General features: G+C 33.6%; 6 protein-coding genes across 6 annotated transcripts in view; 3 read left to right on the top strand and 3 right to left on the bottom strand.

Annotated features, from left to right (window-relative positions):
- Nucleotides 1-2,198: 2,198 nt before the first annotated feature.
- On the top strand, nucleotides 2,199-19,363 carry LOC133175801 (leucine-rich repeat-containing protein 72-like). Its single transcript, XM_061310916.1, has 8 exons — nucleotides 2,199-2,249; nucleotides 10,559-10,632; nucleotides 13,253-13,322; nucleotides 13,896-14,091; nucleotides 14,595-14,684; nucleotides 18,309-18,458; nucleotides 18,866-18,902; nucleotides 19,046-19,363. The coding sequence occupies exons 1-8, from the start codon at nucleotides 2,232-2,234 to the stop codon at nucleotides 19,209-19,211; spliced, it is 801 nt and encodes a 266-aa protein (XP_061166900.1). The 5' UTR covers nucleotides 2,199-2,231; the 3' UTR covers nucleotides 19,212-19,363.
- A 7,955-nt stretch (nucleotides 19,364-27,318) lies between these two features.
- LOC133175764 (protein SPT2 homolog) lies at nucleotides 27,319-35,222 on the bottom strand. Its single transcript, XM_061310875.1, has 6 exons — nucleotides 35,048-35,222; nucleotides 34,103-34,289; nucleotides 32,178-33,632; nucleotides 31,042-31,204; nucleotides 30,558-30,635; nucleotides 27,319-27,752 (listed from the first exon to the last, which is right to left on the bottom strand). The coding sequence occupies exons 1-6, from the start codon at nucleotides 35,099-35,101 to the stop codon at nucleotides 27,665-27,667; spliced, it is 2,025 nt and encodes a 674-aa protein (XP_061166859.1). The 5' UTR covers nucleotides 35,102-35,222; the 3' UTR covers nucleotides 27,319-27,664.
- Nucleotides 35,223-35,501: 279 nt separating this feature from the next.
- LOC133175767 (uncharacterized) lies at nucleotides 35,502-36,758 on the top strand. Its single transcript, XM_061310879.1, has one exon. It carries the CDS (start codon nucleotides 35,521-35,523, stop codon nucleotides 36,574-36,576), a length of 1,056 nt encoding a protein of 351 aa, XP_061166863.1. The 5' UTR covers nucleotides 35,502-35,520; the 3' UTR covers nucleotides 36,577-36,758.
- Nucleotides 36,759-37,581: 823 nt separating this feature from the next.
- On the top strand, nucleotides 37,582-58,029 carry LOC133175819 (uncharacterized). The gene is made up of 13 exons (XM_061310942.1): nucleotides 37,582-38,255; nucleotides 40,938-41,054; nucleotides 41,272-41,365; nucleotides 43,260-43,393; nucleotides 44,754-44,883; nucleotides 46,329-46,474; nucleotides 47,902-47,950; nucleotides 48,054-48,156; nucleotides 50,992-51,070; nucleotides 52,322-52,459; nucleotides 52,825-52,964; nucleotides 56,176-56,327; nucleotides 57,222-58,029. Exons 1-13 carry the CDS (start codon nucleotides 37,602-37,604, stop codon nucleotides 57,866-57,868), a joined length of 2,583 nt encoding a protein of 860 aa, XP_061166926.1. The 5' UTR covers nucleotides 37,582-37,601; the 3' UTR covers nucleotides 57,869-58,029.
- Nucleotides 58,030-61,010: 2,981 nt separating this feature from the next.
- On the bottom strand, nucleotides 61,011-66,483 carry LOC133175847 (ferredoxin-fold anticodon-binding domain-containing protein 1-like). Its single transcript, XM_061310975.1, has 6 exons — nucleotides 66,402-66,483; nucleotides 66,024-66,215; nucleotides 63,779-63,935; nucleotides 63,258-63,461; nucleotides 62,721-62,867; nucleotides 61,011-62,316 (listed from the first exon to the last, which is right to left on the bottom strand). The coding sequence occupies exons 2-6, from the start codon at nucleotides 66,208-66,210 to the stop codon at nucleotides 61,359-61,361; spliced, it is 1,653 nt and encodes a 550-aa protein (XP_061166959.1). The 5' UTR covers nucleotides 66,211-66,215; nucleotides 66,402-66,483; the 3' UTR covers nucleotides 61,011-61,358.
- Nucleotides 66,484-68,558: 2,075 nt separating this feature from the next.
- LOC133175935 (uncharacterized) overlaps nucleotides 68,559-72,089 on the bottom strand; it is a 34,711-nt gene continuing 31,180 nt past the window's right edge. Inside the window, exons 9-14 of the mRNA XM_061311088.1 lie at nucleotides 71,734-71,831; nucleotides 71,355-71,420; nucleotides 71,109-71,219; nucleotides 70,733-70,828; nucleotides 70,512-70,598; nucleotides 68,559-70,211 (exon numbers count right to left, since the gene is read on the bottom strand). Of these exons, the coding sequence (XP_061167072.1) occupies nucleotides 70,158-70,211; nucleotides 70,512-70,598; nucleotides 70,733-70,828; nucleotides 71,109-71,219; nucleotides 71,355-71,420; nucleotides 71,734-71,831 (512 nt within the window). The 3' untranslated portion in view covers nucleotides 68,559-70,157. The remainder of the gene's footprint in view (nucleotides 70,212-70,511; nucleotides 70,599-70,732; nucleotides 70,829-71,108; nucleotides 71,220-71,354; nucleotides 71,421-71,733; nucleotides 71,832-72,089) is intronic.

Genomic DNA, 72,089 nt, shown 5'->3' with positions numbered 1-72,089 from the left:
CAATCATTGCATATCCTAAACATAAAATAATTTCATGTAAGTGACTTGCTTACAAAAGTTATTTTCCCACAATAGAAATTACTGTTGGATCGATATCCCTGATAAAGTCGGAACTGTGATTTAGATTTTAAATCTAAATTAAAAAATGTGTGCATGATGAGTGTTACCTAAACGCACGAAATATGACAGAGATATGACCATTTAAAGAAAACATTTCTCTACACATGCCCCAAACCAATGCGCTCTACACAGGCATGTGCCTAGGAACACAATGTTGCTCACACTGCAGAAGAAAATAAATGACACCATCTGAAAGAGCGTAAAATTTCGAATCAAATGAGTGTTTCAAGTGCCAAATTGCACCAAAAATGACCGAGATATGACCATTTTAAGAATCCCACCTCGTCACTCTTAGTAACGATTCATTCCGCATATCCAAGAGACCACTATGACGTCACAGTAAAAACATTCATTGTTCTAACAAAACTTCAAACAAACGCTAATAAGTCATTTATGCATCGATTTTCAAGCGGTTTGGAGTATTGGGTTCGGTTTAATACTCTTTTCCGCATCCAATGAATCTATTTTCAACATTCCGACACCTCAGATGACATCAAAATAAAGCTCTCCTATTCGCCTTATTTTATTTAGTCAATTTGAGTGCTGTGCTCACTTATCTCAATCCTATCGGCGTTAAGCGACAAACTGTGCACAGATCTTGTCTCGGACACCTAGATGTATATGTACTTTGCACATTGCTTACCAAGTTCCGAAGGTCAGTGCTCTAGCCTGGTTGCAGTGACATTTCTCTACACATGCCCCACATAGGTCTCACCAATGCGCTCTGCACAGGCATGTGCCTAGGAACACAATGTTGCTCACACTGCAGAAGAAAATAAATGACACCATCTGAAAGAGCGTAAAATTTCGAATCAAATGAGTGTTTCAAGTGCCAAATTGCACCAAAAATGACCGAGATATGACCATTTTAAGAATCCCACCCCGTCACTCTTAGTTACGATGCTTTAAAAAACTCAGCGGCTTCAACTCATCGATCTGTAATTTTGCAGAGCTAGAACGATTCAAATCCAACAAAAAAATTAAATCTTGAGAGAATCCATAATCTGAAGTCTTGCTATAACCCTACCCTGTATTGTTTGCTTTAATTCCCTTTGAGAAAGAGGTAAATATGGACCTCTTTACATCCTTCCTACTCGATCCGCTTATAAAGGGAAAATTTCCAATTATTATAATTTTTTTCAGACTCTCTCATTTCAATATATGCCCTGAAATTAACCTTAATCGCCCCATATACATCCCAGAAAATTTTAAGAAGAAAAAAACTCTATTTTTAAACTGGCACTATTTGCGTGGTCAATGAAATAGGGGTAAAAATTAGTAACCCGTGACTCACAAGTTTTGCTTTCTATTTCTTACTTTTTAAAAAAATAATAAAATAAAATTATTGTTATTTGTTTTATTTTTTAGTCAAAATTGAAAGCAGCAACATGTCGACATAAAAGAAAGAAAAAGAGATTATAGCAGATGGAGATTATATATAATGAATAGGAATGAGACATATTTTATGATATACAAAACGGATTTGTAAAATGTATAAATATTTAAGACATATGATTATGGACCCCCCCCCCCCCAGTTTCTTTTAAGCCCCTATATAAATGTTCTCTGAAGAATAAATTTCCTATTTTTAATTTAAAACCTGTAAAATTTAGGTTCCTTTCCTCAACGCTGTTTACATAAATTGCCTCGCACAATATTCTTATAGGGGAATTAAGGGAATATCAAAGATAAATGTTACTTGCGCTTTGATCGAGTTCAGCCTAAATCTATACCAGAGAAATAATCTGACATGTGTAAAGGACGCTTAGATTGATTACAGATTGAGAAATACACTGTATATTTCAATATTTCAAATTTATTTGATTTTAAATCTCAGAGCAGATCACTCAAGTGCTTGTACAGTACTTCGGGATAAAAGAGATTGTACGTGTCCGTTTTTTTCCAAATCACGTTCAATGCACAGTTTCGATTTTTTAAATATTTTTTTTTCTTTTTGTTTTCATCAATTATTTGCTATGTTTAATATTTTTCTGTGTATTTTTTATATGGAACATATTTTTATCATAGCTTAATAGAGAAAGTTTAACTATTTTAAAATTACTAAACTGTGAATTGATCTAGCTTTTCTCTGTTAGTTTTAGCAACCGAAAATGGCGGGTTCAGAAAAGGTTTGTAAAACACACGATTTTTTCTATTATTCTTGCATATCAAAATGAATAAGCCTACGATCAGAATGATTAATTTTTCATTTCACGTATCCAAGCACTAACATGTCGTAAATTAGGAGATTATAATAGGTTGGGATTTCGATTATATAGCAGGGACCTGTAAACTATTAATTTTAACATATTTTTCTTAAATGTGCACCTTTTCTTCAAAATATACAAAAATTTACAGTTTCGTACATTCATGATACTCCTCTCACAACTGATTTTTTTTCTGTAAGCAATGCTTGAAAAGGTTCCATTTCAAATGTTTCTTCGGGTGAATTTCTTATCAAAGTTGTATGTTTTGGGGTTTAATAAGCAATTGATTAGTAACCAAACAATTATTTCTTGATTAAAATTATCATATGTTGATAGTGTGGCCGTTTGGGCGAGCGCAGCGGTGGCCGGATTATTGGATAGCCATAGAAAACAAAAAATAATATCTGTATTGTTTTATTATGAAAAACACTCCTCAATGTCGATTGAGCAATCAACTTCATGACTGTGTGTACATGATCGCCAGTCAACAGCTCCAGTTTTAGTACCAGTTTGCATCATGTGTATTTATAGTATGAGTTTTACATTTTGAAAATAAAAAGGTCTAAGATCCTCTTCAACCTTTTTTACATGACATCGATAGCTGCCATGATTTATGTCTTGTGTGAATTTTTTACAATGCATGAATATTTGTTAACTGGAAAAGCACTTATCTGCAGGCAAGTACCACTTATCAAATATCTTGCCTGCCAAACGAATTGGCTGTCCCGGGCGTTGGGCAATGCTATTTGTCTAGCCCTGAAAGAATATTATATCCACCATCTATCTACAATATCCTTTTAATCAAGGTTAGTCTATCTTTTATTGTAAACATTTGTTTGGTTATATCATGACAATTTGTTTGAGCACCATATGCAATTTATGGAGCATTATGGGTATTGAGTTTACTGCAGAAAAAAAAATGTTTAGATCAATGTGCACTGTCCAAATTTTTTTCTTGGACCATGCATGCTTTGTTTTTAGAGCTCGCAGTGACAAGCGACACTTCACACCACTAGCTGCGCTTGCTATAAGAGGTACACCAAATATAAACTCAAACATTGAAGATATATTTGATTATTTAAAGATGTCTTTTTGGGCTGTGTCAATATTTTGATATATCGATACGTACCAATATTCAAGAATGTATCGTATCGAAAAAATAAATTCCAATGCATATCAGGCATGCAGTTTTTCTTATAATCCTGAGAAAAAGTTGGGAATTTCAATTACCAAAGATTATATTTTAAGGTCAAGATCTAGTAAATGACTTTAGACTGTGTTTTTGGTGCTAGATCCATTATGACATCATAAACAATTTAAACTTTCCTTTTCCCGTACTTTACAGCTCAAATAGAATTATGAAGAAAATAAAGTATTTTCATGGCATTCAATTTGAAATCATTTGAAAAGTAATCCCGATGCCTATATTCAATTTTACAGTATTTTTTAAAAGAGGCTAAGAACATACAAATTACCGTTTTCTGAGAGACTGTAGGCAATCTTGATACATTTCCTTTGTCTGATATGGAAAAAACTCCCATATTCATGACTGGCTTTCTTAATTTTTCATTGAAAATGACAGTTTACAAAGTGATTTTTCGTCTTGTTTTCCTACAAATTATGCCCCGATACACTTTATTTGACCGAGCTTTAGTTATAAAGCATCATAAAAGGAATTTATTTCTCAAGTTTGAGAAATCTGTAGGCTCTTTTCATTTACTAGATCTTGACCTTAACTGTTTTGAATTGAAATTGATCAATAATGATATAAACATTAATGAAATAGCACATCTTAAATAATTTTTACAATTGAAGTACACAGACAACTGTATTTTAATATGTTGGTGTTTACAGTCATTAAAAGTCTGAATTTGAAGTGTATTTTGTAATGACAGTGAGACAAGAACTTCGAAATGGGTTATAAAACACTCTTTTTTTTTTTTTTTTTAAATTTATGTATTAAATGATTTACAAGACTTTTTTTGATAGACTTGTTAAAGAATCCAATATATCGCATATTACTTTAAAAAATATAGTTGTATCGTATCAAAATTTTTTGCTCTATACACAGCCCTAATATCTTCAGGTTTGTCCTTAGAAATTGAAATAGCAGAGGACATTAAAAAAGTAGAAGGGGGTCTGAGTTCCTTCCCTGACAGGGCAATAACAAACAACAGAAACAAACATATAATGATTTTAATGTAAAATGATTTTCCACATATTCCCCATAAGCTCATCATTTTTCCCAATTTGTATGTACTACCCAGTCCTAATGCATGTAGTGGTGTGAGAGGTATGAAGCAATATTCAAACTATCTTTTCTTAATTTTTTGGATTTCATTTGAATAAGTCATGGTACAAACATGAGCAGTTACAGACTGTCACATATTTTTCCCTCTTTGTCTATTCCATATAAAAGGCATAATTGTGAAAATTTTTTAGCTATTTTGAATGGCTTATGACAATATAGGTAATTCCAGATAAAAATTTAAAGCTTCATCAAGAGAGATTGTTCCTGCAGACTTGTATATTACATAGAATCTTAGCCCTTTGGAATGTGGCTTGGCGATAGTAAAACAAGTAACCAAATACAAAAAAAAAATTCATCGTGAGAAAACAGGTACTTGTAGATAGATATAGGCAATTTACTGCTGAAAATAATATCCTCAGCATACAGTTCCTGTAAAAGGACCCAGTTTCTATTCAAAATTGCAATATATAATTATGTTATTTCCAGTTTCTATATTTCCTCAATAAATGAGGTAAAGGCAGATTGAATTCTTTATACTTGTTAAGTAGGTTTATAAGAATATTTTGTCAATCCCATATAAGTCAAAGCTTTCAAAATTAACAACTTCTATTTTAATTTACTATAGACTATTAATTGTGTTATTAAGAGCCAGTCTGCAAGAAAACTATGCAATACTGTCCAAATCGAAGGTTGTCATATCTTGAAATTTGGTGGGTAGTTAGACTTCATAACATGTAATGGAAAAACGCCAAAAAAAATTTCCCCATCATCCAACATGGCAGCCATAGGAAGCGCCACCTGCACATTTATGTGCAAATGCACTTAATAAATAATTCAAGCAAAATGGTAAAAATCACATTTGATTTATTTTACTCGAAATCAAATTTCCATTTCCTTTAAGGTATTTTAAAGTAACATATGACTATGTTCTTCTAAAACTGACATTTATCATAATCAAATATGCAACATATCAAAGGGTAGACAACTCTTAAAAATTGGCACAATGCCAATGTTGAAGAATTGGCAAAATTATTATATATTGAATGACCAAAATCGTCCAAGACCAAGCTACAAAATTTAAATTTTTGATCTTATTGTCAAATATATCTCTAAACATTATCTTTGCAAAACATTAAGCTTGGGGTCTAATAATTTATTATGATATAGAGATTTACAAATTGCCAATTTTCAAAAAAATTCTTCAAACTCAAATGGGTAACAAAGTCAGATATAGAATTTTAAATTATTAATACTTGTTCTTAGATAAGGAAAAATTTTATCGTTTTCTTTAAAACCATAATTGAAATTAGAAAAAAAAAATATTGAAATTGAAAATTAAAATAAAAATGTCAAAAATTACTCTCAATAGGATTGGCATTTTGCCAATTGTTTAGGAATTGAATGAATTCATGATAAATTGTGTTGGCTTGCTTGCAGATTTTCAACAATCATATTGATTGATACTGTTTCTTACATTTTTGTAGGATAGTTTCTCTATAACTAAAAAAAAATTGAATTTACATGTAGTTAAATTCAAGAGGACTCTATTACATCACCATTCATATATAAGACTTGAACACAGTCATGTACATTTGAGCCTCCAATAAGTTGTTTGCATTCTGTCAATTTTAAATTGGCACACTCTTGTAAAAATAACATTTTTGAATTATCAAAATACTGATATGAAATGCTATATAAAAGACTCTATAAGGGAGTTTAGCAATTATTTTTTCAAATCATAGAACTTAATTTTCATACATCCATGTAGATTCATAATGGTATAATTCTGACATATGTCGAGGTACATAAGTAAAAATCAAAGATATGGTTTTTATTAAAATCTGGGTTTTTAAAAACTATTATCATACTTTTTTTTCTTATAATCTTACTAATTAAAAACGGATTTTGTAAAATGATATACTGTAAAATCATTTTATTTTTGTAGTTTGAAATAATTTTGGTTTGTGGGGATTTGATTTTATGGCTCTGAGGTGTTTAGTTGTTACATTTCCGAATTTACATTTAAGGACTCTTTATACCACAATAATACCCCCTCCCCCCCCCCCCCCCTTTCCCTTTTCAATAAAAATTAGTGATTTCAGTTTTAGACTCCAAATCTTTAAGCTATGCCATTAAATAATTGTGTTAGCCAGTAAAACATACCAATATTTTCAAAATTCACTTAAAAATTGTATTTGTATAAATATTTATACCCTTTCTCCAATACTGTTTTACCCTTGTGTGTGTGTCTGTCTGTCTGTCCATCTGTCAGTCTGTCCGTAACAAATTTTGGTTGCAGTTTTCTCAGCAACTACTCAGCGCAGATGCTTGAAATTTTAGCACACACTTTGTTTAGCATGCCATATGATTGGATTAATTCATTTTTGTACGAATCTGATGTCAACTTCCTGTTTATCCATGTGTCTGTCCGTACCATACATAACAAATTTTGGTCGCAGTTTTCAATAAACAATAAAATTCATGACTGGCACATATACATCCTTAGGACCTTGCAACAATGACAACATAAGAAAAATTGAGATTAATTGCTACTTTGCAGTGTAACCATGGAAACAACGTATTAGTTGTTTAAAGTAATATTTTTTGCTGCTTTAGGAATTTACTAACCTTTTAATCAAGAAACATATTATTTGAATCACCTCGAATAGTACTTATCTCGTAGAACTAAAGTTGAATGTCATATATTGATAAAGTTTGTTGAAAAATACAACACTGTTGCAATGGTTACCAAGAAGAGAAAATGTTCGATTTTGTTAATTTTATATCAATATTAGACCCTATGTGCCAGCTTTTTGCATCCAGTTAGAGATTTGGTGGTAGTCAAAATTGAAAGTCAGGTTAGTTGTTCACATATATCAATCATTAAAGTTTAGGGAATCTACAAACAAAGGTATGTATCCAAGGAAACAGAGTATTTTTCAGATTTTTATGCATGTTTTTTCGCCTTATTTCCATAGCAATGCACTATTTAAAGAATTGAAATTCAATTTTTTGAAATGTGAAAATTAGGGTCACACCAACGCCTTTAAAAATTGATCATCAGTTATATAGAAATATGCTTTTTAAAAGATAGGATAAGATTAAAACACTAAGAGAGTAAATTTAAAATCCCTTCGTGGTATTAAAACCATGGCAACCATTGCCAATCTATAAGAAATATCATATTTTGTCCTTGGTATATGTTACAAGGATCTCTTGTCTATTATTTGCTTGCATTTCAACCTATAATTGTTTTTATTCTTAAGTGTATGACTTTATAAAATTAAATGAACAAAATTATTACTTTTGAATTCTTTGTTTCCATAGTAACTAGGGATGGCAACGAATATTTGAACATTCGAATATTCATTCGATGAGTTGATATTCGAATATGAATTTAAGATTCGAATATTCGGTGTTTTTCAGATTTCATAAAAAGAAGTACTGTGATTAATAAATTTTGATTAGAACAGTGCTGGAATTATTCCTGTTTAATTTACTAGCGATCAATTTCGATCGACTGATTTCTTTCACTACTTTCTTATCTTATAAATCTTCTAAATTACATGTATTTTTTGAGTAAGGTGTTGTAAAGAATTGTACAATAATGCTTTATGTATAATACAAAACGTACTTTCATAGCTTTTATTAGTTAAAGATACAGTGTAAGATCAGATCTAGAATCGAGAACAACAAATGGAATCTAAGAATATCTAAAAGGCGTGAAGAGTATACTTATCAAAATAAAATTAATTGATCATTGAATGAATGTCCGAGAGAATTAATCTGTAATTAATATTGTAAAGGGCTTAATTTCAGAATAAATGTGTAAATTACTTGATTATCTTGGGTTGTACATAATTTATATTCATTATCCAGAAAACAGTTAATTACCTAGGAAAGTTGTCTATGGAAATATTTGTTCACATTGTATCAAAGATTAATATCATATCTCTTATCAGGCAGATAATTGTAATTTATTACACGTATTGAAATCTGAACAGTATACCGTTACTCCTATCTTGCCTTTTGTGAAACGACTGGTTCCTCAGGTGCGGCTGCTATAAATACACGTTTCATTTGTTAAAATTATACTTTTCTACATTTAAATCAATTATTTATTTCAATCATTGACAAATATCAAATGGAATTTCTTATTGTACACCTACAAAAGTCTTCATACAATTTTACTTCCTGTAAAAGTATACCTACGAGAGTAGGATGATGCATGTTTAAAATAAAACAGATTTTATTTATTTTATCGAATATTCGAATATATTCAAATACTTTCATTGAATATTCGAATATGAATTATTGACAAAATTGACATCCCTAATAGTAACATATGTTAAAGTTGATTTACCGAACATGTTTATCATGCATTTAAGACACCAGGCCTTCTACTTTCAGGAACAGTCATTGCCACTAGTTTGCTTTAAATTGCTGCAAACTTTAACTGTGGGACTCTGAACATGTTAGAAAATGCCATTTTTCAAACTTTAGGACATGTTGCTATGGTAACCATGACACGTAGCAACCAATTTTTGCCTGATTTGAGTTTACGGTATCAATTTAGACTTTTATCGTAGAGAGTTTGGAGAAATTCTGAGACTATGCATACCACAGCTCCTACTAGTATATAAAAGTTCAAGTCATTACAGAGAATGGCTCTTAATTCTTACCAGTTTATACTGCAAAATGGCATATGTTTTGGCTGTGCAGCCATGTGTTCTTTGCACAAGCTTATAATATTGTAGAGGTGTATCATGATACTTGCTTTGGCCTTGCTTGTATTAGGATGATCCTTCTATCCGCATACGTGCACAACATTTGCTGTCTCTCCAGTAAAGAAAACGCCTTTACAATATTTTAAAGCATAGGATGTAAATCATGACTAATATTTTGTTCTCTCTTGTGTACATGTTTTTACACACTGATACAAAATAAAAGGCATTAGCACTGGGGCTGTTTGCTTGTTCAAGCTGGTTTGTTGTTTCCTTCTTACATTCAAAGATCCTAAAAATGAGTTTTTCCACATTCATAGTGCAATGATGCTCCACAACAACTCCCTAGGTTAATAAAAAAAATGATCATGCATGACCTTCTTTATGCCATGTTGATACACCTGTCATTTTTTACCCAATAATACTAAAGAGTTCTAACAATTTAACTCCAGGAAATGTAGTTGCAGGGGGCTAAAATAAGCAATAAAATGTTATATGAAGTATCTAAATCAGTTATTCCTAATTAAAAAATATATTGGATTTAGAATCCTCATTTTTTTTCTTTTAGATATTGAAAAATAGCTAGTCTATAAGTATGATAAATAAATAGACTATTAATAAGAATACTATGTGAAATTGTAGTGAAATATGGTATTCAAAGTTAATTTACAACACATAGATATTATTTTCCCAAGCTTTTAATATTTTAATACATAGAAGACCTAAGATCATTCTAAAGATTACGCTTAATTATTTTAATTTTTTAGTTGGTCTTGAGAAAAATAAAAAGAGCATCTCAAAAATTGGCTAAAAAATCATTCTCATTGATTTAGGATCTATAAATAGACCTTTAAAAAATAAAAATTCATTTGAATTCCATTTTTCATCATTAATTATATAAATAAGACTATAATTTTGAAAATAAAACTAAATTTGAAAATAAATTGATGGCAGAAAGTCACTTTTTGAATCGATCAGTTTGTATAGTTTTTCCATTTATTATAATTTAGTGTGATTTTTGACAAATATGCAAATGAGCTGTCACTAAAAATAGATGCGAGGTTTGACATTTTTTGTAGATATTCTGACTTCTCTTTTTATGTAAAAAAAATTTTAACTATTAACTAAAAAATCCTAAGTCACAACCTTCCAATGCTTCCATTTGGACGATTTTTTTTTTTTTTTACTTTGGTGCAGAATTGTGCTTAATTTGACACATCCATCTAAAACCAGATATTTTCCTAATTTATTTTCAGGCAATAGAAGAATATTTGAAGCAAAGAAATATTACAAAGGAAAAGGACGTAGAACAACTGTATCTGGCAAACAAGTAAGATACAGTAATTAGTCTGCATGAAACTCAGTTTAACTTTTCTGAATAAAATCTGAATGTTGTTTGTCTGTATCCAATTGTTTTGACCTCCTGAACCATGCCCATTCTTCAATCAAGTGAAAATAATTAAGGAATAACTGTCTAATATTTTGGATTCATGATGTGATCAATCGAGTGGCTTGCGTGATAATTTGTATAAACGCCGAAGGTGTTTATCATAAAATTATCACGCAAGCATAATGAATCGATTGATCATCGTCATGAATCCAAAAAATCTGACAGTTATTCCTTATATTTACATGCTCTTGATTCTGCAAATTCCCGTGCTAATAGCCCCGCTTCTGTCTCTATTTGTCCCGTCCCGCACGTGATTTTTTTTTACCGTGCCTATCAATGAACCAGTAGATTCATGTAGAAATAAAGTATTTTTACAATTTGTAATTTTATCTCGGACAAAGACACTGGAAATGTAAATATTATAAGATAAATGTGAAAATTAATTTAAGAAATCTTTTTTTTTCACTCAGTAGCAAATATGCTTCAATTTGTGTAAACAATTTTTTTTTTTTTTGAATATTTGTATGATGGTATGCAGAAGGCATGGCTTGTGTGGAAAAAATGGATAAAAGCAAATACATTAATGAATATTCAATAAATTTCTTTTATTATATTATTGAATAATTTCTAGCTCTCCAATTAGGTGAGATCCCACTTTCTAGAAATCAGTTACTAAGTTATGTTCAATTGCACAAGACCTTCCAGGTGAACACAGCATTTTTTTTTCTACATTGGTCTAAAAATAGATAGAGAACTTCCTGATTGATATTATTAGTTATGAAAAATTATTAGAGTCCCGCTCTGCGGGCTCCCTATAGTGATCAGTCTGTCCTTAAGTCTGTCTGTCTGTCCGAGATCTCTTGTCCGGAGCATATCTTCTCTCTCCTTGGCCCAATCTGGCTCATATTTCACTCACAGAGTGTCTTTGGGTAAAGGGTATGCAGTGACCTTGAACCATGTTTCTAGGTCTAAGGTTAAGGTCATAGCAGAATTATATGAAAAATCCTTGTCCGGAGCATATCTTCTCTCCTCTTAGTCCAATGTGGCTCATACTTCACTCACAGAGTGCCACTGGTCAATGGATGTGCAGTGACCTTGAACAAAGTTTCTAGGTCAAGGGTCAAGGTCAAAAATAGCCTCTCTGTTTAAATTCTTGTCCAGAGCATATTTTCTCTCTCCTTGGCCCAATCTGGCTTATACTTCACCCACAGAGTGCCTTTGGGTAAAGGGTGTGCAGTGACCTTGAACCATGTTTCTAGGTCTAAGGTTAAGGTCATAGCAAAATTGTATGAAAAATCCTTGTCCGGAGCATATCTTCTTTCCCCTTGGTCCAATGTGGCTCATACTTCACTCACAGAGTGTCACTGGTCAATGAATGTGCAGTGACCTTGAATGAAGTCTCTAGGTCAAGGGTCAAGGTCAAAAGTAGCCTCTTTGTTTAAAATCTTTGTTTGGTGCATAATTTCTTTCCCTTAAGTCCAGGCAGCCTCAAACTTTACCAATTAACTTAGGGTACGGAACATTTGTGATTTTCCTTCCATATTTTGATAGAGGATATGCAGCAATTCTAATAAAGGATATGCAACATTCGTGATTTTTGTGCCGTTGTTTGATAGAGGGTATGGAGCACTCGTGATTTTCGTGCCAATTTTATTATAACAAGGATAACACAGAAGCCCTTTAGACTCAAACAATACATCCCTTAATAGTACACAAATGTTCCTCTTCAAAATAAACCCTTTTCAGCTACCTTACATTTTCATGTTCGTTGCCGAAAGCGGGGCCCTTTGAGATGGCCACCATCTCAATGATATCTAGTTTCACCTGGACCTGATTTTTTGGGTAAACATCAGATTATTTTTTTTATCTATACTGCACCAAAAGTAGGTGAAAAAATCCCAGATTAATACAACTGGTTATATTTATTTTATCTTCCTTAATTCTCTCACTACGTTTGGCTAGGACTTCAACAAATGAAACAATTAAGAAAGGTGGCTAAGTTGCTTAACGAGTTTGTATCATTTAATTAATGATTCATTTAATAATAGAACAGTTATTGTTAATTTTTCAGTCAATATAATGAATTAGCCACCCTCAAAGTTTCTCAGGTAGCAAAATGAATATTTTACTTCAATGGTGGCTAAATCATAGTATTGACCTAAAAAAAACAGCAATAATTGTATAGTCCTTGGGATCTGTAGGATGAGAAGTCAATAGGAGCACAATGGTACATATGTAAGTCTTATAAGAATCAATTACTGCATACTACAATCAACTCAATTATCACTCCATATACCCCCAAACACACAACAGTAATTCTCTAAATAAATATACACTAACTTATAAGGAAATTGGGAATTGGGATATGAATACTTATAATTAAGGATTTCTTAATGTACTATTATATATACACAGTATCTCTTTAAGATAAAGGACAATAAAATGCAGTATTACTAAAAGCCCATAGATCTTGGTTGTTGGCATCAAGCATGTTAAAGATTTTTGCATTCCATGTAATCTGACTGGCTAATTTTAATTTTTCATGTATTATTGCTTTCAGGGGACTAGATGAGGTAGTAGATTTGGGAAAATATAAATTTCTGAGGACTCTTTGGTTGAATGGAAACAGGGTATGTAATACAATATCAAAAATTAAAATAGTAAGTAACTTATATATGAGGACAAATACATACTTAGAACTAGTTTATGTTATCAATAGATTCAATATTTGTTTAGTTAAGATTCATGGATCTTCACAACGTCAGGAGTCCTGAGTCCACTTGTGGCCATTATACCCCCGACAAATTTCATTCCATATTTTATGGGCTTGCTTCTCTCCTTGAGAAGGACCTTTCATAAGTTTACATTAAAAGGTAAACAGAAAGTAAGCAGTTGACACCTCAATCCACATGTTACAGGTTGTACTTGTCACTGAGAGGTTTAATTTGATGGTCAGGAGATAAAAAAACAAAACAATCAAGATTTGTAATTTTCCAGAAAGATGGCACTCCAGTCAGCCCATAAAATATTGAATGAAGTTTGTCGGGTCCAACAGCCAAGCGTGGACTCAGGCCCCCTGACGTTGTTAGGATGAGACTCATGTATTGGAATGTTGATGGAACTCTTGATGTTATTAAAATTATATCATATTTGTTTCAGGGCTTTAAATTTATATGTCAAAGCTTTGTTTCTGCTTTTTCCAGTTGAGACGAGTAAATTTTTTAAACAACAACTTTCACATAGCAGAACTGCATTTACAAGACAACCAGTTGGTGGAGATAACGGGGGCTTTGGGTCACCTGACCTGTTTACGTGTTCTGATGCTACAGAATAACCAGCTAACAAAGCTGGAGAAAGTTGTTAGAGAGTTCCAGAAAATGCTAACACCTCACACACTTAGTAAGTACAGTTACATTCATGTACGTGTATATTCAGAAAAACATCAACTACATTACATTGTGGAAAAATTATAAAAAAGATTTTTTTTCTGCTTAATCTCAAAATGTAATTTACTTTCAGTCAATATTGCAGGGTAGAAATATAATAAAAAAAATTGAGGTGTAAATAAAAAAAAATTAAATTGGTTGATGTTAGAAAAAATTTTGTCAAATTTTATAGATTAGAATGCAGTCATTTTATTTACCTCTTAGTCTATTAATGTTCATAAAATTAAATGCTCTTTATTTCAAGGATTTATGGGAACATTGAAATTCAGATACAATTCATACAAGTAAAAATAAAGCTGATAAAATCATTATATTGAAATTATATACTAGTACAAATATATAGCAAGAGATGTTTATCTTTCCTGTAGAATTGCCTTGAAATGTGTGAAATATTAATGAAATGCTTCACTCTTTTGTTACTGTAATATTCACTCAGGTTTAATCTCTTTGTGACAGATTTATTTAACAATCCTGTGGCACAGGAGCCAGATTACAGAATCTTTGTCATAAACTCAATCCCCTCCATACAGCTTCTAGACAGACAAGGTAAGCATAAACTCAGTCCTCTCTATACAGCTTCTAGACAGACAAGGTAAGCATAAACTCAATCCCCTCCATACAGCTTCTAGACAGACAAGGTAAGCATAAACTCAATCCCCTCCATGCAACTTCTAGACAGACAAGGTAAGCATAAACTCAATCCCCTCCATACAGCTTCTGGACAGACAAGGTAAGCATAAACTCAATCTCCTCCATACAACTTCTAGACAGACAAGGTAAGCATAAACTCAATCCCCTCCATACAGCTTCTAGACAGACAAGGTAGGCATAAACTCAATCTCCTCCATACAACTTCTAGACAGACAAGGTAAGCATAAACTCAATCCCCTCCATACAGCTTCTAGACAGACCAGGTAAGTATATACTCAATCTCCTCCATACAGCTTCTAGACAGACAAGGTAAGTATATACTCAATCCCCTCCATACAGCTACTAGACAGACAAGGTAAGTATATACTCAATCCCCTCCATACAGCTACTAGACAGACAAGGTAAGTATATACTCAATCCCCTCCATACAGCTACTAGACAGACCAGGTAAGTATATACTCAATCTCCTCCATACAGCTACTAGACAGACAAGGTAAGTATATACTCAATCTCCTCCATACAGCTACTAGACAGACAAGGTAAGTATATACTCAATCTCCTCCATACAGCTACTAGACAGACAAGGTAAGTATATACTCAATCTCCTCCATACAGCTACTAGACAGACCAGGTAAGTATATACTCAATCTCCTCCATACAGCTACTAGACAGACAAGGTAAGTATATACTCAATCTCCTCCATACAGCTACTAGACAGACAAGGTAAGTATATACTCAATCTCCTCCATACAGCTACTAGACAGACAAGGTAAGTATATACTCAATCTCCTCCATACAGCTACTAGACAGACAAGGTAAGTATATACTCAATCTCCTCCATACAGCTACTAGACAGACAAGGTAAGTATATACTCAATCCCCTCCATACAGCTACTAGACAGACAAGGTAAGTATATACTCAATCTCCTCCATACAGCTACTAGACAGACAAGGTAAGTATATACTCAATCCCCTCCATACAGCTACTAGACAGACCAGGTAAGTATATACTCAATCCCCTCCATACAGCTACTAGACAGACAAGGTAAGTATATACTCAATCTCCTCCATACAGCTACTAGACAGACAAGGTAAGTATATACTCAATCTCCTCCATACAGCTACTAGACAGACCAGGTAAGTATATACTCAATCCCCTCCATACAGCTACTAGACAGACAAGGTAAGTATATACTCAATCTCCTCCATACAGCTACTAGACAGACAAGGTAAGTATATACTCAATCTCCTCCATACAGCTACTAGACAGACAAGGTAAGTATATACTCAATCTCCTCCATACAGCTACTAGACAGACCAGGTAAGTATATACTCAATCTCCTCCATACAGCTACTAGACAGACAAGGTAAGCATAAACCCAATCTCCTCCATTCAGTTTCTAGACAGACAAGGAAAGGATGGTTACAGAATCTTTGTCATAAACTCAATCCCTCCATACAGCTTCTAGACAGACAAGGCAAGGAAGAATACAGGATCTTTGTCATAAACTCAATCCCCTTCATACAACTTCTAGACAGACAAGGTAAGGGTAGTTACCGAAGGGCAAATTGTATTGTACATTTTAACAAAACTTACCTGTGACCGTAACAGGTAAGACAAATGTCTCAAAAGTCGGGGAAATAATTGAAAGTGATGGCAGATACACAATTTGTGATATTGCCAAAGCTGTTGGCATATCACTATCATGGGTGCATTTTATTATGAAGCATATTTTGAAAGTACAAAAGATTTCTGCCAGATGGATACCACATAAATTGACAGATGACCAAAAACAGATACAAGTACAAACCGCTAAGCAATTGCTCAAAATGTTTCCCAAATTCAATCAAAGACAATATTAATTTGCAAACATTGTTACTGGTGATGAAACATGGGTTCACTATTTCGAACCAGTGAGAAAAATTGGAAACAAAATATGGCTGACTAAAAATGGTAGATGGCCTGTAGTTGCCAAAACCATCAGCACAAAGGTTTTTTTATTGCATATTCTTCTCATGTGATGTTATAGCCATACAAATTCTGGTGCAGAAGGGCAAAAGTGTTGCAGGTCGGTATTACTGAGATGTCATACATGTACTAAAAAAGCTCAAGAAATATTATGAATCATAAATGATGCCCTGTGTCAGGATTTAGGCATGTTCGTCTACTTCAAGATAATGCTCCATCCCATACATCTGAGCTTGTGTAGCAGTTTTAAGTCTGAGAAGGTTACTATCTTGCCACACTCACCATACTCTCCAGATCTAGCCCCATGCGACTTTTTCTTTTTTCCAAAACTTAAAAAAGTTCTTATCTGGTTGTCACTACAAGTCCTGACAAGCCCTTGGCTCAGCCATCAGTCAGTGCCTTAGAGGTCTACCTAAATCAATGTACCTTGATGAATTTCAGAAATGGATTTAGAGATTGAAATTCTGTATTTCAAACTGGGGAGAATAATTTGAAGGGATGTAATGTTCATTTCACTATTTGAGTTTGCTTTTGAGATATCATACAATACATATTGAACAACCCTCATATGATACGTGTAGATACTGTAGTTTCCTAAATATATGGATTGTGAGGAAGAGGAATTATTCTCACAAAGTTTCTTGAAAAGCACCCAGAGTGAAACAAAATCACTCTTTTTTTTAGCTCACCTCAACATGCTCAATGAAGTTGGGGGAGCTTATGTAATACCCTCGGTGTCGGCGTCCCAGGTTAAAGTTTTTGGAGCAGTTTTCTTTTCAAATACTTCTGTGCCCTATATTAATCAGAGATGCATGGAGGATGCTTCTAGTGTGTTTCATTGTATCAGTCAAGGTTTCAGATGCTGCAATTTCAGCTAAAGAATGACCAGTTAATGTTTTGGAGCAGGTTAAAGTTTTTGGAGCAGGTCTCATTTCCAAGTAACTGTAGGCCCTATATTGACCAAACTTGCTTGGATGATACACTTAAGGATGCACACTACTGGACTTGCTTTAGATGCTGGATCTGACCTACATTTTCCAGATGAGTGACCAGGTTCAAGTTTTTGGAGCAGATCTCATTTCCAAGTAACTAAAATGCCTATCTGAACCAAACTTGCATGGATGATGCATCAAGGGATGAACACTCTCAAACATGCTTCGATGCTGGATTTGACTTAAATTTTCTGGATGAGTGACTAGTTTAAAGTTTTTAGATAAGTCCTTTCCCAAGTAACTTTAGGCCCTATCAGACTAAAATTGCATAAATGTTGCATCTAGGGATGCACACTACTAAATTATTAGTTTAGTGTGGGACTTCGCCTTACTTAAAGACAACATTCATTGAGGTGAGCTCTGTAATCTCTGATTACCGGTACCTATGTTTTTATATAGCTGAAATACTGGTAAAAAAACTCTTGATCTGTAGTCCACTCTTGAAGTCGATTTTCTTATGATTTGTTATCTATGAGTCAATTTGCAATATCAAGTACTCCTATAGAATAGGGATTGTTGTACATTCTCATTTGTTGTTTATTTTCTGAATTGTTCCAGAGGTTAGTAAGAAGGAGAGAGATACAGCCAGGAAAATTTACGATCAGGAGCAGGAGAAAATCCGGGAGACAGTGGCATTTGGGCGGAGATCTGAGGGTCCTCCCATGATATACCATCCCAGTAGTGATAAAGTCAACAGATTAACCCTCGGTAAAAGAATACTTGATGCAACAGATTTTTTTTTACTGTTTTGGAAATCCATATAAATTAACCCATATTTTGTTTTGAATGAAAATTCAATCATTTTGAGCATTAGAATATGTACCTGAAATTAGAGTTGTGATACATCATAACATTGGATAAACATGTAATAAAGTTATGCAAAATTTTGCAATTTAAAATCTCAACCAAAAATGAAAAAGACTCAATTAATTTGAGAATGAAATTACACACTTAAGTTTGCTGATAGACAGAGTGGAACTACAAATTGAAAGCATGTAAATTTTAACACTGCAACCTTTATAGGAGTTAGTTAAAAAATTTGGCCCCAAATGTGATATGATAGTAACATTGAGTTTAATGATATAATTCTCATAATGCATTGTCTCATGTTGTAGATCCTACAGAATATGGGAACAGCTTTATTAGAGATAAGTAAGTTAATTTGCATTTGTAATGGATTTGTTATACCAGCTAGTCTACTTAAAGAAATACATTCCGACAATTGTCGTCAAATTTTAGTCATGTTTTAAGAACTTGATATCTCAGGAAGTTGAATTTATGGATGTTTTTTACAGTCCTCCTTATGAAACACTAGAAGATGCAATAAACGCTCGTCGTAGGAAGAAATCGGTCACACTTTACACTTCATTTGATTGGTCTAAACTTCCTCTTTATGAACAACGTCGACAGAGTGATACACCTTTCGATTCTCCAGAGATCATTACCCATGTATACCGTTGATAATTATATCTGTCCAACCAAATCCTGAACAATTTAATATATTTTATTGTCTTTTAATTTATTGACAACTGGACACAGTGATTGATTTTGCCAATACAAATTATTAATATTTTTTTACAGTATAAATTGATACTCTGTGTTGGATCTGTGTTATGTTTATTTTTTTTTACAAAGAATTTATTCAACATTTTTTCATATACATCTTACCTGTTTATATACAATTCCAGAGTCTATTTATTGGTATGTTATGATGTTTGAGACATTTTTTTTTAAATTTATATGTTTCTGTCATTGAACTGAGAATTTAAGGTACTGATGATTATCATTGCACATTGTCTCTGTGAAAGTTTGTTTTACATTTAATTTCCCTAATCACAAGAAGTATTAGCTTCTAATTCCCAATGCCTGATGCACATTCCTTTGTTTTAATTCGTTGTTGTTTTTTTTTTTAAATTGTGCCTTTGAAACGCTGATCATATTCTGTTGCCATTCAACTTCAAATGTTTGATGTTGATGTAAAAAAAAAAATTGTTATACATGTGAAATAAATATTTGAATTTATTTCAAAATGTAAAAATTTTGTTTTTACTTCAAAAACAGATTGAATTTTAGGGATTATAGGTCAGTAATGGGATTTTTACAGTAATTAAAGCTTTCTGTTATACTAGAAATGTGTCCATAGGACATGAATGCCCTGCCATGAAACATGAAAAAGAAATATACCTTGCTTCTTCCATCTGAGCTATAAATAGGAAAATATGATGAAAGAAGAAATAATTTTTATTTTCTTTACATATGCAGAACTTGTACCTTTAGTACATGTGTTGTCTTTTAAAGCAAATATATAAGTCCCAGGTAGTATGTAATATGTAGACTTGTTTTATCCTATCTGTCTAACATCTAATGAAGTCTTGTTGTTTTAAGGAGGAATGCTACACCAGAATTGTATTTAATAGATCTTTAAGACATTCCTTTAAACTATGATTTCAGCATTGAAAGACTGATATTAGCTCTTAAATAGTTTTACAAAAAAATTTTAGCATTTTTTTTTTCGGAGAAAACAAAGAAAAAAGTTTTATTTGCAAAAAAGATGCTTTATGGTTTAAAATTTCTATTAATAAATGCATAATATGAATGTCTAATAAGATATGTAAAGAAAGGCTGGATAGACATTTCATTAGGTCACCTGAGTCACTCAGGTGACCTATTGCTATCTCTTTTTCGTCCGTTGTCGGTTGTAAACTTTTGAACATTTTCAGCTTCTTCTCTGGAACCAGCAAACCAATTTAAACCAATTTTGGCATATAGCATCTATGGGTGAAGGGGAACAAAAATTGTGAAATTCGTGGCCCCTGCCCCCCTGGGGCCTGAGGGGTGAGGCCAAAACCATTAAAATTAATGCAATCTTTAAAAATCTTCTTCTTTACTCCTGTACATCAAGCAGTCAAACTGTTGGCATGATTGTAATAAGCATTGAGCCCTCCACCAAAATTGTGAAATTCATGGCCCCAGGGTCAGGGGTTCTGGTGCTAGGGTGGGGCAATATAGATCATATAGTGAAAGTGCATTATTTCTTTGAAAATCTTCTCTACTCCTGGGTATTATTGAAACAAATTGAATACATAGTTATGATAAGCAAAGGTGACTCTACCAAAATTGTGAAATTCATGGCCCAAGGGTCAGGGGTTCTGGTGCTAGGGCGGGGCTATATAGATCATTTAGTGAAAGTGCATTATTTCTTTGAAAATCTTCTTCTCTACTCCTGGGTATTATTTAAACAAATTGATTACATAGTTATGATAAGCAAGAGTGACTCTACAAAAATTGTGAAATTCATAGTCCCAGGGTCAGGGGTTCTGGTGCTAGGGCAGGGCTATATAGATCATATAGTGAAAGTGCATTATTTCTTTGAAAATCTTCTTCTCTACTCCTGGGTATTATTTAAACAAATTGATTACATAGTTATGATAAGCAAGAGTGACTCTACAAAAATTGTGAAATTCATAGTCCCAGGGTCAGGGGTTCTGGTGCTAGGGCGGGGCTATATAGATCATATAGTGAAAGTGCATTATTTCTTTGAAATCTTCTTCTCTACTCCTGGGTATTATCTAAACAAATGCATAGTTATGATAAGCAAGGATGCCTCTTCCAAAATTGTGAATTTCATGATCCCTGGATCAGAGGTCCTGATGTTAGGGCGGGGCTCTATTTATCATAGAGTGAAAATGCATTAATGCTTTAAAAATCTTCTCTGCACCTGGGTATATCAGAGGCAAAAAGAGTAAAAGTTTTAATAAGGAAGGGTATTTTTACCAGATTTTTGAACATCAGGACCATTTGGTCAAGTGTTCTGGTCCAGGCCAGGGCTCTATTAGTTTGTATTCTACTGAGAGGAGTTATTCCCTTTGCCATTTACTTGTGATATTATTAATCACTGTAAATAATGTACTTGAAAGGTTAATAGAATAAGAGAATTATGCAAGAATTTTTATTGTATAATACAAAAAGTACTTTCATAGTTTTAATGATCAGGTAGACTTGTAAATAATAGATAAATAAAAATGAGACAAAAATATCTTGTCTTATTAAATGTTCATCAAAGACCTAGAGAGGCCAGTGTAAGAGACTTCAACAAGGAATTATACAAAAGCACTGATAGTTTGTTTACATACTGTCTGGTGAGAGTGATAAATGGGAAACAGATTAGAACCTAATTTAAGAACTGTTAATGAATACTAGACTAATAATATTGTTGATCCTGATCACCCTTTTTTTCTTGCTTTTGGGCAACAAAGCTTCGCCTTTCAGTTCATTTTATACTCTATGGATCCTCTAAATTGTTGTATTATACTCAGGTGACCATTAAGGCCCTTGGGCCTCTTGTTTTTTTAAATACCAAAAATATTCATGAAAATAAACTCATTATTTGTGAATATTTTTTAAACCTATGGGTAAAATCCTCATAAAACTAGTCACAACTAGGAAGGACATATGTTAGTTGGTCATATTTTAAAAAGAAATTGAAATGAATTTGCGAAATTTTAGGGAAAATAATTATTTAGATATTTGGACCAATGCTATCAAAATTAAACTATCCCGAACAAAATTAACACAAAACAAGATGTGTTTGTGAAACACTGATGCCCCCCATATGGCAACTTATATCGAAGGTTGAACTTTCTCAAATGCAAATAAAATATGTTGGTACCCAAAGTTAGGTTTTATCTCGAGGAATATACCTGTAAAATATGAAAGCCCCAGCAGCAACCATTGAATAGATATGGAGAAGGTTAAAGTTTTTCAAAAGTAAGTCAAACATCAAGGTCAAATGGTCAAATTTAATGGTGCCCAAGAAAGGTCTTCTCACAAGAAATACACGTGTGAAATAAGAAAGCCCTAGCACCCATTCAAAAGTTATGGCCAAGGTTAAAGTTTTTCAAAAGTAGGTCAAACTCCAAGGTCAAAGGGTCAAAGTTGTACCCAAAGGAAGGTCTTGTAACAAGGAATACATATGTGAAGTATGAAAGCCCTAGCACCAACCGTTCAAAAGTTATGGCCAATGTTAAAGTTTTTAAAAAGTAGGTCAAATTCCAAGGTCAAAGGGTCAAAGTTGTATCCAAAGGAAGGTCTTGTAACAAGGATTACATATGTGAAGTATGAAAGCCCTAGCACCAACCGTTCAAAAGTTATGGCCAATGTTAAAGTTTTCAAAAAGTAGGTCAAATTCCAAGGTCAAAGGGTCTTTGGTATCCATAGGAAGGTCTTGTCACAAGGATTACATATGTGAAGTATGAAAGCCCTAGCAACAACCATTCAAAATTTATGGCCAACGTTAAAGTTTTCCAAAACTGGGTCAAACTCCTTGGTCAAGGTCAAAATTGTTGGTATCCAAAGGAAGGTCTTGTCACAAGAATTACATATGTGAAGTATGAAAGCCATAGCACCAACTGTTCAGAAGTTATGGTCAAAGTTAATGTTTTCCAAAAGTAGGTCAAGGTCAAAGGGTCAAAGTTTTTGGTATCCATAGGAAGGTCTTGTCACAAGGATTAGGCCTACTTATGTGAAGTATGAAAGCCCTAGCACCAACTGTTCAAAAGTTATGGTCAAGGTTAAAGTTTTTCAAAAGTAGGTCAAACTCCTAGGTCAATGTCAAAGGGTCAAAATTGTTGGTATCCAAAGGAAGGTCTTGTCACAAGAATTACACATGTGAAGTATTGAAAGCCCTAGCACCAATTGTTCAAAAGTTATGGCTAAGGTTAAAGTTGGGTAAAATTTTGCAAAACTGGGTCAAACTCATAGGTCAAGGTCAAATCTTATGGTACCCAAAGAAAGGTCTTGTCACAAGGAATACACATGTGAAATAAAGACATAGCTCCAACCAATCAGAAGTTTGGGGCAATGTTAAAGTTTTTGCGGACAAACAGACAGACAGACGAATGGACAGGGCAAACACTATATACCCCCAAATCTTTGATTATGGGGGCATAATAAATAAAATAATAATTTATTGTTTTCTTTATGTACGGTATGCACCATTAAGAAATCTACTTTTTAACCTGTATTACACCTAAACAAATTAGTATTCTTGTGAATGTTATCATGCCTTTGATGCTGGATCAGACCTACATTTTCTGGATGATTGAACAGCTTGTTTCGGAACAGTTCCTTTTCTTAGTAACTAAAAGTCCTATCCAGATCAAACATGAAGCCAACAAGGAATGCACTCTACTTGAACACAATTTAGTGAAAGATTTTGCCTTGGATAATATTCAATGAGATGAGCATTGTAATCTTTGATTTCCTACGATTATTACCCCAATATACATGTAGGACATTACAAGCTTCAAGGTTTAATGAAATATTGTATTGTGAAAATTAATAACATATAAATTCAAGTTTTAATTTATACTGACAAAAATAATGTTCCCAAATCACCATCACATACTTCTTAATCAGAAAGCTATAAATATCTTTCACTCGAAAGAAGAGAACAAATTCTCTGCATTATTTACATATACTTTGTACATGCATTTAGTAAACCTGCAGTTCTTGTAAAAGATAACAACTGCATTCAAAACACCCTCTGCTTTTAGAGTGTATTTATTCAAATATTTACTTCCTTTCCATTTTATAATCTGAATCAATGCATACACATTTACATGTAGAAGAAAAAAAATTACTGCAAGAAGGAAGATTCTGTACATATAAATGCCCGTATAATGGGTATTCATCTCTGAAAATGAACAAAATATTCTAAAGTGTAATTGCACATTATCATTGATAATAAACAAAAAAATATGTTCTGTATAACAGAACTATCCAGTAAGTCTATTATTGAAACAGTACTGCTTCATCACATTTCATTCCATATCTCCAACATAAAAAGCATTAAAATAAATACAAAAATGTTAATTTACATAAATCTTAGAACATCTATCTACAGTATAAGTTTAAAAGGAATTGGCAAATGGGAGAGGGCTATACATGCATAAAGAAATTACAATTTTAGTCAACTCTGATCCAGCTTTCATCATTACAAACACTTTGATTCATTTTTTTTTCTTTAACTAAGCTTAACTAATGTACAATGCATGTATATTTTCATGAAAGATACATGTGTCATTTAAGAGAGGAATTTAATTTTTGAGATTTCATGAGGGCATGAACTACGACGCTTCACGGCATCATATTTCATGAAGCACATTAGCGCTTCATGATAAATATGCAGGCATGAAGTGTTGTAGTTCATGTACCTCATAAATTCTCAAAAATTAAATTCAAATCTTATATTTGCAAAGAATCTTAAGGAAAAATATTTGAAAATTTAGATATCAATTTTTTTTTCAAATCATTAATATCATCAATGTTTTAGTATACTTTAACTTTTACAAATATCCTCTTCAGCAAATATATCCATTTTCTAAATTAACTGTTGTGTCACACTGCTTCATACATGTACTTTCATTATTATATATAAATATACAATGTATCAATAGACAAAAAATAGATAAAGATAGTTCTGAGTAGAAAACTTTGATGTCAACCATCTTCCCTTACACTAATACTCATTTTATTCTAAGACTTATACACAAGTTATTAAAAAAAATTCTGACAAAATATCAAATTCACTCTGTATGCATCTTCATTAACCTTTATCACAGTTCTTTTTTAAGTTCATAAATGAAAAAAGTTGGGAATTTATCTTTTTTATCTTATTAAGCATGGCATTGTATATTTTTCAGCAAAATGACTAGAAGGGAATGGAAAAAATAATCAATAATTAAATCTTCAGTTTAAATTTAATTTTTGCAGAAGCAGTTTAAAAGAAAATCACAGAGATTTCAGTAGCATGTCATGTTTTGGAAACAAGAGGCCCAAGGGCCACATCGCTCACCTGAGCGAAAGCAAAAGCACAAATCAGTTCAGTATTGAAAAGATTACCGGGGGGGGGGGGGGGGGGGGGGGGGGGGGGGTTGAATTTTAAACTACCTGATGATGCTTCCATGTCAATTTAACAAATGGTTTTGTTGTACTTGAGAAGATTTAAAAAAAAAAATCCCATATATTCCTTTGTAAAAATTTGATCCCCCATTGTGGCTCTTCCCTATCCCAGGGGTCATGATTTGAACAAACTTAAATCTACACTACCTGAGGATGCTTCCATATCAATCTGACTAAACATAGCTTTTCTGTTCTTGAGAAGAAATTTTTTTTTCTGTATGTTCTTATGTAAAACTTTCGATCCCCCATTGTGGCCCCACCCTACCCCAGGGGTCATCATTTGAACAAACTTGAATCTACACTACCTGAGGATGCTTCCATATCAAAATGACTAATCATGGCTTTGCAGTTCTTCTTCAGAAGATATTTTCCTATATATTTCTATTTAAGACTTTGATCCTCCATTGTGGCCCCACCCTACCCCTGGGGGTTATGATTTGAACAAAATAGAATCTACACTACCTGAGGATGCTTCCACATAAATATGACCAATCAAGGCTTTGCTGTTCCTGAGAAGATTTTTAAAATTTTTCCTATATATTTCTATGTAAAACTTTGATCCCCCATTGTGGCCCCACCCTACCCCCAGGGGTCATGATTTGACTAAACTTGAATCTACACTACCTGAGGATGCTTCCATATAAATATGACCAATCAGGGCTGTGCTGTTCTTGAGAAGAAGATTTTTAAAGATTTTTCCTATATATTTCTATGTAAAACTTTGATCCTCCATTGTGGCCCCGCCCTACCCCCGGGGTTCATGATTTGAACAAACTTGAATTTACACTACCTGAGAATGCTTCCATATAAATATAACTCATCATGCCTTTGCTGTTCTTGAGAAGAAGATTTTTAAGGATTTTTCCTATATATTTCTATGTAAAACTTTGATCCTCCATTGTGGCCCCGCCCTACCCCCGGGGGTCATGATTTGAACAAACTTGAATCTACACTACCTGAGGATGTTTCCACATGAGTTTCATCTTTCCTGGCCCTGTGGTTCTTGAGAAGAAGATTTTTTAAAAGATGCTATTAATTTTTCACTAATTCTTAATTATCTCCCCTTGAAAGAGGGTGTGGTCCTTCATTTGAACAAAATTGAATCTCCTTTACCAAAGGATGCTTTGTGGGAAGTTTGGTTGAAATTGGCCCAGTGGTTCTGGAGAAGAAGTCGAAAATGTGAAAAGTTTACAGACAGACGGACAGACAGACAGCTAGACGGACAGACGGACTACAGACAAAATGTGATCAGAAAAGCTCACTTGAGCTTTCAGCTCAGGTGAGCTAAAAATTAACTTTTCCTGTTGAATTTACACAACGAATTTTAACAGCAAAATGAATACATCAATTTAAATGATGGAAACTGATACATTTGTAAAATGTTTGTCAACAGTTTTCTTGATTAAGCAATAATAAATTTCTGTCAACCAACTTTTCACCACTTCAAAACCACAGTCAGGTAAGTACATATTTACTTTTAATAGTACATAGTATAAATCTGGTTGAAAGACTTTGTAGTCATGTTGAACTTGAGGGGGGAGGGGGCAAGACTACAATACTAAAATACACTTTATTATATTTGTCTATTTTTTTATCTTTTTTTTTTAATCCACAAAACAAAATTGTAAACCGAAACTTGTATACAAATTCATATAAGCCATTAACTGTACAGAAGAAGATACATAATATCACAGGCACAACATATCAAGCGACTTTCCTGCAATCCCTCTGGATAATCAGAAGCAAAAGGTATTAACAAGGTATACAGAAAAACAAAGATAGTTACATGGCACTGAAGCACAATAAATAACAAATGCTTGCATCAAAAATGAACCCTTTTGACAATTTTTTATATGTCAAAAACCAAATAGAATTAAATAACATATATGAAAAATGCTTTTCTCTGATTTCTGTAACATTGGTCATTATAATTCCATCTGAGGTCTCTTAAGTTATCTTTTCTTCTTCTCCATTTTCCTCTTTAATTCTTCTTCTTCCCTCCTTATGTCTTCCAAGTCTTCTTGCAATCCAAGTCGTGCACTGCAAAATTACAAAATTATGAGACTGGTACAAACCAGAAGTCTCTGATGAGACTGTAGCTCTACTGGTCTGTACATATAACAAAGAAAAAGTAGCACTTGGATTTGAAACTTTGCAACACGCAGCAATAAATAGAATAATGTATCTTAATGTAGTCTACTTGTGTGCCAAGTAATATTGAAATCAGACCAAAACTGTAGGAGGAGTAGCGTTTTAAAGGATTTTCACAGAAATTTCTATTTTTAGTAACCATGGCAACATCGCTCACCAAAATCAAAAACTGATGCACTAAATTATGTATCTTAGTGTAGTCTACTAATGTGCCAAGTTATGTTGAAATCAGACCAAAACTGTAGTAAGAGTAGCGTTTTAAAGAAATTTCCCAGAAATTTCTATTTTTAGTAACCATGGCAACACCGTTCATCGAAATCAAAAACCGATGCACTAAATTATGTATCTTAGTGTAGTCTACCTGTGTGCCAAGTTATATTGAAATCAGACCAAAACTGTAGGAGGAGTAGCGTTTTAAAGGATTTTCACAGAAGTTTCTATTTTTAGTAACCATGGCAACACCATTCATCGAAATCAAAAACCAATGCACTAAATAATGTATCTTAGTGTAGTCTACTTGTGTGCAAAGTTATATTGAAATCAAACCAAAACTGTAGGAGGAGTAGCGTTTTGAAAAATTGTTTACAGACAGACAGACAGACAGACGGACGGACGACGCACACCTTACTATTGCATAAGCTCTTCTGGTCTCTGACCAGTAGAGCTAAAAATAATATCACCGAAAATACATCACGATACTTAACAAAAGCAAAGCAAATGTTGCTATAAATCCCACTGAGGCTGAGGTCAGAAAATAATATTACTGATTATAATTCAAGTAGACCAAATAATTATTCCTTAACATGAAATTTTTCTAAACATTATTTTAACTAGTTTTACTTATATACATGCAGTTATAACAAGTATATAGCAAAATCTGGTTACAGTGAATTTCAAGGGATCAAAGAAAAAAACTGATATAACTTAAATTTGTTATAGGTTCATAGCATTCTTATAACAAATCTTATAATGAATTTATTCTGATAAACATAAGTGCATGATCAATATCACTGTCTGTAACAGAAAAAATGTCATTACAATTATTTCATTAAATAAATATATTGATTTATTTTGCAAGTAAGCACTTAAGGGAGCAGACTGGGGTTTTATTGTGTGAAAGCTACTATAGAGAAACTTTTTAATTTTATACCATATGAACCTTACATTGACTTTAGTATACATGCCAAGTTTGGTGAAAATCTACCATCTGGTTATTTTTAGGGACCATCTCAAAATACAGGTACATTTACTATAGGATTATATAGGAATAATTTAATTTTGTTTGTATTCTAGCCTCTGATTGGTTAATATCCAAAAAGGAACACAAATTATTTCTGTATAACCTGGTTTGGTATGGGGACGCACCCCCTTGACAACTAGCTGAATCGTCTGTATCCATGCAATCATCTCATTTCTAGTCCTCGGGATTCATGGAAAATTCCAGATTTAATAAATGTACCTTTTACTTCGAACAGTAAATCGGATCTTACAACATGTAATCAAACAACATGGCTGCTAGGACTATGTATCAGTTTTTACCTCCCCTCGCTTCCCATCACTTCCGTTACTACGGTTGTATTATTGAGCGGCAAATTTGAACTAATAAAAGGCAACGAAATTTTACAACCACAGTTGTTTAATGATTTTAAAATTAAATTATAAGGAATGACTCTAATTCTTGGCCAAATTATTCGAGTATAACCTGGTTTGGGTCAGTTTACGCTGTTTTATAATCCGCTTCGCGGATTATAAAGCGTAAACTGACCCAAACCAGGTTATACTCGAATAATTTGGCCAAGAATTAGAGTCATTCCTAAAAAATACCATTTTTTCGCACTTCAGAGCAAATTTTACAAATGCTACTATAGACTTTTTGTTCAAATTATATTATTTGATGAGTAATACTATATTGTATATATTATGCAAGAAACACAAAATTCTACCGTCTGGTTTCCAGAGGGGGCATCTCAAAATGTCAAAATTCATGATATTTTCCTTTTTTTATGGAGTACATGTACTACAAAACATGACAGATACCACAGATTTACATAAAAAATAATAAAAATGATTGTTAGATTCTCAACTTCCTATGTTTAAAATTTCAAGAGCATCTATTTTGTACTTTTTATTTTATGACATAATTAATTACCCCAGGTCCCCTCTTACAGAACTTCGGTTATTCATAACGTCAAAAACACACTATTATGAAAACTCTCTACCCATCATTTAAAGAATCATTTAAAAAATCAGTCATTTAAAAACGTAATTAGAATTTTTAACCTTAAATTTCCTAAATTTGTTAATTTTTATAAATTATGTAGAAATAGTTGCTTTAAAAGAGAAAATACGCTTTATTTTATTATGCTGCGCAAAGTATTGCACAATGAAAACCCCAGTCGGCCCCCTTAAGCGCAATGTTTGTAAAACAAGATTTTGTAATCAACAACAAAGTGACAGATCTTCAAACTAATGAAATATTTTTTAATTGTTTCCCAAATATATTAAAAATATATTAATATTTCCAAGTGGGGATGTAATCATTACTTCCTTATACTGTATTAGAGTGCATGACACTAGCAATTTCTTTTCTTGTGCTTATGCTGTGGTGAATCCTCACTATGTAACATAAAATTCCAGGCATATCATTTCAGGCATATGACTGTTGAGCTTTAAGACAATGACACATTTATTTACCTTCTGGCCTCCTCTTTCATCTGCTGAGCAAAGTTTGATTCCATATTGGCAATATCTCGGTCACTTTCATACTTGTATCTGCAAATGGGTGAAATATAAATAATTAATACATATTACTTAATAAATGTATTAACAATACTAGGGCAATCATCTTCAACATTCAGCTCTCATCAGTCTGTTTGTTTTTCCCCTGTCTGTCAGTCAGTCTGTCCCACTTGAATTTCTGGAATTTTTTCTACACACTTGCTTATATTGAGCTGGATTTTTTGATATGTTAGTCTACCTTGATGAATTACACATCAAATTTTATTTCATTCCACCCCCTCCCCCTAAATAAAAAGTCTGAGAAGCCATGTGGAGAAAACTCACTGACAGACACCAGGATAGAAAGTCAGATGGATAGGAAACAAAGTCCTTTCTGTTTTCACCAAGATAGTATTTTTAAATCTTAAAGAATGTCAGAAGTGTCTGGTAATTTACTTACTTCCGTCGATCATAGCCAAAGATCTGGCGGATGTGTTTTGAGTAATCCATGTCCTGAGGATAGTCCTCCTCCAGGTCACTGCCCTCATCTGTGATGAAACCCTCCATCTCCTCATCATACTCACTGTCCTCCTCATCACTCTCAATCCGACGTTTCTTCATCTCTACATACAAAACACAACATCCTAATGAAACACAATTTATAACTAGAAGTACTGTGAGTGGCTAATAAAATGATATCCTCACTGCAAATTCTTAAATATTGTTGCATGCAATATAGTTCTTATCAAATTTTATACGTTTTCTGTCAGTGACCTTTGAACTTTCTCTAATGACCTTGGCTCAAGGTCATGACACACACAGGTCATAAGTAATCTCTATTTATATATCCTGTATGAAATTTCAACATTCATTTTTCACTTTACCAAATACAAATAGTCATTTAAAAAAGCATGCAAATTGTTTTCCACATCTATCAAGTCCTAGAAAATCTGCCTGGCCAAACCCTCTTTCCTCAAATATAGGACACTGAACATAAAAAAAACAACTTGAATATTTAAATGTCTAGTAAATTCAGAAAGATTACACATGGTTATTCATCTGATAAATAAAACTGATTCTCTACCTTTAAAAAAATATTTCAAAACTCAGGAATTATTTTACCTGTGACACATTTTGATGTGAATGGACAGAACCTTGAAATCATTACATGACATTTACTGTATACCCAAATGAAATGTAAAAAGTTATCATGGTTACATCAAAATCTAAGACCCTCCAGGTTACTGAAGTGGCCAACGAAATGATCAAATTGAGTTTCTGAGTATAAACTTGTCCCTGTTCTCACAAAAACTGATGTTTTGAGGCTGAAGATTTCCAGTAGTATCTAGTTTTGTTTCTGTTCCCTCAGCAAGAAACAATTACAAATAGAAATCACAATATTTCAAGTACAATGGACCCCAGATTTCAGAAATGACAATCTGTTGCACCATTTAGATATACCTTGAGTCAATAATTTTGAAATATTTGATACAAAAGTACTCCATACAAAAGTATATGATAGAATGATAGGGCAAAAGTATTCACTACCTGTTCAAGAAAATGAAGCCTAACATAGTTCTAATCAAAACATTTTACCTGGTTTGGGATGGTTTTTCTTTATTTGTCCATAAATACGATCAAATGGATTCAATGCAGCCTCCGGTTTTTGTTTTGGTGGTCCACACACTAATACATTTTCATTCTCACTGTCATAAGCTCTCCGTTTCTCAGCTGGTTTGTGGGATGACTGTCCGTTAGGTCTCCCCAAGCTTGGAGAGCCTGTGCTACCCTTTGACATGGACGGACTGTCCACCCGTCTTTTCTTTGCATCAGAATTATCATGTGGTCTGTGTAAAGCACTTGATGATGAGGATTTTGAGATCATATGTGATGATGGTTTTGAATTTGGATACGCCTCTGATTTCCGTTTTAATGTGGAATTCATTTTGCTCGTTTCTGGTGAACTACTTTTGACTCCATTAATTAACAAGTTTTTAAGTTTCGGAGAACTACGATCCTCTCTGCTTTCCCTGATACTCTTCTCCTTGGAATGTTTAGAATTTCCATCATTGTTTTCTCTCTTACTTGATGATGATTTGTCATTTATATTTCCACTTGAAGTCTGAGCTTTTCCCATTAAGGACGTCTTCCTTTGTCTACATGCTTGTTCTTCCATATATCGGTCCCTCTCTTCCTTCGTCATTAACCTATCTGTCTCTTTCTTTGGCTTATCCACCTTCTTCAAACTCTCCATTGTCACAGGCTCACTGGCTTTGACTTGAGCTAGTTTCAGAAGGTCACTAAAACCCATAGGTGGAGGCATTTTCTTACCACTGTTATGTGCCTTGATTTTCTCACTCACAGAAGGCTTACTCAGTTCCTGTCTCACAGAGGTTGTACTTGATTTGTTATTTAATTTATCTGAGATCTTCTCTTGCTCTGACTGTTTTTCACTTTTGCTTTTCTTTTCAGATTTTTTGTCCGAGTCCTTACTGCTCTTTGACTTCTCCGTCTTTCTTACTACAACTGGTTTCTCAATTTCCACACCTTTTGCTTTTATTTGCTGCAATAGTCGAGCTCGTTTCTCTTCAAACTCTCTTCGTTTCCTTTCTACTTCTGTCTCATTCTTAATTTTCTTCTTTTCAATACTGTCATATAAATGTGAACTTCTTTGTTGAGAGGAAATTGCTGTAGGTTTAACAGTTGTGGGGTCTATTTTCTCATCCTCACCATTACCTGAAGAATTTTTTAATTTATCTGACACTTTGTCTACATGGTTTTTCACTTTGGCATCAGGCTTGTGCTTTTTTATAACATCAGATTTTCTGGATTCTGAATTCTTTAGCAGAGCATTTTTGCCAGCCACAGATGCTGTTCTGGCCTTTGATGATATTGATGTTGATGTTGAACCTGATGAAGATGAGGTAGAACTTTTAATATCATTTTTGTCTGTGGTACTCTCCCCTTTCTTGGGGATTTTGAATCTGTTTCTCTTTTCCTCTTCTTTCCTTCTCCTCTCCTCTTCTTCTTTTTCTCTCTTTAACTTCAGCTCTACAATTATCAACATGTCAATCTTATAAAAATTACTTTTTTTCTGTTGATCATTAATCAATGTAAATCAGTACCTATATTACACATCTACTGATACAGGTTTGATTTCCTTGTAGTTTTATATGATTTGTATAGTTACATTCTCCATTTTGAATCCACAATTTTCTATCCATATCTGTTCTTGCCTATTATTTGAGTAATATGACTATGCATGGTGTTAATTTTACAGTTCTGTTCTGTTGTACTAAAAGCAGCAAAAGTAAAAATAAAGCTGTATCCAGTTTGTCATCATTTTCACAAGTATGTCGAATTCCTAAGCAAAGATTTAAGAAGAGCTTTTTTTCATATATTACAATAATTGTGCAAACATGTTTGAAAACAATGACTAAAGTAAGCATGGTAAGTATACGTCTTAACATTATCACAGAAGATGAACACAATATCGACTCTGATGCAGCTCTATAACTAACCTTTCTCCCTCTTCTTTCGTTCCTTTGCCTCTTCTATTTTACGTTTGATCCTCTCCCTTGCCTCCTCAGCTTCTCTTTTCTCCCTCTCTTTCTCTTCAATAAGCTTTTTTACGATCTCTGATTTTACTTCTTTGTCTTTCTTTTCTTTCTTGGGAGGTGCAAGTTGAGTGCTAAAGACTTTCTTAACCTGTAAAACAATGTCAGTCATGCAAAATCATTATTAATATTCTAAAACATAAACAAGAGTGCTATACCCCTGTTACCACCACACTGGCATGGCATCCAGAAGGAAAAAGGAAAGTAGGCCGGCCGAAAACAACTTGGAGAAGAACAACGGAACAAGAAAGATTACAGCTGGGATGGAATAGTTGGGCATCAGTGAGGGCAGCAGCCAAAAACAGAGACAGGTGGAAGAAGTGTATCGGGGCCTTATGTGCCAGCGGACACGAAGAGGATAGGTGAGGTAAGGTAAGGTGATACCCCTGTTTATTTTCCTACATTGCCAACACACTGAGCAAATTCTATCATTAAACTTGGTCCATGAGACAAAATCATTTTAATTATAGAACATTCTATCTTATATATCTTACAGAAAAGTATAAAAAAAAAAATATGTATAGTTTATATTATTTCTATATTATTACTATTATATAGCATTGTGGAATATTTTCTTATGACATAAACACCCCCCTTTTCCTACTGATATTCGATACTATGTAAACTTCTCCACAGGGTATTTGATATATGGGTAATAGATATCATTCAGACATTGACAGGATTTTTTCTTCACCGTTATTAATAAAATACTCTACTTCAAAATAAGATTGTACATATAAATTTTAAAAAAAAAAAAATCTGTCAACGTGGTGATTAAATCGCAGGCATATTTTGACATATGACAGAACACAACCATGTTTATGTCGACAATAATATTATGTTAAATACCTGTTTCGAGCTGGAATTTTGAGCTGCTATTGAGAGAATGTTTTGAAAGTCCATTTCGGAAGAAGGACAAACTTTTACCGCTCGTCAAACGGAGAAAACTGCAGAAATTCTGCTTACTTCATCTTTACATCTTCTCCAATCCAATAAACAGGAAGATGAGCTTACACTGCCACCTATGAAAGTCGAGTGAAAGAAATGTTTGAAAGCTATATGCATCACGTACCGAAAGCAAGCGCAAGTATGACACCGTGATGTTTAAAGGAATACTAGGAACCAAAAGGAAAAGCAGAAGATTTTTTCATTTTTAAGGTATTTGGTTTTTTCTTCGTTTTTCTGTTTTTTTTTTAATATGATTAAATTTAATTTACCATTGGTAATTTAAGAAATATATTTTTCCAGCAATGTCAAGGTCAACATAATAAAAATTGCCGCTGATTTCATTTCTTTTTTCTTTCGTTGAATGACGTTTTCAAATGTCATCAAATATGTTTTCTGTCCTGATACCAGCGGTCAAAATTGTGTCAAAACGTTGTACTGGAAATTTACTGAGAGCTAACAGAGTTTGTTTTGGGTTATCCATCAGCATTTCTGACAGGAAAGACGATGATTTGTTAATGAATCCAGAGACTTTTATTTTGAGGAAAGCTAGTCCAACTCCGTACAATGTTTTTGTGGCTGAAAATATAAAAAGAGTTCAAAAGGATCACTCTGATAAAATCAGAGAAAGATTATCAGAGGAGTACAAATCACTTGCAATCGGCGAACTTCTAAAGTATGAGGAAAAAGCAGAAAAATTTAAAAAAGACCAGGAGAGATACAGAAAACTGGTAGAAGATCTTCCACTGGAAGCTAAAGATGAACTACTTTTAACTGTGCTAGAGAAAATGGAGAAGAAAATAAAAACAAAAACTTTGAAAGAGACAAATAAACCCTCTCTTAAACATTTTAATGTTCTTAATTTAGTCACCTTAACAGAGGGGGATCTCCAAACCCTTTCTGGCAAAGTGAGAGAACATGGAGGGCTCAGAAAAATTACAATCCGTCGAGAGAAATGGAAGACTTTGACAGAAGATGAGAAAGAAAGGCTGAATCAAGAAGCTAAAAAAATAAGAGAGCAGGAAAAATTATCATACTTAAAAGAACTTTCAAAATGGATGGTGTCTTTGATTGAAAATAAAGATATCGATGAAATTTTTCCCATTTTAGAATTAAAGGAGATGAAAATGGTTCTTGATCATTTAGCTGAAATTAAACCTACAAGAGCAAGAACCTCGAGGAATCTTTTCTTGTCGTCAGATTTGGGAAAAGAACTAGGGGTAACAGTTAAGAATCAATCAGAGTTATACAACAATCTATCAAGGGAACAAAAAGGGGCATTTGAAGAAATGGCAAAAAAGGAAAAAGAAAGAGCTGATAAAGAAAAACTGCAATGGCAAAATATGCTGGAACAAAAGGGACTAACAAAGCTTATTCAAGTTTGGAAGGAACTGTGTGTTATGCATGGAAAGAAGAGTAATGTGTTTAGTTAACAGTTTTAAGTTGTTAAAGAGTTCCATCATTTACCAACAAGTTACCATGGATGGTGCATATATTACAAATAAATGACATGATGGAAGGTAACTGTTGTAGACCTCCCCACTTGTGACATTTTTCAAAATTGAATGATGAATCATTTTCTATCATTCTATAGAAACTTTTAAGTTGTAATTCATTGGGCTATGATTTTAAAGAATTTTAATAAATAATTTTCATTTAAACTAAAACATGAGTACTTTTTCTTTGGGGGGGGGGAGGGGGATAATAAAAATACCTGTAAAGTCTGGTGAGGTTTTTTTTTGTTTTCTTGAAATGTTGAAAAAGAATAAATCAATGAATATGATAATGTATGATATTTTCTATTACTAATTTGTAATAAATGAATAAATTTCTTCTATGTCAAAGGGTGCTTGAAATGAAAATATGCATTATATTATCTTCGGGATTGTCTCTAAGACCTGAGGGCTGGGGAATTTCCCCACCTATAATGATGCAATCCCCCGGGTACTCTGGTACTCTTCCTCATCACCTTGTTTATGGTGGAACCCTAGATCCCCTCCTACTTTTTAATTGTCCCTTGCTATTTTAATTCTTAGGGACAACCATAATGTCACAAATTTTGGAAGGGACATCCTTGCTCATCATAACCATGCACATAGTTTATTTACTAATTACTCAGAAACAGAGAAAATTTTCAAAGAATTAATTCATTTTCACTATATAATAAAAAAAACCTTCTCTAACACCTGAACCCTGGGGTCATGAATTTCACAATTTTGAAAGAGGCACCCTTTCTCATCATAGCCATGCACTTAATTGTCTGCTGATAATACATTTTTATAAAGAATTACCAGGGTAATACATTTTTACTATATGATCAGTAGAGCCCCCACCCTTACTCCAGAACCTAAGACCCTGGGACCATTAATTTCATAATATTTATAAAGCATCCTGAAGTAAAATCATTGTCTGTTTATTTTAAAATTGTTTCATTATTTTCAGAGACACTCTGTTGGAGATGTCTAAGGAGGAAGATGACCTTGACCTCAGTGACATCCCCCAAAAGTTTGACCTATACCAAGATGAATCCAGATCCAGTGACACAGCAGACTATGGTGTACGATCCTCAGAACCCAATATATTCTGTAACAGACCCAGTCCTTCTGAGGGACCTCTGAAAAGAAAAATTACCAATCCTATTGAAGAAGAACTGGAAGATTACGACAACATCAAGGATGAATTTTCCTCTCCTGTCCTTCAGAGAAAAAAATTCAAATCCTCAGAGACAAAAAATGGTTTGGAATATGATTCAGATTCTGAATCTGAAAAAAATTATAATTTCAAATCAGAGACACTGCTTCAACCTGGGAAATCTTTCCTTGTGAAAGACACTAGTGGTGAACTTAGAATTCCGGATACTGACATATCAAGAAAGAGACACTCAGATTTTTCTGATGAAAATTTTGACAAATGTAACTTGTCTAAAATTTTTAAGTTATCACCAAAAGTGCCTGTGGAGGTTAAGAATGAAAAGGTTGTAAAGAGAAGGACAGCTGATGGAAATGTTAATCAAGATAGCAGTGGTGCTGAAAAATCTAAACTAAAGAGTTCCTCACCAAGGGCAGATAAATCCAAAAAGTACTCAATCTCAAAAGAAGATTTAAATGTGGTGGTATGTACTTTTATTTCACCTGCAATGCATGGCAATCAGAGTCATTTTGTATCATAATTTTTGTCCAGTTTGGTGATATATTTGGTTCCACTAACTGTAAGGTAATTAGAACTGCAGGCTTACAGGGAATTACAAAATACCGGTAAAGTTTTCAATAGCTTGCTGGATAGCTCAATAGGGTATACAATTAGGCCTAACAAGTATCACATTAGGTTTGAATCTAGGTCACGAAGTTACTCAGGTGTATCATTACATTTTCCAGGTAAATGTGAGTTGATTTCAATGTTGGATGAAGCCACATGTATGTGCCAAGGTGTTCTGCTGTAAATAAATGCATTATTTTTCTTAATTGCATTTTTTTTTTCAATAAAATTGTATGCTAGCTCTTTCAGTAATGCATAAATCTTACGCACACTATTCTTTCTATGGGTAATTGCTCTAAATTCTTGTCACTTCTGAAATTAAAATCTATTATTATCTATTTTCATGACCTACAAGCAATTTCAAATTAGAGGGTAAATTTTTTCTTTTGGACAAAAGTTTCATTCTTATCAATAAACAATAGCAACAGCACTCAATATTTGAAAACTATTAAAAACAAGAGAAAATATGGGGGAGGTTGAGGATGGAGGGATTAAACTATGCCTATGCCAGCAGTTGCAAATTTGAACTCTTGGGGCCCATTTTATAAAAGAACTTACTACTAATTAAGTCTTAAAAATTTTTTTAACAAGATAGTTCTTAACTCTCATCATGCTCATCACTAAATAATTATTTTGCTTTTATAAAATTACCTAACTAATGTTTTCATATAAAGTATAAAATAACAATTTATACAAAGTAAAGATTAAAATAAATTGCAAAAGCGCTTAGTTTTAGTCACAAATTCTTTTGTAAAACAAGCCCTATTCAAATTTCAGATTTTCAGAGAGATACGGTATAAAGAAATTTGCTGGGTGTAGAGATGTTAATCATAAATTAATTCAGTACGAGTTATATTTGTTCTTTATATTATTATTAAATTATTTAATATATTATTATATTTATATGTTTATTTAAAATCCATAAGGTGAGAGAAAAATGAAGTGGAAAGCTTACTTCCTTATTAAACAATACCCTTTGCAAGGAAGGAGGGAGGGGGGTTGTCATTCATTAATGCTGCAAATTAACTTACATTTGCAATTAAAGAAATTAAATCAAATGCATTAATTTACAGCAGGACACATTGACACTTACATGTGGATTCATACAACATTGAAATCAACTCACATTTACCTGTAAAATGTAATAATACCTCTGAGTAACTTCATGACCTAGATTCAAACCTATTGTGATACTTGTTAGACCAAATTGTATACCCTATTGAGCTATCCAGCAAGCTATTGAAAACTTAAAGCTGAACACTACTCATAAAAGGTATTGTCCGCCATATTTTCCCTTTCATTTCCGCTATCCCAACAACCCCTATATAAGCCGCAGACCTCTTAACAGTTCAAAGTATTTCACTGTAGAGGTCTAACCCGAGAAGACGTACATCTTCCATTGCCGTGTTCTCGGTACCGATGAAATTATCAAATTTTACGCACTTTTTCCTAGCCAGGAGACAAGTAACATCAAATATACAAGTCAGTGCATTATTTACAAACAGAAAATGCACATAAAACAAGGAATAAACGCAAAAAAATCTTAGACCACGAAAGGAATACTACACGTCGGCCACAAGTTTCAAGTGTGCAATCGGGTGTAACGAAATCGAAGGGTTTTTATACCTGCATGACAGTGCCTATTTATGAGTAGTGTTCAGCTTTAATTGGTATTTTGTAATTCCCTGTAAGTTTACCATAATGCTTGCTTTATATACAAATTCTGTACTTAGACAGTGTTAGAGTGGCTTACTAGTAGTAGGACCCTACTTTGTGGGCATAGTGATCATCATCTGTCTGTCTATCCATTCATACTTTTCATTTGTCCATTTGATAATACTTGTCGGGAGTATAATTTCTCTTTAGCTCAATCTAGCTCATGTTTGATGCATAAGTGCTTATAGGTAAAGGATGTGCATTGACCTTGATCTACTATAAAGGTCAAAGTCAAAACATCTCTCTGTGTAAAATTGTTGACCTTTAGCATATTTCCTCTTCCCTTTGCCCAATCTGGTTCATACATGTACTTTATCCACAAAGTGCCTTGACCTTTATCCAGGTCTACATTCTATATTCTACATAAAAGGTCAAAAAGATCTCTGTGTAAAATCTTTGTCCACAGCATATTTTTTCTCCCCTTTGCCCAATCTGGCTCATACACATGAAGAGAGTGCCATTGGATTTATAAGGGTATGGTGGTATGTAGTGACTGTATTCAGGTTTCTAGTAAAAGTGGTTGAAGTCAAAACATCTCACTGTGTGAAATTATATTGTCCAGAGCATATTTCCTCTCTTCTTAGCCCAGTCAGGCTCATGCTTTAACACAGGGTGCCCTTGTTTAAAGGATGTGCACCAACCTTGATCCATGTTTCCACTTCAGAAATCAAGGTCAAAACAGTTATAAGTAAAAGCCTTGTTTGCATTTCATTTTTCTGCCCTTTCACTAGTTTTGTTTGTACTCTCCAGTGACTGTGATCTTACTGAGTGTATATGTAGTTTCTATATCAAAAATAATTTGTAGACCAAATTTTTTTTCCAGAGAGAAATGTTTCCAGACATTGAAGAAAAGAAGATTAAGAAAATCTTTTGTGATTTACAACAATTAAATGGGGATGATGTCTTGGAGAGAGTGATTGAATATATTCTTACAACACAGGTAAAAATTTTTCTACTTAATTCTTTAATTTTGCACTTTTGATATGTACATGTATATTCTCACCCCTCCTCCAGCCTTAGTGACTTAATTATGACCAAAATACCCGCTACCAAATACATTTAAAACAATTCACATGACACCAATAAACAGTGACTGTGACAGTTGTTGATGATCATTTTCTCTTCGTGGTAGTTATATGTAGATTAAATTTTACTAGGGATCATCTTCTTCATCATCACTGGGGGAAAAAACATCCTCACAAGACGTACAAACTGCAATGGGGAATCCTCGTCCAAATCTCCTGAAACAAGGCAAGTGATAAGGCCGTTGTACTGTACGTACTTTTGAAAGTGTATTGAGTAATGAGTATACATTCTGTAAGTCCATGAAATACCTTTTTTTAGCTCTCCTGGTCAGAGACCAGAGGAGCTTATACAATAGTATGGTGTCTGTTGTCCATCTGTCTGTCTGTTTGTCTGGAAACAATATTTCAAAATGCTACTCCTCCTACAGTTTTGGTCCAATTTCAATATAATTTGGTACACAAGTAGACTACACTATTTTTTTTTTGAGTTCAATGAACAGTGTTGCCATGGTTACTAAAAACAGAAATTTCAGCAAAATATATTCTAAATGCTTCTCATCCTATAGTTTTGGTCTGATTTCAATATCACTTACCACACAATTATTATATATTTGTTATATAATACAGGATTTTTGCATCCCTGATATGAACACAGGCACGCGCCCTGTATTACACACCCTGTATCAGCACCCTTTATTTCACCCTTTATCACACCCTTTATTACACCTTTCCGGAACATCTCTGCATTGTTCATTTGGAGTATCTTGGATCTTTTTCTATTTGTTAATGAAGTTTATTTAAATTGTAATTTTACTTCATCAGATATCTTATGCTATTCAAAATAATTATTTGTTTAATTTATAATTATTTCATTTCTTATCACTGAATGCATTGTCTTTGGGGAAAAAATGAGAACGGAAATTCAAAAAAAACCAGAACATATTCGATTATTTAAAAAATGGTAATTAATTTACAAGTTTATATTAGATTTTTAGACACTATTTTCAAATATATAATAAAAACAACAATACATGACAAAATCTGTATCACACCCCATATCAACCCTCGACCAATATCAGCCCTCTGGCCTTTGGCCCTCAGGCTGATATTGGAGTCTCGGGTTGATATGGGGTGTGATACAGATTTTGCCATGTATTATTCTCTATGTATACTACACTAAGACACATAATTCTATCGGTTTTTGATTTTGATGAACGGTATTGCCATGGTTTTTATAAGAAATAGAAATTTCCATGAAATACATGTACATTCTACAGTTTTAGTCTAATTTCAATAAAACTTTGCACACAAGTATACTACACTAAGATACATGTAGTACATAATTCTATGTATAGGTTTTTGGGTGTTGCCATGGTAGCTAAAAATCGAAATTTCTGTGAAATTCTTTCCAAACGCTACTCCTCCAACAGTAGCTGATTTTAATATAACTTGACATGCAAGTACACTATACTGAGATTCATAATTCTCTATATGGTTGGGTTTTTTTTATTTCGATGAATGGTGTTGCCATGGTTACTAAAAATAGAAATTTTTGTAAAACTTGCAAAAGGCTTCTCTCCTACAATTTTAGTCTGATTGCTGGGGATGGGTTGCCAAAAATTTTGTATTGTTACATATCACAGTTTTTCCAAAAAATATCACGGTAATATCATGATATTTTTACACATAATTTTTACAAGATTTTAAATGAATTTTCATGATTTTGCAAAAAAAATATATGTTAATAAAGCATGTTTGGATGCTAGGATGCTGTTGTTTTACAAAATTTTTTTGGTAAAATTTCCTGTAATTGAAATTCAAGAATTTGAACAAAAAAAATTATTATTTCCAGAATTTATTATTACATACTAGATATTGGTATTTTAGTCTCTGTATCGTGATACATATCACACTATAAAAAATCATGATATACTGGTATACCGATAAAATCACACATCCCTACTGATTGCAATATATCTTGCCATTAAAGAAAATAAACCAAGGATCATTATTCTATTTATTTCTGTTGCATAGTTTCAAGCCCTAGCGCTACTTTTCCTTTGTTCTAAGTACAAACCAGTAGAGCTATTGTCTCATCAGAGACTTCTGGTTTTTCTCAGAATCAAGTTCATCAGCTTCTGGACAGTCAGAAGACCTGCCCATTATACATCCTAGAAAAAAAAATTGGAAGAAAGGGTCATCTGCCGCAAGCAGCAAAGGAAAGGCACCAGCAGAGAAAATCAAAAGAGAGCAGGTATGAGAAAAAAAAACAAACAGAATTAAATATTGAACTATACACATTATCTCGAACACCAATATCTTGAATACCAGGGATATGTCAAAGTGAGTTGGTAGTCCCAACAATTTTTTCCTACATTTTTAGCTCACCTGAGCTGAAAGCTCAAGTGAGCTTTTCTGATCACCCGTTGTCTGTCGTCCGTCCGTCTGTAAACTTTTCACATTTTACACTTCTCCTCAAGAAGTTCTTGACAAGAACCACTGGGCCAATTTTAACCAAACTTGGTACAAAGCATCCTTGGGTGAAGGGGAGTTTAAATTGTTAAAATGAAGGACCAAGTCCTTTTCAAAGGGGAGATAATCAAGAAAATACAAAAATTGGGTGGGGTCATTAAAAAATCTTCTTCTCAAGAACCAGTGGGCCAGAAAAGCTGAAATTTATATGGAAGCATCCTTGGGTAGTGTAGATTCTAAATTGTTCAAATCATGACCCCCGGGGGTAGGGCGGGGCCACAATAGGGAATCCAAGTTTTACATTGAAATATGTAGTAAAAATCTGTAAAAATCTTCTTCTCAAGAACCACTGGGCCAGAAAAGCTGAAATTTACATGGAAGCATCCTGGGGTAGTGTAGATTCTAAATTGTTCAAATCATGACCCCCGGGGGTAGGGCGGGGCCACATTTGGGAATCCAAGTTTTACATTGAAATATGTAGTAAAAATCTTTAAAAATCTTCTTCTCAAGGACCACTGGGCCAGAAAAGCTGAAACTTCTGTGGAAGCATCCTGGGGTAGTGTAGATTCTAAATTGTTCAAATCATGACCCCTGGGGGTAGGGCGGGGCCACAATAAGTACTACAATGAGGGGGAGAGAGAAATCAAGTGAAAAACGGCAAAGTTACTCAGGTGAGCGTTGTGGCCCATGGGCCTCTTGTTTATCCTTGTTATCTCAAATTCTTAGATATCTTGAATTTTAATTTTTGGTCCCATTGACTTCAAGATAATGAGGTTTGACTGTATTGGGAATTTCCCCAGATTTTTGACTTTGATGTATAGTTTTAGAAAAAGTTTGCAACAGGGCAGGATAAGGGGTTTTCGAGGCTTTGTCATCTTTGATTTACCAATATATGTATTTTGCTTTCACATCAGTATTAGAAAATAATAACAGGAGTTAATGAAGTTGCTAGTATTTTTCAAAATTTTTTAGTAAAAACTATGGTTACCGTAATAAAACTTGAATCACCACTCATGAAAATTGCCTTCACTGGTATATTAGCATAATCAGTAGTCATCACAATTACTTATACATTATTATGGCAAAATAAATTAGGAAATGAAGCTTGAGATAATGTTTTCATAGTACTGTGTGTATTATAGGTGTCTCTTTGTGAATCTGATGTTAATATGATGGAAACAGGGGGCTATGATGATAACAACAGTGATTCCTCAGGCAGTGATGTCATAGTGCTTACTCCAACAATCGAGAAACACCCTGTCAGCTTTGCAGGCAAATATGGAATTTGAAAAGGCTCATTAAAAATAAATTTTCATAAGTCAAAAAAAACTTTTTTTTCCTAAATGAACTTAAGGGGATGAAGGACACATGGTCACATGACTCTTTTTAACTACGTCATAGTCTCCGTTTATTTAAGTGCAAAACGCGTAAAGCACCAGTTCTGGTATAAATTTTTGACAATTTTTTAACTTTAATTACCATCTTATATAAAAGAAATAAGTTTTAACATTCTTGTAAACATTAACAAATTATGAAAAACATTGATCCACTCCTCTGTTTCCCTAAACTGCACGTCCAACAAGTTGGTGACGTCATACACGATCTGTTAGTACAGCAAGATCATACTTGGTGAACAGAGGGGCGGTATTTTTATGTAAAAACAGGTCATAATCAGTATATGATGAAATATTTTGAGAAACGGGGAACACAAAAATTATTTTTGCATGGCTGATGACGGAAATCTTATGTAGGTATATCTTATTTCGCTTATTTAGCTTACGTGTGACGTCATAGTTGGTTTTCCCGTACTCGAGAAATGTAACATGACACGTTTTTGTCATGCTTATGTCCTCTTTGTCGATGTCCTGTGAAATAATGAGGTCAGCTTCATCACTCAAAACTTTTACAGTTAATCAATAATTTGAAGGATTTGCATTTCAACGTGAAATAAAAAATATTGAATGATAGACTTTTTTGTAAATTATGTTTTTTATTGTTTAAGTTGTCTTAACAAGTGTGTAATTTTCCCTATGCAGATGCAGTGTGATAGACAAAACTTGCTTTTTCGAATTTTAAATCCTATAGTTATACACTGAAATATTTTAAAAGATACATGTCCACTTTGATATTTTTTATGTATGCTTAAAAAATCCCATTATGGACAGAGTAATGCGCCCAGAAACATGGAAAATTAAAACTCCACTTAGATACTGTAGGGCATAGTATTTGTCAATCAATATCTCCAAAATAAGGTAAGAAACCTAATGATATAACTGCTTTAAGATATGTGGGACATACTTAATTAGAAATATACAAAATATGAAAAAAATTGAATGACAAGTATTTTTTCAGCTCAAGGTCCTTCTCCTCCTTAAATGATGAATGAAACTTAAAATTGAACAAGCATTAAATCTACAGAGTACAAGTTTTGACATTACAAACAAGTCCAATCATAAAGCAGGAGTACTGTAAAACTTGTCCAATTTGGACACCACTGGTTCCTTAGAAATTGGCCAGATTAGAAAACATTCTTGATTGGACAACATTTTAAACAATTGAATTTTAAATTATATAAAAGTACTTAAGATTGACATTGTAATAGGCAAGATTCTGTAATACACAACATCATCATTAAACAAGTTTCACTGTATTATGATAAAATTTGATATTACAACCATTATATAGTAGTTATACATGTATTTTATTTTCTGTTGTAGAGGTGTCTTCCTCACAGTTGAAGTGTGATGCATGTAACACAAGTCATGACACAACATCCCTTAGTCAATGCTGTAATGATCATCTTGTCTGTAAATCTTGTGTTGAAAGACAGGTCAAGAAAGTTATCTCCCCTGACAATCAAGAGGTACAAGCTAAAAAATAACTGTCCAGCTTCTTAGAATGGCAAATACAGGCCAGGACAACAATACAAAATAACTGTCCAACTTCTTAAATGGAAACTACAGGTCAGGCCTATAATAAAAATCAAGCATTCTGAGAGTATTGCATTAGCAATACTAGTCCCATACCGGCAAGTGTAATCTGGTTCCCATTAAAAATTGAAAATGCCATAATTCCGTCAAAAATCAGTGAAGCGGAACAAAATGCAAATTTGATCTATAACTCATCAAGGTAAAGTCACATACCAAAAATCAGCTCAATATCTGCAAGCATTTAGAAAAAAAGTGCGGAAAACCAAGTGGGACAGACAGACAGAGGGACAGACACACGGACAGACAGACGGAGGGACAGACTCGGAGGAAACCTATTGTCCCCTCCGTTTCACCGGTAGGGGAATAATAACTGTCCAGCTTGTTAGAATGGAAACTACAGGCCAGGCCAACAAAAAAAATTGTTTGACGTAATCTGAAAGAGCCATCAAAATCACCCCTAGCCAATCATTTTTTTAATTTATGTATTTTATTTTTTTTTTTTTTTTTTTTTTTTGTTTCCAGGGAAATACAGATCTAGATTGTCTTATCGTAAGGTTTTTTTTTTTTAAGTTAAGGTTTATCATTTCTCAAAGATGCTTTTTAGATGTAAAGTTTTTATAGCAATAAATATTAAACGTCTTAGCTGTCCTGTGTATACTTTGTAATGAAAATATCAATAAATTTCTGTTAAATTATCAATGGGTTACAGAATAATTCTAAAAAAAAAAAACTACCTACCTACCTACCCACCTTGAAAGATCCAGCATTAGAAATGAAACTTGGAATTGCATTTTATATTATAATTATGCATTCACTTTATTGCATGTTTATCCACATACATGTACATGTAAATGGTAGACTGTTAAACAATTTATATTCTATTAATCACTGAGAATAATTGATTTATTAAATTGGTGTATTGTGCACTTGTTTATATTGTATGTTTTGAATTATCTACACAAATTTAAAGTCATATATGGCGTATTTTTAATAAGTTCAGACTAACTAAAATTAGAAAGATCTTTCTATTTGTTTAATGACTTTATAAAAGATAGGACTTTCCTGTAAATTACACAATTTAAATCAATCACGTTTCATAGATATTAGAAATTTAAAACAATAACCGATTTATTTACCGACTCCGCATTTAAATATCAGACACAGTTTAAAGTCAGTTTAACTATAGAAACGTTGGGTTATTCAAGTTCAAAATTGGAGAAATTTTTAATTAGAATGTAAATAACAAATATCTTGTTCATCTACACTCAATCTCATATTTTTATTTTTTAGCTCAGATACGCCATATATAGCTTTAATAGTAGCACTGAAGACACTACAATGTTTTTTGATTGGTTTTTAGACACAGATCCCCTGTCCCACGAATGGTTGTGAAACATACATTCCTGAAAGTAAGTTATTCATTTCATTTTCATAGTATTTATAATCTTTATAAGCTACCAGAGAAATTGAGTTTTATGATTTATTTAAGAGTGGATTTATTTTTGTTTGAAGGCCAAGCATCTAAAGTATTACCATCATTGATCATGGAACTTTTGGAAGAAAAAGTGAACAAGAAGGCAATGGAGTCAATTACAAAAATGGAGGATTTGCACAGGTATGCCTCTTACACAATTTTATGTCTACTCAAATGTGCTTTTACAGATGTATATTTTATCTGGGTTGCACTGTCACTGTAAACACATTTTCTCCACTGGGTCATAATTCCACAGAATCCCAATTTTTGTTCGATCTTTGGTCAGAAAATTATGCCGATTTCTTGGATAGCCATTGTATGTCTTAGATGCACATAAGGTATGTCACTCGTCAGCTTTTTAGAAAAGTTCAGTCAGTACCCTTAACTTCAAAACTATTTAATACACTTCAATTTTTATAACATATTTAAATTAAACAATGCAAATTATTCAACATTCAATGAAAAAACTGCTCAGAAATTCATAAAGAAGCAAGATTTATGAGGGACTATTTCTTGTGGTGGAAGGATATTTAGAAGAAAATTCTTCAAATCTCCACATTTGTTAAATTTAATTTTGGAACTATAGCACCAAATATTTTTACTTACAGAAAAATTTCCGTTTTGATATGCTAGGAATATTAAACATAGGTCTCAATTTATATTTTTAGAATAAATTTTACACATTCACTCAACAGACTTTGCCAAGAAATAAAGATATATTGCAGACGTCAAGATAAAATTTACACCGTTTTTTGCCTGAAAATCGCAAATTTTGACCAATATCTCAAAATTTACATCACTGGCCCCAACTTTTTCTTTCATAATTAGCTCACCTCAACGAAGTTGGGGGAGCTTATGTAATACCGTCGGCGTCGGTGTCGGCGTCGGCATCCCAGGTTAAGGTTTTTGGAGCAGTTTTCTTTTCAAGTACTTCTATGGCCTATATTAGTCAGAGATGCATGGAGGATGCTTCTAGTGTGTTTCATTGTACCAGTCAAGGTTTCAGATGCTGCAATTTCAGCTAAAGAATGACCAGGTTAATGTTTTTGGATCAGGTTAAAGTTTTTGGAGCAGGTTAAAGTTTTTGGAGCAGGTCTCATTTCCAAGTAACTATAAGCCCTAAATTGACCAAACTTGCATGGATGATACATCTAAGGATGCACACTACTGAACTTGCTTCGGATGCTGGATCTGACCTACATTTTCCGGATGAGTGACTAGGTTAAGGTTTTTGGAGTAGATCTCATTTCCAAGTAACTATAAGCCCTATATTGACCAAACTTGCATGGATGATACATCTAAGGATGCACACTACTTGACTTGCTTCGGATGCTGGATCTGACCTATATCTTCCGGATGAGTGACCAGGTTAAAGTTTTTGGAGCAGATCTCATTTCCAAGTAACTAAAAGCCCTATTTTGACCAAACTTGCATGGATGATACATTTAAGGATGCACACTACTGGACTTGCTTCGGATGCTGGATCTGACCTATATTTTCCGGATGAGTGACCAGGTTAAAGTTTTTGGAGCAGATCCCATTTCCAAGTAACTAAAAGCCCTATATTGACCAAACTTGCATGGATGATACATTTAAGGATGCACACTACTGAACTTGCTTCAGATGCTGAATCTGACCTATATTTTCCGGATGAGTGACCAGGTTAAAGTTTTTGGAGCAGATGTCATTTCCAAGTAACTATAAACCCTATATTGACCAAACTTGCATGGATGATACATCTTAGGATTCACACAACTGGACTTGCTTCAGATGCTGGATCTGACCAACATTTTCCGGATGAGTGACCAGATTAAAGTTTTTGGAGCAGATCTCATTTCCAAGTAACTATAAGGCCTATCTGAACCAAACTTGCATGGATGATGCATCAAGGGACGAACAATCTCAAAACTTCGGATGCTGGATTTGACTTACATTTTCTGAATGAGTGACTAGTTTTAAGTTTTCAGATAAGTCCACTCCCAAGTAACTGCAAGCCCTATCAGACCAAAATTGCATAAATGTTGCATCTAGGAATGCACACTCCTAGATTATTAGTTTAGTGTGGGACTTTGCCTTACTTAAAGACAACATTCGTTGAAGTGAGCTCTGTAATCTCTGATTACCTATGTTTTTAAACAACACTATACTTCCATTGGCAACTGATCAGCATTTAAGTCATAAAAAGTTTGATACAAGAAAATATTTTATTGCCTATTTAGATATTTTATATCCCAAATAGAATACTTTTTTAGTGCAAAAAGGTCACACCATAATTTATGCACATTAATTTGCATGATTTGTTCAATGATAAATATCATTTAAATTATTTTACGTAAAGTAAGATTATATTTATAGCCAAAATTACATCTGATAAAATATGATAAAGATTGACCAAAGAGTTACAATTTAAGTGCAAAAAGGTCAACTTAATTGTACCCTAGCTCGGTAGGATGCACACTGACCCCCCATTTTCTTTGCGATTTTGAGTCATGCTATATGAGTATTTATTTAAAATATACTTCTCAAAAAATCCTTGATATAGCTAATTTCACGAGTGACATACCTTAAGTTATCGTGACAAATTTCCACCCAAAATTGGTGACCATGTACAAAGCAATAATAAAAAGTACATCTACTTTATACCTGTCCATTTGTACATGCACTTGAGGCCTGTTCAGTGATATGTTTAACATGTACACTACACAGGTATTCCTGTACATGTACACTTTAAGGTTCCATAGTAATGAGTTCATGTAATGTATGTTTATACATCATGACTGGTTTTACCAAGTTTAGTATCGATAAATGTGTATGTGCATATACACATGTAAAAGGTTGACACAAGTATGCCCATTATTAGTGCTACATACAGATTCATATTAAGAAATGTAAATGGATATGCAAAAATCAGTGTTCATGTATTTCTTTACTCAGTTCAGTGTAATTAGCATTTTCTTGTTTATTTCTACCGCTCAGCTGTCCATTTTGCGAGTTTCCTGTTGCTGTTGACCATGGATTAAAGAAATTTTTATGCCCCAACCCAGATTGTGTAAAAGTAAGTTCACTGGTTTAAATTTCAAAAATTCTCATCTAAGGTTTCTAGAGGATTTATTGTTCTCGTGATTTGACGTCTAAGGGCCATTTCGCGATATTTAGAGGATTTCTAGAGGAAATTGAAATTGAAATTGGACGATATCAAAAAATACCTAAAGATGAACGATTTTGTTCCCTTTGTGATTCAGGATGAAATTCATTTTCTCCTTGTATGTCCTCATTTTAGTGTACAAAGACTTGAACTCATAAATATTTGTAATAATAAATGTAAAAATTTTCAGTCCCTATCATATGATAATCAATTTCTTTGGCTCATGACTAATGAAGACCCTGAGATCCTAAGATCTCTTGCTAGATTCCTGGATAATCTACCTTAACTGAAAAATTTAAATATATTTGGGGATGTATATACATGTAGGAATGGCTATATATCATCTCTTCTGTTCTTTGATATGCATATATGTATCTTTCCAGCTACTTGACTATATATTATTATTATATTACAATATGTATACTCGTATATATCTCTTGTAGATGCATTTATCTATGATTATACAATTAAGCACTGCTCATTATATTTAAGATCATGTTTGTTCTATCATTTGGATCTTCCTCCTTCTTTGTTTCATGTTTGTAAATCTTTTTTGCTCCTCCGGGGGCCCAAATTGGACTAATAAATCTTGTATCTTGTATCTTGTACATGTAGTAATAAGACCAAAAGTACATTAATAAGCAATGTTGTGGACACCACTTTCTACTATATACAGGCTTGTTTTTACCCTGCATTATTTTCAACCTTCACACTTGTAAACAATTTTAGGGGTTTTTTTAGGGGTCATAGGGGGCCTGTATTTTGCCCCATTCCCAGTGGTAAGAAGTGTGTGTTTTTCCCAATTTCATAAAAGAAAAATTCCCTAAAGACAATCAAAACAAACAAATACTGGGAAGTGTGTTAACTTAATGTTTTAGCTATATATCGTAACCATTAAAATACTGTAGATTCCCAAATGTACGCAAGGAATTAATTATCACGTAATTACGCGAGAAGCAACACTCGCGGAATTAAATTACTCGCTTTTATTTTTATGGCATTGTAATCCACGTAAAACCTCTAGATCAACAGTCCACTCACGATTTATTGTTCTCGTGATTTGACGTCTAAGGGCCATTTCGCGATATTAAGTACTCACGTAAAATAAGGAATCTACAGTAATTTACCTGCTCAAAAATTTCTTTAATTTCTTTCCAACAGTTAAGCTGTAAATACTGTAAGAAGTTATGGAACGAGAAAGACCATAAATCTTGCACTGCTTTCATGAGTTTGTCAGAAGAAAGTAAAGAACACCTAGAACTACCCAGATACTGGCACCCAATGCCAGACGAACAGCAGGTTGGTTTTATTTTATGGACACTTCAAAGTTTGTGAAGTTCAAAATAGTCATAGAATAATAACTGAGGATGTTTTAAATACATTTAACTTCTAGCTTACTTATAAATGTGATTCTATTAACTTAAATTTTTAATGTTTATGTCAGGATGAGAATGTATATTGTAATGGTCACATATTTACAAACTTTTATTCAGTGTTTCAGTACATATTAATCGTGTTTTACTTCCTGCAAACTACATGTTAAATTACTTTTTTAGACTCGTATAAATTCATCATCAGTCACATGGTCTAAAAAAATGGAGGTTTATTTTTAAATATTTACTATATATGTACAGTTTTAGTGACAATTTGTTTTGAAATTTTAGGATTTTATCCTAGTTGAGTTAGATAGAGATGGAAGGGAGTTTACTCTGATTAAAGATTTATTCTGTTCATCCATGCGTCACATTCTTCCAATATCCATACACAGAGTTCAAAATCCAAGGCTGTGGCAAAAATTCAGTCTGTAAGTACACGTATAAGGTGAATTTTTGTGTCACCTGCAGAGCAGAGCGGCACTTAGGGATCACTTTACCCAGCGTCTGTCTGTCTGTCCACCTGTCACACCTTGTATCTCAAGAACTGTAAGAGATATGAACATGATATTTTGCACATATATTGCTTGGCACTATGGCTTTTGTGAATTGCCATGGTTACTGACCTTATGACCCTTGACCTTGGACATACTTTACAAAAAAGTTAATAGTGCCAATATACAGCATATTTTTGACATTTAAGAGATAAGGCTATGCTATTTAGCATGTGCACTGATTGTCATAAAAGATTATGAAAAATACCAGCGTTACAATTCACTTGACCTTGACCTTTGACCTTCTTTGCAAAAAATACCCCGGACAATTTAATTTAACTTAGTCTTTTGAATTTTGAGAGATAATGTGTTGATAATTAGCATTTATACATGTTTATGAGCTCATGATACCATACTTTGAAGCTGTATGATATTAGATACCACACAAACTGATATTTAAATACTATGCAAATATATTGGGATCGGTATCTTACAATGGATCATGTAGACTGATAATATTGGAGTAAAGACTTTGAAACATGTATTATACATGTAAAATGATAAATAATCATTTATAATAATTTCAATTTAATTTTTCATTTGAGGGTTGGGAATCATATTTTCTTTGATTGTCAGATTTCTATTGCAGTCATATACTATGCGTGGATGCTTACCGTATTTCTGCATGAAATATTATGCTAGTAGGAAATAAATAGCTAACTACACTTCGATTATTTACATCTTTAATGAAGCTACAAAGCAGGTGACACATGCATTCCTTGGAACACTCTAGTTATTCAGTATAAGGAAGAACTACTTGTAAATGAATATCTATATGAACATAATAACTGGAAAGTTGGAAAGTGAGAGGGGGGATATGTATAAAAGTCATAATTTTAGTTCCTCTTCATCCATAAATGCTATATCCAGGCCTCTAAGTGATCTCTAAAATTTAGGCACCAGCTGGTTCCAGATCAAAAAAAATCTAGTCACCAATACAAATTTTTAGTCACCAGGCCAATTTTTTTAGGCACCAACTTTAAAAGCTCATATTAGTCAATATACAGAACGGGGGGGGGGGGGGGGGGGGGGGGGGGGGGGGGGGCAATTTCAATCTTAAAAAAATCAAGAAGAAAATGTCAAGAGGTTTTAACTTAAGCATGCATATCTAAAACTCTATCATCTGAACTGAGTGTCCAGAGTCCGCATATGAAACTAAAATAACATCAAGGATTGTTTATACAATTTATATTTTATACTCGTTTGTACAATTACGACCTAACATTAATATCTAGACAATACCTCTAATGATTGAGAATTTAATTGACAAACAATTGACCACACCCTCAGTCCAATTTAGCATCGTTTTTCACAATTGTCAATTTTTTGAATCCAACAAGAATTACCTGGGGCAGCTATTGTCTTATTTTGTCTATGTGGAGCTCTTTGTGCACTGACGCGATGTGAAATTTTGTTTGCACTTGTGACTATAAAAACAAACAAGGTGACAAAGAAAACACAAGACATGTCCATTGCTAACGTTTAACTTCTTTTCACTTCTTCAGAAAACCAGAAGTCTCTGACGAGACTGTAGCTCTACTGGTTGTATTTATAAAGGAAGATAAAAGTAGCACTTGGACTTGAAACTTTGCAACAGCAATAAATAGAATAATGATCCTTGGTTTAGTCTCTTTTGTGGCAAGATTTATTATTATATCAGACTAAAACTGTAGGAGGAGTAGCCTTTTAAAACAATTTTACAGAAATTTTGATTTAAGTAACCATGGCAACATCATTCAACAAAATCAAAAAACAATAACACCAATTATGTATCTCTGTAGTCTACTTGTATGCCACATTATACTGAAATCAGACAAAAAGTGTTGGAGGAGTAGCGTTTTGAAAGTATTTCAAGAAAATTTCTATTTTTAGTAACCATGGCAACACTGTTCATCGAAATCTGAAACTGGTACAGAGAATTATGTATCTTAGTGTAGTTTACTTGTGTGCCAAGTAATACTAAAATCAGACCAAAACTGTAGGGGTAGCATTTTGAAGGTATTTCAAGGAAATTTCTATTTTTAGTAACCATGGCAACAATGTTCATCGAAATCAGAAAATCAATGTAAAGAATTATGTATCTTAGTGTAGTCTACTTGTGTGCCAAGTTATATTGAAATCAGATCAAAACTGTAGGAGGAGTAGCATTTTGAAAGTATTTCATAGAAATTTCTATTTTTAGTAACCATGGCAACACCGTTCATCGAAATCAAAAACCGATACACAGAATTATGCATCTTAGTATAGTCTACTTGTGTGCCAATTTATATTGAAATCAGATCAAAACTGTAGGAGGAGTAGCATTTTGAAAGTATTTCACAAAAAAATTCTATTTCTAGTAACCATGGCAACACCATTTCATCGAAATCAAAAACCGATACACAGAATTATGCATCTTAGTATTAGTCTACTTGTGTGCCAAGTTATATTGAAATCAGATCAAAACTGTAGGAGGAGAAGCATTTTGAATGTTTTTCACAGGAATTTCTATTTTACTAACCATGGCAACAGGGTTCATCGAAATCAAAAACCGAGACATAGAATTATGTATCTTAGTGTAGTCTACTTGTGTGCCAAGTTATATTGAAATCAGATCAAAACTGTAAGAGGAGTAGCATTTTGAAAAATTGTTTACAGACCGACGGACAGACAGCTAGAAAGACGGACAGACGACGGACACCTTACTATCGCATAAGCTCTTCTGGTCTCTGACCAGTAGAGCTAAAAATGTTAAAAATGTTTATATTGTAGTTCTGGAATTTGACAGTCGCCAAGGCAATATAAATGGTTGCCAATTTGTGGACTTACAGAGAAATTCTAGGCGTCAATCAAAAATTTTAGGCACCATGGCAACTAAATTAGTCGCTAATTAGAGCCCTGTATATATGTATTAATTTGATTGAAATTGGTTCAACCATTTCAGAGAAGAAGCCGACTATGTCCAAAAGTTTATGCACTTCACACATCAATCAGTAATGCATAAAAAACAGTCAGTTATCAATGAGTCACTCAAATGACCCAGTTCCTTATAAAAAAAAAGTTTTACTTTAAAATGCTTATATGTTGCAAAAGGTTTCTATTCTTGTAGGGCAAGAAAGCATATTTCAGAGGAGTTTGGTCAAAATTTGGTAAATGAGCAGCAGTTATTTCATGGCACAAAGTGTGAGGCTATAGAAGCCATATGTAGATATGGGCTGGACTGGAGAATGTGTGGTGAAAATGGGGTGGCCTTTGGACAGGGTAAGATGCTGATTTTTAAAGTGAACAGTCATTTCAAATACAAAAAAGATAATTCAGCATTTTTCAGTGATAGACGTTAACTTTCAGATTCACTTGCCCTTCGGGCAAGTGATCTCAAATTTTGACTTGTCCGAATGCAAAACTTGGTTGCCCAAATAGGAAAATAATTTATTGCTGTAAATATTATGATAAGAAAAAGTCTGAACAGATACACTACTATAAATCTGGCAAGTTGAGGTACCAGAAAAAATTTAGATGGTACGTTTGGACATAAATGTATACTACCACTTTCCTTGTCGATTTAATCTGTAAACACACACTGCAATGCATCAACAACCATCCATTTCCTTTTTAATAAAAAATCATTTTGGGTAGGATCGTTTTGTTTTGTGAATTTTGATTGATGCAACGCTAAGGTAGATAGTTGCTATGAAACATACATATCTTGATCAGGATAGGTCATGTTATATTCTGCCAGTGTGAATGAATTAAGTAGTTAACAAAGTACGTAGAGGGTATTTAACATGAAATAAAAAAGAATAACGAACCCGATTTTTAATGAATGATATAATCTAGAAATCCAAGGGAGCAATGTCAGTCACGTATCTGGTGGAAATCAAGTGTTCAATCTATTGTTTTATTTATAATTAATGTAAAATAGATACCAATATACATTTCTATCAGAAAAATTCACTTGGCAAGCCCGATCGGACAAGTAAGTTGACAGTTTCACTTGCCCGAACTGAGAATTTACTTGTCCCGGGCAATCGGACAACCGTTAATGTCGATCCCTGTTTTTAAAGTAAATAAAGTTTCCATGCACAAACTTTAGGTCATTAAGAGAAATTAAATGAGATTTTGATTTCAAAAACCTAGTCTTCCTTGCATTTTCAGGAACATATTTTGCTAAAAATGCACAGTACTCAGACGGATACTGCCAACATTACACTGGTCAGCTAGGTAACCCTTATCAACCATCAGGATTCAGTTTCAGTTCTGGTTTTGGACCTCCTCCTCCTCCAGCTCACTTCACTCTCGCTGCATGGCAACATTCAACTGGAGCTGGTACTATACCTTTTGTCATGTTACAAGGAACAGGTGGACAGCAACCCTCTTTAGGTGCCCCTACTGGTGTCAGCGGAATTCCTCAAACCCAAACTGCACTCAGTGGAATAGGAGGCCAGACTGGCTTTGGCACAATCACTTACGGAACTCCCTTTGGCACAAGCCAGACTGTCCAAACTTCTAGTGATTCCAAGTCCTCTGCAGCTCAAGAAATCCCTAAAGTGACCTCTGATATCAAACAGATACTGAGAGTGAGACACAAGTACATGTTTGTGGCCCGTGTTTTAGTTGGACGACCAGGGCAGGGAAGACCTGGAATGAGAAAACCACCAGAAGATCCTGCCGATCCCAAAGGGAGACCATTCAATTCATGTGTTAACACTCCACAAAAACCCAGTATATTTGTGATATTTGACAGTACTCAGTGTTATCCAGAATATATCATTGAATATGTCCATCTTAACTCAAATAGGTAGTATTTCTTTTAGAGAGAGGATTAAAAAAAAAACTGTTGTTAGGGTGCTGATTTTTTTATCATTATGCCAATAAGTTCAATTTGTGATGTATTAACTTACAATATTCATGTTACACAGTTAGTGATGTTAGTTAACCAATAAAAAAATACATGTATTAAAAATTTTTAATTATTCCCAGTAAAAGTAAAACATGGGAAGAATAAAATGCTCAAGACAGTCATAATTTGTTCAGTCAGTTCTATACTTCCTAGATACAAAATACAGTTTCTTAAGCAGGTATTGGCGTTCTGTGGGCTGGCTGTAAAGAATCAGGGGGAATAAGACGAGCCATGTGCCCATGCCCATTTTTCGGCTATGCAAGAACGTTTATTGGAAAAAATCTCTCAATTGTTTGAATTTACTTAAGCATTTTAATGTTTACAGTAGTTCTCAAAATGATATTTATATTCTAAACAAGCTAAACAGTTGACTTTCATTTACTGTCACAAGTGTATAACATGGGTAGGGACTTCTATGAATTAATCTGCATATTGAGTGTTAACACTTATTGTGGAGATATTATAAAAATGTTGACATTGTATACAATGATAGTGGTGATCTAGAAGCGTTTGTAGTAAAAATAAATAAAAACGGGAATAAAAGTATTCAAATATCTATTATAATTTTTATCCGGCATTCTAAATAATTTACTGTAAATGAGTTCATTACTACATATATATATATATATATTATTTCCATTGAAAAAATATGTTATTCCTATAGACATTTTTTTATAAAGTAAAACAAAATTAACCCCCTCCCCAAAAAATAAAAAATTAAAAAATCATGACTCGAACACTTTCCTCAATAAACGTCCCTTTAAAGAGCTCCTCGCTAACCACTATACCACGGAGTCACACATACAAACCCATTTAAATAGCATACAGTTCTCTCTATTTAGCAAGCGTATTTGGACTTAGAATTTTTTAAGACCACGGTGAAAATTTAAGTAAGTTAACTTAATTTTTTATGTAGAGTGGGTCTTCGTACCAAATTTTTGCAAGTGTAAAAAGCAACATCTTTCCATTGCCTTTCATTAATCGTTCTCAAAAAAATGGTACGATGACCCACTCTATTTAAAAAATGTAGTTATATCATCCAATTTATATCAGTTTTTGTGAAAATTGAGCGTGATGCCATTTTTGTTGTGTTAATCAGAATCATTTTCGCTGTAACAGTATTCAGGTTTTGTCAAATTTGTATGCAAATGGTAATAAGCATTACATCAATTCAACAAAAAGTGAATTTTTTTAAAAATGAATTTACTGATTTTTTATCGATTGTTATGTAGGCATATGGCTCGGCTTATCCCCCCAGTTTCTTTGTTTTATTGTATCATGGAAGGCTTAGTCCATGTAAGCCTAATAGAGTAATGGTATAAAAAGTATGTCTAAATACCTACTTGATTTAGAAATCACATCAAGATAAAAATTGTGATTACCTCTTTATCTATTCTAATGTATGCACTGCAACACTGAAGCACAATTGAAATCAGTCAACAAAAAGCAATGGGATAACTCTGTCAAAAATCATCGGACCATGCCCAAATTCAAATTTGGCCTGAATTTTCTGGTAAAATACCTGCATATGCAATTTCAACCTTATAAATACTTCATTTGAACAAACTTGAATCTACACTACCTGAAGATGCTGCCTTATCCACTGTAGATATGGCTTATCATGGCTTTGTTGTTTTTGAGAAGACTTTTCCCATACATGTATATTCCTGTGTAAAACTTTGATCTCCCATTGTCATTGTGTGGCCCCATTCAACCTCAGGGATCATGATTTAAACAAACTTGAACTACACTACACTAGACAAAATTGCTAACGCACCACTTATTATTCTTATTCGTGAATTGATCATTTTCCTGATTGGTACTAGTATATAAGATATGCCATCTTTTCCAAAACAGTTCGATTGACAAATGCCTTGGTGTCATGTCAAGACCCTTAAAGGACCTTCTTGTCCGAAAATCAATTTCCCGACGTGCACTGCGCACTGTTTTGCCAAGCTATGAAGTTGGTGATTACCGATGGTGGTCCGTGACGTTGCTACGGAAGCAGTCTCCCACTTAAAAATCAAATGATATACCCTAATTGACTACCATATCGCTTAGTAGTCATCCAGTGCCTTGGTGTCCCTACCAAATCCACCCAACTTCCGGTTGCCCCAATTTTGTGGAACAATCTTGAAATTATTGTATGGTGCTCACTTAATGCCGTCGATATCTTTTGTAAACATATTTATGATGGTCAATTCATTTTCAACAATTTTTCAACAGAGAAATTCATAATCATTTAATTCTTTTAATTTTTCACAAATTTCTTCAAAGGATCCCCCTGCAGACACCATACTGGCTGCCTTAGCACGCTTTTCTAGAGTCAAACGCAGATTACGGTGTAACTTTTTTTTTTAGTTTTTAATTAGTACAAAGATAAAGAACACAACCAAAAAGAAAAAATTAGAAATTTATTCCACCAAAAAAGTATGGATATGATTTTAATTTTTTCTATGAAGTGGTCACGCTTCAGTAAACATTGTTGTTATTTATCAGTTAAAGCATTTAAATGTCTCATTTTTTATTAAAGTAACATAATTATATACATGTATCAAAAACATCATAAACAAGTTTTGAAAAGAAAAATGTTACTTTATTTAGGTGGTGCGTTAGCAATTTTGTCTAGTGTATGTAATGAAGCTTTCACTTAAGTTTTATCTTTTCTGGCCCAGTGGTTCTTGAGAAGATTTTTAAAGATGCCATTAAATTTTCACTCTTAATTATCTCCTTTTGAAAGTGTGACTTCCCTTCACCCAAGGATGCTTCGAGGCAAGTTTGGATGAAATTGGCCCCAGTGGTTCTGGAGAAGCTGAAGAAAATATGAAAAGTTTACAATGACAGATAACATAGTTACAGATTTCAACCGGAAAAGCTCACTTGAGCCTTTGGCTCTGGTGAGCTAAAAATAACCTGTTAAGATGCATTTCCTACTGCTCCTCTAGAGGGCTGCTGTTTTCCTTTGATATCAAACAAACTTCTTCCTCACAACAATAAGGTATTCACATGTATAACATACATAAACATTTGTATTGATTCCCAACTAGTTTACTTTATATTTTGTGCCCAATACATAATACATAGATATACATTAAAACACAATATATTTAATTGCTAAAGACATCCAAAATACCTTTGATATTCACGTGTACTCTATGTAATTACATGTATGTAATTTCATCTACATACGGTTGATATTATCTTTGAACTTTGTAACAAATACAACAAGTATTCATTTCATGTGTGTTTGTATTTATATTATAATAAGAGTTTTACATTAATGTCTCAACCGTACTTAATTCTTTAAATCTGCAACAACCTCACTGCTTTATACAAGTAAATTTTTTTCCCATGGTTTAATACTCATGGTCATTGTACACTTCAGTAAGAATCTAGCGGAGTTCCACCTTCATTACACTAGCTACACACAGTCTAAGGTGGCTCTGGAGCTTCCAGGAAGTATCGTAACTCAGGGCTTTATCAAAAGCCTGGAACTGAAGGCGGTAGCACCTGCTAACTTTGTTCAGCTCTACGCTGTGGAATCTGTCCAGGAGTTCTACACATACAACGAGATCTCCACAAACTTCCCTAATCACTGATAAAAAATCAGGTTCATTGAATGGAATTTGAGTGTTCTCCCAGAAACTGATATCATGGGAGAAAACAAGAGGGTACAAACTTATGGTTGGGAGAAGTAGTGGGGGGTCAGACTTCAACATCTTCTGATAACCCTCAACAACTTGACTGTCTTGTGACCACAGTAATCGGATGTTTGGCAACTGAAACAATGGCACAGCTAATTTGTCCAGATTCAAAGAAAAAATGTCAAATGTTTTGTTACCTTTTGTATAAGAAAACACATGTCCTATTTCATGAGAGATTTTTTCATCTATACATTCCATTTTTAGATGAATCTGAGTACCTGCTACTTCAAGTTTGCATGATCCTTTTGAAATATCACTGAAAATTTTATTTACATTTTCTAAGATTTGTTCAATTTGCATTGAATCACTAAGTGAAGGAACACATCCAATCATAAAATGCATTACTGGGAGACCCTCCAGTGTAACGGGAACATTCACAATTCTTTGGAGGGTACCTAAGGCTGGGTGACCCACTAGTAATTCCTCAGGAAAACTTTGATGATGATTCCATTGTGGTGCCCCTAATGTTGAAAATTTTGCTTCTTCTTCAGAGTTTTCAGGAGCCTTGCATTGGCAGGAAGAGGTGTTCTTTAAAGTGCAATCCTGGGTAATCTCAACAGACCAGAAGTTTAGCTTCTTGTTTAGCTCTACTTCTAATTTTTGAGAAAGATAACACAATGGATTTCCATCTTCTTCGTGCAGTTGTCTAATTAAAAATTAATGGCCAGTTAAGTTTTTGGTAGTTCATTTTTAAAATTGCTAATTTAACATACATCAAAGAGAAGCAATTATTTGTCATAATTTTAAACATTTCTTGCATACTGTAGGCCCTAAAAAACTTTTGAGTACCAAAAGACATTATTACCGATACATGTACATACAGCAAAACATGTTTATAGCGAATTCACTTATAATGAATAGACACTTATAGTGAAGTGATTTTCATTCCCCATGGCTTTAAAATATAATGAACTTAACAGATATAATGAATTACTTTTATGATGAAGCAACATCTTCCATCCCTGGCACTTCGTTATAAGTGTGTTTTACTGTACTAATACATGTATAATTTATTACAGTATGCAATTGTTGAGTTTAAAACTAAATTACCTGAATGTTTTTTGTTGTAGATAGCTATTACAAGGACAGGTTATTCTGTGGTGCTCTTTTATGTGACCCCCTGGGATGACTATAGGTTCAGTCCGAACAAAGATATGTGTTAGAGCTCCATCTGTATTAAATCCCTTGTCTTGACTCCTGTACACAAATACATGTAGGTACATGTATGTACATTTATATGTACATGTTAATTCAATGAACTGTAATATTGTACATCTGCAAACTAAGAAATCAGTTGAATTGAAATGTATAATAGGTAATTTCTATAGCTGTCTACTTGTTCAGTCCAATCACCAAAAAATTAATCCCATAGTATTCTATTCCAAACCTTTCACATTATTTTGCAAATCAAATGGAAGTGTGAACTTTGGAAATGGACAGTTTTGAATAATCAAAGTTCAAAAATTTTTAACCATGGAAATTGCTCTTGACACATTTTTTTGAACACTTTACAGAAATGGCTTACATAGGTATTTTTGTCAGTTGTCCAATCCATTAAGTGTAAACAAGTTATACTAAAATAAATACCTAAAACCTGTAGATGTGTATTCAGAAAGTTTCTCAGCAACAAAAGGAACAACTTCTTTTAGGACTAAATTAGCACATGCTGCCATAGCAACGACCTGCCAACTGTCATGCCATTTTCTGCGGGGCTGATCTGCTGGAGTCCCACCCTGTCCTTTACAAAGAGTGACATAAATCTCACCGCCATCATCCAACATGTCAACAGCACTAGAAAATGAATTTTTTCCTGTAACTGGAAAAATCATTGCATTTCTTTTGACTCTTTTAATTTGAATATAATTCAAGAAGTGTGCCTCATTTTTTCCCATCAGTTAGAGTGAAAAGTACATACCATGAAAGTCTCATATTCTGACTTCATATTTTAATTACAGAGAAATGTGCATCACAGCAAAATTTAAAAGATACATCAAAATTCAAAACTAGATATAAAATCAATGTGTTCTATCAAAAAAAATATGCTCACAGAAGATGATATTAAAAGAATGTTTTAAATACAAATCAAGAATAACGAGCACATAGCATACCTGCAGAAGAAATCTTTCAATAGCTTGCGATTTTTCTTGTGATTTGACTTGCCCCCAGCATGTGGGAAATTGAAGATGATTCTGGCATACTTCTTTGTCCGTATTTTCTCCTGGCTGTCAAGGTGAGTTGCATCTGTGTTCAAATACACATTCACACCTGTAAAATGTACCTTGTTTTCACACATGATACAGATCAAAGTCAGAAAATTTTGACACAGTTGAGTAACTCTTATCAATTTGTATCATTGCAGTCTTTGACAAATCATGGGAGTCTGGTGCTCAGGACCTAAAAGAGTTGGAAATGAGGATGAGGAAATTAAATACTTACAAGCCTGAAGGACATGTATATTTGGAGGCTTAAACCTCCATGGTTGCAGGGGACAGTTTTCTTTAATGCCCAACATATGCCGAGGGATAGGCATACAGATGAGGTCAATAAAAACAGATATGTAGGGACAGTTTTGGGGGGACTAATAATTGCACTTCATACACCCAAAGTTCAAAACATATGTCAACGTATAGCATGTATTTCTACATATTACAGTGCATATGTACTGAAAATGAACTTTGGGGCCTCCCCAAATTTTCACTTGTTTTTCCAAGATTTGGGCCTCATCCGCACCCATACATACCAGCGAGGGGGATGAAACTCCCAGCATTCTGTACATTTACTACATTAATGCATGCCCTAATAAAAATTCACCAATTGATCTGGTCCCATTCTCCTTCCCTCTGAGACACAGACCTTTTTCTTAGCCTAACTGCTTTTCAGCTAAATTTCCTTGGCAACTGGCAGCATGTCTTAATTTTGGATTTACATCTCTGTATATGCTAAGCATTATTTTTTTCAACTAGCACTCTGCTACACTGCATATGTATCCTATAATTATTCTATTCATTTTTCTACATAAAATATTACATCAAACAGGGGATATCTCGGTTTTTTAATAAATCTGATGGTACTTTAGTAGGAAACAATCCCCTGTCAACTATATTGTTTATAACAACGTACTTTCACTTTTGATTCATGTGTTCAAGTCATTCTAATCATCAGATGTTTAATTTTTTATTTATGACTAACATACATGTATCAATTAAATCACAATATTTATTTGATTTATACATGAATCCAAAGCGAAGCATAAATGAAATTTTAACAACAGGTTATTCTTCTGTGATTTCCAAGAAACTCTTTCACATGGAAGACACAAAATGTGTACAGGTTGAAAACAATGAGGTGACAATATATGGTCTAGAAAAAAATCGATTTCCTTGAGATGAAAAGGCAAATAAGAATAAAATTATTTGATAAAATTCTAAGCATGTAAATATTTGTTTGGGCTAGTACACTACTGTATAATTAGTGGAAACACCTGCCCAAAGGGCATGTGCTGAAAAAAAGACTTAATGACAATATATAAAATTATTTGATAAAATTCTAAGCATGTAAATATTTGTTTGGGCTAGTACACTACTGTATAATTAGTGAAAACACCTGCCCAAAGGGCATGTGCTGAAAAAAAGACTTGACGAAGACTGCATTGTATGACATTTGATGAAAACGTCTTGTTAATGAACCGTTTCTTTGAATCTAGATTAAAGCAAAGTGAGGAATAGTGGTGTAGTCATAGGAAAGATCAAGGTCAGAAAATATGACACAGTTGACACATTTGAATAGATTTTACCAATATGTAGAAGTGTATGAATTTTGATTGGGGGGAGGGGGGGGGGGGGGGGGCTTGAATTTTAAACTACCTGAGGATGCTTCCATATCAATATAACACGGCTTTGCTGTTGTTGAGCAGATTTTTTAAAAAGATTTTTTCCTATGTACAGGTGACTCTCAATGGCTCAAACACTGATCTCCCGAAGTTCTCGATCTCGAGAAGTGAACCTCCAGTCCCGTTGTTTTCTCTATATACCCTGTCAGGTTCAGGTTTGATATGACGTCATGCAATGGCTTCTCAGTAAAACTAATGTTTACGCGAAATCGAAGAAAGTGGGTATTGACTGCATTCGAAAAGGGTTAGAAAGCAAATTTAAGTAGAGAAATGTTGTTTGATATGAATGCTGACGAGTTACATTGAATCAACGTTGGGTAAAAGCAAACTGGTTGAATTATCCTAAAACATGTTGCATTCCTGTTCGCTATGCTAATGCAAAACTCATGGTTTGGTCAATCGAGTGATTTATATTGACTTTATTGATAAAATTGCGAACTCCTGTGATTGAAATAAAGACATACCTTGCTGAGTAAGCCATTTGATGTTATCTGTTGCATTCTTGTGCTTCATTATACTTGACTCTGACTCAAGACTGGTTGATGTGATATTTTCCCACAAAGCCTGTGGTAAACATGTCAGGAGTGATACCGATAAGGAAAAGTCCCCCTCCCCTACCAGCAGTAACTGACCACGGAAAGCACGGTCCATGTGTTCTAAAATAGAGTTGTAAAAAACACTGTACAAAAAGACCAACGAGCCATTAACCACACAAAACAATAACACGTCATGGTAATAACCATAATAACAGCCCTCCCTGCTATATGTACACATATACAGACATAAATTCTCTACTTTAACTAAGTAATCTGCGTATCCTATACATCATGGCGTGCAATTACCTTTTCTGAATTCTCTCGATATTTATTCAGTGTATATAAACAGAAATAATTTTACAGGCAATCCATCCAAACTGGCAAACAGTTCGCTGCTCGCAGAATCTCTGACTCGCGTCAACGTTACTTTCACTTTCATTTTACATTTCGACTACATCGTTCATGAAATAGTCGCTTGGATTCCCACACATCAAATACAGGTTTATCCTGCATTAACTTTACTTGTACAAAGTTGTCTATAATTATTATATACCAGAATGTCCACTCATTATTAAATTTTACGGTAAAAAAATCAAATATCTGGCCCTTAGCAACGGTTTCAAAATGGGGAGGGGCCTCCCAAGAATATCTGACATGCGACCAAAAACAAAAAAACTTTGCCAATAAACGAAATTTGTCAGAGGTCCCACAGCAATGAGTTGACACAGGACCCCTTGTGAGGATGGGAGGACTCCCAGAATTCTAGAACAGGTGCTCTACTTTCTAAGCTCATGAGCTTGGCCACAGCAAACAAAGCTGTCTGACTGCTATATTGCTCCCCTTAATGTCTTTGTCTCTAAAGACACTAATATACCAGACTCTTCTGTGGCAGGTTTTTATACCTATTGGATCCAAGACTCTGAGGCAGAGAAAATGTAATTACATGTATATCACATTTATGTAAAAATTGCAATTACAGGTGACTCTCGATCTCTCGAAGTTCAAGGGACCGCAAGAAAAGTTCGAGAGATCGAGGGGTTCGAGAGATAGAAAGTGAATAAAATCGGGAATTTTTAGTTCCGATCATCATTGTTCTACTATTATAAATACCGGAAGTATATGTTGATAATATCATTGCACGTTTTCATTCGTGTTTAATAGGTAATTCACTTGATTTCAACAACAATGATCGTATTTTGAATAAATAAAATGATCTCTTTAAGTTTCAATATTTATTTGTTCTCAATTCATGATTACATGGATCCTGAATAGCAGTCGTCGGTGTTGCTACCCCCCGGGGCTTGATCGGGTCACCAGATTTCTCATATTAAATCGGTATTTAATTCATGTGCAATGTTTGTCATACTGGGATTATGTAGACCCTAATAAAACTTTTATTATAATCTATGGAAAATTATTGACACGTTTCTTAAATTGTTTTCTAAAAATTATCGTCTCGCTGTCAAGTCAAAATATGTTGTGAAGCAATTCGTTTATAATTTACAAATTATAACCAATTAATTATATAAACACTCGGATGCTCACAGGTATAGTGTCATCTATGTAAACACCCAATTAACGCCTCCATGCCAGCCCCAGGCGCTCACTGTTATCCAGGTAAGTCCAAGCTGCATTAATTTAACGCTCGATTGGCGTGTACACACGCGCAATCAAAACTTCGAGAGATAGAGAGTAAAATCCAATGAAATGTATATAACGGGACCCAGGTCTTGGTTCGAGAGATAGAGAACTTCGAGAGATCGAAGTTCGAGAGATCGGAAGTAAATTTGCTTAGTTATATAGAGGAAAAAAATGGGACCGGAGGTTCTCTTCGAGAGATCGAGAACTTCGAGAGATCGGAGTTCGAGCCATCGAGAGTCACCTGTATAAACAAGCAAAGTTCAATTTACACTCACTGTGCATTAATTATTTTATTCCAAGGCATTCAAATAGAGACATAAATAAATGTGAATGATATATATATGTCTCTGTTCAAATATAAATGATATCAATATTATAACATTACTTTATAAGTAACATAAATCTTAAAAATTAAAATATATCATCTTAAAAAAAAAGAACAACTGAAAATAATTCACATATTCAATTCTCTGGGTAAAAAATGCAACTATTTAAACCATGTATCCAGTTGAAAGCATCAGCACAAGTCACGCATTTAAATGCTTCTGTACATATATTTATGAAAATCACTCATATACACAGGTGAGCAACGAACAGTACTTCCTGTACAAAACACATTATGATGTATTGTAAGATATCAATAACATATAAGACAGCTTTCTACAGTTATTACACAAGTTTAAAAATGCAAATATTGAGCAGTATTTACTTACTTTATAAAAATGGATCACAACATAAAATTAAATAAAATGATAAACTTTGCAAGCAATTTATGAATGATGAAATCAATACTGGCAAACCTGGTGTAGAACCCCCCCCCCCCCCCCCCTTTTTCACCACAGAAACCTTGGGTAAATTTTCTTAAAGAGTATGAGTGATTTCTAAAGAGAAAATCAAGGGAAAACAGCTCCTGTGGGGGAATAATTTCTCCCCCATCTTTCTCACACATGCAGATCTGATGAAATTATTCAAACAAAGAGATGGATAGGTAGATAAGTAGATATTGATGGTATATATACCCTCAAACTTTGTTTGCAGAAGTTATACATGTATTTATGTCCTACATTTAGCTGCTGTAAATCACTTAATATTCACAAGAACTTTATTTTCACATAATTATGTGAGAAGTCTGCTCTTTATTTTCGCATACCGGTATATATTTGTTTTATTAAACATTATATTCACCATTAACCAAAATTTGTGAACATTTATTCTTGCTTACAAAAACCCAAATAACAATATTGCTAAAATAAGGTGTCTCAAATTTTTTATGATCTTTAGCATTACATCTAAATGCAACATAATTAACAGATGTGTATTTTAATTAAAAAAAAAAGAAAGAAAGAAAATATCTGTTCTCTTTTTCAGAGCATTATTTCTAATCACTGATAAACATGTATAGGAATTCTTCATTTATTTTAAAGCTGATAAATTTGTACATGAATTCTTTATTTATTTTAAAGCTCTTATCTGCTAACAAGAGGACAATAGCTCACAAGACTCTGCTAAGTAAGATTGCAAATAAATAAATTAAATGTGCAGTAAATCATGCAGAGAAGAGATTGATTTACATGTACATCAACTGTGCAAGAATTCTTTAATTGCTATAATTCTTACAATGAATTTTTGAGATTATTTTGACTTCAAAAGTGGGTGGAGCAAATTCATCTCTCAATTCTGCCTATTTAATTTATTAAACAGCAAATACCATCCAATCACTAGGGCATTTGCAACTTAGTATACAGTAGGAAATTTATGCCAAGTTTGGTGACAATCAACAAACTACCTCTTTAAAAAAAGGTAGCCAAAGCTTAGACCCCCCCAATGGGTACATCAGCTATTGCTGTAAAAAACAGAAGCATCACTTGGTTACAGCCACAAGAGCAAGGTCATGCTAACCAGATTTCATAGCAGCCAAGTTGTGTCTTATCACTCCAAATAGTGCTAAAAAAACTATACAATTTACAATGGAAATACAGATGAATACCATGAATATGTTGAAGGGAGTTTTAATAGTATAAAACTTTCTAAAGTGTATGCAAGACAGGTAAGAATGCGTCTTAATCTGAAAAGCTTACTCCAGCCAATATAGAAGGTGAGCGTAATATTCTCTCTATTGCACTATAAGTTGAATATTATTTGAATACTAGCAACTACTCTTTGAAAATACATATGGCACTATAGATGATTAAATTAACTTCACTGTACCTGTAATATATACATAATAAATAATCAACTAACAGAGAAACAAACAAACTACAACCATAAAATATTTTTTTATAGAAAAGCTTGTGCTTTCTATGGCTCTGAACTTGGTATGCTGGAGATTGAGTTCATCAGCTGGTCCCCTTATAATTGCATTGAGCTGTGACTAGATTGACCCTATGAACCATCTTCCTTTAGTCTCTATAGGCCTGTGTATTACTGCTGAATATAGTTGTCCTTTTCCAGCAGATTTTTCAGATCATCAAAAATCTGTTTTAAAAAAATTGACTTGCACTGTATGTGTAAATCATATTTTATGCGCATAAATTATTCTATCATAAAATCTGACATACAAATTTTATTGTTTAAGTGATTTAAGACAGAGTTTTCAATTTTTTATGATAATTATTCTTTGATTTTCAGTGAGACTTTACTCATCACAAAATACAAAAAAATTTCCCCCCATATTCACATTCACAGTAAATTCAAGCTTTCAGTTGACCACTATTACTTCTTACTGATCTTATCTTTGTGATAAATTTTAATAAATCATCATGTTAGGTTACCTACCTTTAGCACCCAAGTTCTGTTGTTGAGACATTTGTCAAGAATTTCAGCATTGCCTAGCTTGCTGTTTCCTTGTCTTAATATATCTACCTATAAATTGAAAATCACAGGTATTCATAGAAACGAACTGGCTCTGTACTTCAATCATTGATCACTCAGCTAAATCTAAAGCTACAGTTGAAAAATGGCTAGAAATTTGTAAAACTTGCATTGAAATATTTTACCTTGGCCTGGCATCGCTTGGATAAGTTGTACTTAAAATGGTACAGACTGTGAAAAGGTATGGCATACGTGGAGGCTGTTTTTCCAATCAGAAACTCCTACAGAGAAGTAACATGTAACATAATTCAGCAAACAGCAAGAGATAGCAGCATTGTGGGACAACTTCAGAAACTAATTAGTGGGATTATCACATATAGAACAAAATAAAGATGCATGTCTTTCTAATGGAGGTCCAGCAACAAAATTACATTCTAATTTAGGTCTAAAAACAAATCCATCCTCTTTCTAAATATTATAATTTTTTTTGCAATTTAGTTAGTACATGTATTGAAAATCCTCCCCTACACGTTTTCCATTTGTTTGAGTTATTCCCCTTACCACACTGCCATCCTCTACAGTGGCTTTATTTTCTGCTAGTGTTGTGTGATCATAGGATTGACCAAACAGGTGGACAGATTTTATAGCAGGCTCATTGGTAAATCGACATGCCTAAAAACAAATCAGAAACTTTAATCTTTTGATTAGATCTCAATCACACTCTTTATTTAACTGTTTTTTTTTTTAATTTCTTTATAAAGGAACACAATCTTTCCTTATATTTACAGACAAGATAAATAAACTTACTTGGCAGGCTACCTTCAGGTTTAGCCGATCTAGTTCCCTAATGTGTGGTTTGGATTGTAGGGCACTCTGAAACAATTAAAATTCATTTCATCTAACTTTTAAAGGACATTTTTTTTTCTTTAATGCAATTAATTACTGTATGATATTTAAGATTCCGAGACATGAGAGTATTTATATGAATTTCAATACCTCTACATACATGTAATAAATATTAACTCATTATGTTAGAAGTACTCAAGTTACCTCATCACATTTAAGTTATGATGCACATACACAGTGATTATTATTAGACAACCTTATCAGAGATGCTAGCTTAAACATGTGTTACTGTAAAAATTCATGTACCTCATGTTTTTCAAACCAAACTGAACAGTCTCACCTTAAACTTAAGTTTCCACTGCACTTTGGCGTCAATTTCAATCAACTTCTTGTCAATCAAGTCGTCAATGCTGTTAAGAGGTCCTAGGTAAAACTCCTCTGTAACAAAAACAATCAAAATAAACTTTCACGATTTAAATATTCACTAGTAAGACTATGTGGTAAAATATCTTTCCAAATTTTCTAATTCTTCACACACAATTGCATGCCTAGCAAAAACTTGGTGCTGCATTCTTTCAAATTCAGTCTTTGGAATTTCCAAGATGGCTACCAAGCTTCTGATTGACTCTTATTAAAATCAATTTTCTCAAAATGAACGTACCTAAACTAATACTGGCATAAGTGTATACAGAATAC

Source organism: Saccostrea echinata, unplaced genomic scaffold, assembly GCF_033153115.1.
Source record: "Saccostrea echinata isolate AGI-Se365-2 ecotype Australia unplaced genomic scaffold, CSIRO_AGI_Sech_v1 ptg000064l, whole genome shotgun sequence".
NCBI classification, from domain to species: domain Eukaryota; kingdom Metazoa; phylum Mollusca; class Bivalvia; order Ostreida; family Ostreidae; genus Saccostrea; species Saccostrea echinata.
This window is presented reverse-complemented; position numbering and strand designations above follow the sequence as displayed.

What these genes read in the sequence shown, in the direction of transcription:
- LOC133175801 (XM_061310916.1), top strand. An exon ending in ACAGCTTCTAGACAGACAAG is followed by an intron (nt 14,685 to 18,308) that starts GTAAGCATAAAC and finishes GAATTGTTCCAG; the next exon opens with AGGTTAGTAAGAAGGAGAGA. An exon ending in AACAGCTTTATTAGAGATAA is followed by an intron (nt 18,903 to 19,045) that starts GTAAGTTAATTT and finishes TGTTTTTTACAG; the next exon opens with TCCTCCTTATGAAACACTAG.
- LOC133175764 (XM_061310875.1), bottom strand. Translation starts at nt 35,101, where the DNA reads ATGGACTTTCAAAACATTCTCTCAATAGCAGCTCAAAATTCCAGCTCG. An exon ending in GAAAAACCATCCCAAACCAG is followed by an intron (nt 31,205 to 32,177) that starts GTAAAATGTTTT and finishes TTTTGTATGTAG; the next exon opens with AGATGAAGAAACGTCGGATT. An exon ending in TTTGGCTATGATCGACGGAA is followed by an intron (nt 30,636 to 31,041) that starts GTAAGTAAATTA and finishes ACCCATTTGCAG; the next exon opens with ATACAAGTATGAAAGTGACC.
- LOC133175767 (XM_061310879.1), top strand. Translation starts at nt 35,521, where the DNA reads ATGTCATCAAATATGTTTTCTGTCCTGATACCAGCGGTCAAAATTGTG.
- LOC133175819 (XM_061310942.1), top strand. Translation starts at nt 37,602, where the DNA reads ATGTCTAAGGAGGAAGATGACCTTGACCTCAGTGACATCCCCCAAAAG. An exon ending in TCTCCCCTGACAATCAAGAG is followed by an intron (nt 46,475 to 47,901) that starts GTACAAGCTAAA and finishes ATTGGTTTTTAG; the next exon opens with ACACAGATCCCCTGTCCCAC. An exon ending in CTGTGGCAAAAATTCAGTCT is followed by an intron (nt 52,965 to 56,175) that starts GTAAGTACACGT and finishes CTATTCTTGTAG; the next exon opens with GGCAAGAAAGCATATTTCAG.
- LOC133175847 (XM_061310975.1), bottom strand. Translation starts at nt 66,210, where the DNA reads ATGGACCGTGCTTTCCGTGGTCAGTTACTGCTGGTAGGGGAGGGGGAC. An exon ending in CAAATGGCTTACTCAGCAAG is followed by an intron (nt 63,936 to 66,023) that starts GTATGTCTTTAT and finishes TACATTTTACAG; the next exon opens with GTGTGAATGTGTATTTGAAC. An exon ending in TTGAAAGATTTCTTCTGCAG is followed by an intron (nt 63,462 to 63,778) that starts GTATGCTATGTG and finishes TTCATTTTCTAG; the next exon opens with TGCTGTTGACATGTTGGATG.